Source organism: Odontesthes bonariensis, chromosome 16 (assembly GCF_027942865.1).
Source record: "Odontesthes bonariensis isolate fOdoBon6 chromosome 16, fOdoBon6.hap1, whole genome shotgun sequence".
NCBI lineage: Eukaryota > Metazoa > Chordata > Actinopteri > Atheriniformes > Atherinopsidae > Odontesthes > Odontesthes bonariensis.
Window position 1 is genome coordinate 460,304 of NC_134521.1, and position 53,715 is coordinate 514,018.

General features: G+C 41.5%; 2 protein-coding genes across 3 annotated transcripts; one reads left to right on the plus strand and one right to left on the minus strand.

The window, feature by feature from the left end:
* Positions 1 to 19,848: 19,848 nt before the first annotated feature.
* LOC142401858 (GTPase IMAP family member 9-like) lies at positions 19,849 to 22,185 on the plus strand. Its single transcript, XM_075487320.1, has 2 exons — positions 19,849 to 19,977; positions 21,400 to 22,185. The coding sequence occupies exons 1-2, from the start codon at positions 19,849 to 19,851 to the stop codon at positions 22,183 to 22,185; spliced, it is 915 nt and encodes a 304-aa protein (XP_075343435.1).
* A 2,500-nt stretch (positions 22,186 to 24,685) lies between these two features.
* On the minus strand, positions 24,686 to 38,068 carry mat2b (methionine adenosyltransferase 2 non-catalytic beta subunit methionine). 2 transcript variants are annotated; one of them, XM_075487234.1, is made up of 7 exons: positions 37,883 to 38,068; positions 37,044 to 37,238; positions 33,197 to 33,311; positions 31,882 to 32,034; positions 30,750 to 30,946; positions 27,174 to 27,287; positions 24,686 to 26,608 (listed from the first exon to the last, which is right to left on the minus strand). In XM_075487234.1, the coding sequence occupies exons 1-7, from the start codon at positions 37,910 to 37,912 to the stop codon at positions 26,435 to 26,437; spliced, it is 978 nt and encodes a 325-aa protein (XP_075343349.1). In that variant the 5' UTR covers positions 37,913 to 38,068; the 3' UTR covers positions 24,686 to 26,434. The 2 variants fall into 2 exon arrangements, with proteins under 2 accessions (XP_075343349.1, XP_075343348.1); XM_075487233.1 differs by lacking the exon at positions 37,883 to 38,068 and adding an exon at positions 37,460 to 37,863.
* Between the last annotated feature and the right edge of the window lie 15,647 nt (positions 38,069 to 53,715).

Below are 53,715 nucleotides of genomic sequence, written 5' to 3' on the forward strand. Positions count from 1 at the left end.
AACACAATACTTCCATGAGGTTTACCTGTGGTTTAACACAATACTTCCATAAGGTTTACCTGTAGTTTACCTGTGGTTTAACACAATACTTCCATAAGGTTTACCTGTGGTTTACCTGTAGTTTAACACAATACTTCCTTAAGGTTTACCTGTAGTTTAACACAATACTTCCATGAGGTTTACCTGTGGTTTAACACAATACTCCCATAAGGTTTACCTGTAGTTTAACACAATACTTCCATGAGGTTTACCTGTAGTTTAACACAATACTTCCATAAGGTTTACTTGTAGTTTAACACAATACTTCCATAAGGTTTACCTGTAGTTTACCTGTAGTTTACCTGTAGTTTAACACAATATTTCCATAAGGTTTACCTGTAGTTTAACACAATACTTCCATAAGGTTTACTTGTAGTTTAACACAATACTTCCATAAGGTTTACCTGTAGTTTACCTGTAGTTTAACACAATACTTCCATAAGGTTTACCTGTAGTTTAACACAATACTTCCATAAGGTTTACCTGTAGTTTACCTGTAGTTTAACACAATACTTCCATAAGGTTTACCTGTAGTTTAACACAATACTTCCATAAGGTTTACCTGTAGTTTAATACAATACTTCCATAAGGTTTACCTGTAGTTTAACACAATACTTCCATAAGGTTTACCTGTGGTTTAACACAACACTTCCATAAGGTTTACCTGTAGTTTAACACAATACTTCCATAAGGTTTACCTGTAGTTTAACACAATACTTCCATAAGGTTTACCTGTAGTTTACCTGTAGTTTAACACAACACTTCCATAAGGTTTACCTGTAGTTTAACACAATACTTCCATAAGGTTTACCTGTAGTTTAACACAATACTTCCATAAGGTTTACCTGTAGTTTAACACAATACTTCCATAAGGTTTACCTGTGGTTTAACACAACACTTCCATAAGGTTTACCTGTAGTTTAACACAATACTTCCATAAGGTTTACCTGTAGTTTAACACAATACTTCCATAAGGTTTACCTGTGGTTTAACACAATACTTCCATAAGGTTTACCTGTGGTTTAATACAATACTACCATAAGGTTTAGCTGTAGTTTAACACAATACTTCCATAAGGTTTACCTGTAGTTTAACACAATACTTCCATAAGGTTTACCTGTAGTTTAACACAATACTTAAATAAGGTTTACCTGTAGTTTAATACAATACTTCCATAAGGTTTACCTGTGGTTTAACACAACACTTCCATAAGGTTTACCTGTAGTTTAACACAATACTTCCATAAGGTTTACCTGTAGTTTAACACAATACTTCCATAAGGTTTACCTGTAGTTTAACACAACACTTCCATAAGGTTTACCTGTAGTTTAACACAATACTTCCATAAGGTTTACCTGTGGTTTAACACAACACTTCCATAAGGTTTACCTGTAGTTTACCTGTAGTTTAACACAATACTTCCATAAGGTTTACCTGTGGTTAAACACAACACTTCCATAAGGTTTACCTGTAGTTTACCTGTAGTTTAACACAATACTTCCATAAGGTTTACCTGTAGTTTAACACAATACTTCCATAAGGTTTACCTGTGGTTTACCTGTAGTTTAACACAATACTTCCATAAGGTTTACCTGTGGTTTAACACAATACTTCCATAAGGTTTACCTGTGGTTTAACACAATACTTCCATAAGGTTTACCTGTGGTTTAACACAATACTTCCATAAGGTTTACCTGTGGTTTAAAACAATACTTCCATAAGGTTTACCTGTAGTTTAACACAATACTTCCATAAGGTTTACCTGTGGTTTAAAACAATACTTCCATAAGGTTTACCTGTGGTTTAAAACAATACTTCCATAAGGTTTACCTGTAGTTTAACACAATACTTCCATAAGGTTTACCTGTAGTTTACCTGTAGTTTAACACAATACTTCCATAAGGTTTACCTGTGGTTTAAAACAATACTTCCATAAGGTTTACCTGTAGTTTAACACAATACTTCCATAAGGTTTACCTGTGGTTTAAAACAATACTTCCATAAGGTTTACCTGTGGTTTAACACAATACTTCCATAAGGTTTACCTGTAGTTTACCTGTAGTTTAACACAATACTTCCATAAGGTTTACCTGCGGTTTAACACAATACTTCCATAAGGTTTACCTGTAGTTTACCTGTGGTTTAACACAATACTTCCATAAGGTTTACCTGTGGTTTAACACAATACTTCCTTAAGGTTTACCTGTAGTTTAACACAATACTTCCATAAGGTTTACCTGTAGTTTAACACAATACTTCCATAAGGTTTACCTGTAGTTTAACACAATACTTCCTTAAGGTTTACCTGTAGTTTAACACAATACTTCCATAAGGTTTACCTGTAGTTTAACACAATACTTCCATAAGGTTTACCTGTAGTTTACCTGTAGTTTAACACAATACTTCCATAAGGTTTACCTGTAGTTTAACACAATACTTCCATAAGGTTTACCTGTAGTTTAACACAATACTTCCATAAGGTTTACCTGTAGTTTACCTGTAGTTTAACACAATACTTCCATAAGGTTTACCTGTAGTTTACCTGTAGTTTAACACAATACTTCCATAAGGTTCACCTGCGGTTTAACACAATACTTCCATAAGGTTTACCTGTAGTTTACCTGTGGTTTAACACAATACTTCCATAAGGTTTACCTGTGGTTTACCTGTAGTTTAACACAATACTTCCTTAAGGTTTACCTGTAGTTTAACACAATACTTCCATAAGGTTTACCTGTAGTTTAACACAATACTTCCATAAGGTTTACCTGTAGTTTACCTGTAGTTTAACACAATACTTCCATAAGGTTTACCTGTAGTTTAACACAATACTTCCATAAGGTTTACCTGTAGTTTAACACAATACTTCCATAAGGTTTACCTGTAGTTTAACACAATACTTCCATAAGGTTTACCTGTAGTTTAACACAACACTTCCATAAGGTTTACCTGTGGTTTAACACAACACTTCCATAAGGTTTACCTGTAGTTTAACACAATACTTCCATAAGGTTTACCTGTAGTTTAACACAATACTTCCATAAGGTTTACCTGTAGTTTAACACAATACTTCCATAAGGTTTACCTGTAGTTTAACACAATACTTCCATAAGGTTTACCTGTAGTTTAACACAATACTTCCATAAGGTTTACCTGTGGTTTAACACAATACTTCCATAAGGTTTACCTGTAGTTTAACACAATACTTCCATAAGGTTTACCTGTAGTTTAACACAATACTTCCATAAGGTTTACCTGTGGTTTAACACAATACTTCCATAAGGTTTACCTGTGGTTTAACACAATACTTCCATAAGGTTTACCTGTAGTTTAACACAATACTTAAATAAGGTTTACCTGTAGTTTAATACAATACTTCCATAAGGTTTACCTGTAGTTTAACACAATACTTCCATAAGGTTTACCTGTGGTTTAACACAATACTTCCATAAGGTTTACCTGTGGTTTAACACAATACTTCCATAAGGTTTACCTGTAGTTTAACACAATACTTAAATAAGGTTTACCTGTGGTTTAATACAATACTTCCATAAGGTTTACCTGTAGTTTAACACAATACTTAAATAAGGTTTACCTGTAGTTTAATACAATACTTCCATAAGGTTTACCTGTAGTTTAACACAATACTTCCATAAGGTTTACCTGTGGTTTAACACAATACTTCCATAAGGTTTACCTGTGGTTTAACACAATACTTCCATAAGGTTTACCTGTAGTTTAACACAATACTTAAATAAGGTTTACCTGTAGTTTAATACAATACTTCCATAAGGTTTACCTGTGGTTTAACACAACACTTCCATAAGGTTTACCTGTAGTTTAACACAATACTTCCATAAGGTTTACCTGTGGTTTAACACAATACTTCCATAAAGTTTACCTGTGGTTTAACACAATACTTCCATAAGGTTTACCTGTGGTTTAACACAATACTTCCATAAGGTTTACCTGTGGTTTAACACAATACTTCCATAAGGTTTACCTGTGGTTTAACACATTACTTAAATAAGGTTTACCTGTAGTTTAACACAATACTTCCATAAGGTTTACCTGCGGTTTAACACAATACTTCCATAAGGTTTACCTGTAGTTTACCTGTGGTTTAACACAATACTTCCATAAGGTTTACCTGTGGTTTACCTGTAGTTTAACACAATACTTCCTTAAGGTTTACCTGTAGTTTAACACAATACTTCCTTAAGGTTTACCTGTAGTTTAAAACAATACTTCCATAAGGTTTACCTGTGGTTTAACACAATACTTCCATAAAGTTTACCTGTGGTTTAACACAATACTTCCTTAAGGTTTACCTGTAGTTTACCTGTAGTTTAACACAATACTTCCATAAGGTTTACCTGTAGTTTAACACAATACTTCCATAAGGTTTACCTGTGGTTTAACACAATACTTCCATAAAGTTTACCTGTGGTTTAACACAATACTTCCATAAGGTTTACCTGTGGTTTAACACAATACTTCCATAAGGTTTACCTGTGGTTTAACACAATACTTCCATAAGGTTTACCTGTGGTTTAACACATTACTTAAATAAGGTTTACCTGTAGTTTAACACAATACTTCCATAAGGTTTACCTGCGGTTTAACACAATACTTCCATAAGGTTTACCTGTAGTTTACCTGTGGTTTAACACAATACTTCCATAAGGTTTACCTGTAGTTTAACACAATACTTCCTTAAGGTTTACCTGTAGTTTAACACAATACTTCCTTAAGGTTTACCTGTAGTTTAACACAATACTTCCATAAGGTTTACCTGTAGTTTAACACAACACTTCCATAAGGTTTACCTGTGGTTTAACACAATACTTCCATAAGGTTTACCTGTAGTTTAAAACAATACTTCCATAAGGTTTACCTGTGGTTTAACACAACACTTCCATAAGGTTTACCTGTAGTTTAAAACAATACTTCCATAAGGTTTACCTGTGGTTTAACACAATACTTCCATAAGGTTTACCTGCGGTTTAAAACAATACTTCCATAAGGTTTACCTGTAGTTTAACACTATACTTCCATAAGGTTTACCTGTAGTTTAACACAATACTTCCATAAGGTTTACCTGTAGTTTAACACAATACTTCCATAAGGTTTACCTGTAGTTTAACACAATACTTCCATAAGGTTTACCTGTGGTTTAACACAATACTTCCATAAGGTTTACCTGTGGTTTAACACAATACTTCCATAAGGTTTACCTGTAGTTTACCTTTGGTTTAACACAATACTTCCATAAGGTTTACCTGTAGTTTACCTGTAGTTTAACACAATACTTCCATAAGGTTTACCTGTAGTTTACCTGTGGTTTAACACAATACTTCCATAAGGTTTACCTGTAGTTTACCTGTAGTTTAACACAATACTTCCATAAGGTTTACCTGTAGTTTAACACAATACTTCCATAAGGTTTACCTGTAGTTTACCTGTGGTTTAACACAATACTTCCATAAGGTTTACCTGTAGTTTACCTGTAGTTTAACACAATACTTCCATAAGGTTTACCTGTAGTTTAACACAATACTTCCATAAGGTTTACCTGTAGTTTACCTGTAGTTTAACACAATACTTCCATAAGGTTTACCTGTAGTTTAACATAATACTTCCATAAGGTTTACCTGTAGTTTACCTGTGGTTTAACACAATACTTCCATAAGGTTTACCTGTAGTTTACCTGTGGTTTAACACAATACTTCCATAAGGTTTACCTGTAGTTTAACACAATACTTCCATAAGGTTTACCTGTAGTTTACCTGTGGTTTAACATAATACTTCCATAAGGTTTACCTGTAGTTTAACATAATACTTCCATAAGGTTTACCTGTAGTTTAACACAATACTTCCATAAGGTTTACCTGTAGTTTAACACAATACTTCCATAAGGTTTACCTGTAGTTTAACACAATACTTCCATAAGGTTTACCTGTAGTTTAACACAATACTTCCATAAGGTTTACCTGTAGTTTAACACAATACTTCCATAAGGTTTACCTGTAGTTTAACACAATACTTCCATAAGGTTTACCTGTAGTTTAACACATTATTTAAATAAGGTTTACCGGTGGTTTAACACAATACTTCCATAAGGTTTACCTGTGGTTTAACACAATACTTCCATAAGGTTTACCTGTAGTTTAACACAATACTTCCATAAGGTTTACCTGTAGTTTAACACAATACTTCCATAAGGTTTACCTGTAGTTTAACACAATACTTCCATAAGGTTTACCTGTGGTTTAACACAATACTTCCATAAGGTTTACCTGTAGTTTACCTGTGGTTTAACACAATACTTCCATAAGGTTTACCTGTGGTTTACCTGTAGTTTAACACAATACTTCCATAAGGTTTACCTGTAGTTTAACACAATACTTCCATAAGGTTTACCTGTGGTTTACCTGTAGTTTAACACAATACTTCCATAAGGTTTACCTGTGGTTTAACACAATACTTCCATAAGGTTTACCTGTGGTTTACCTGTAGTTTAACACAATACTTCCATAAGGTTTACCTGTGGTTTAACACAATACTTCCATAAGGTTTACCTGTGGTTTAACACAATACTTCCATAAGGTTTACCTGTGGTTTAACACAATACTTCCATAAGGTTTACCTGTGGTTTAACACAATACTTCCATAAGGTTTACCTGTAGTTTAACACAATACTTCCATAAGGTTTACCTGTGGTTTAACACAACACTTCCATAAGGTTTACCTGTAGTTTAACACAATACTTCCATAAGGTTTACCTGTGGTTTACCTGTAGTTTAACACAATACTTCCATAAGGTTTACCTGTGGTTTAACACAATACTTCCATAAGGTTTACCTGTGGTTTAACACAATACTTCCATAAGGTTTACCTGTGGTTTAACACAATACTTCCATAAGGTTTACCTGTAGTTTAACACAATACTTCCATAAGGTTTACCTGTAGTTTACCTGTAGTTTAACACAATACTTCCATAAGGTTTACCTGTGGTTTAAAACAATACTTCCATAAGGTATACCTGTAGTTTAACACAATACTTCCATAAGGTTTACCTGTGGTTTAAAACAATACTTCCATAAGGTTTACCTGTGGTTTAACACAATACTTCCATAAGGTTTACCTGTAGTTTACCTGTAGTTTAACACAATACTTCCATAAGGTTTACCTGCGGTTTAACACAATACTTCCATAAGGTTTACCTGTAGTTTACCTGTGGTTTAACACAATACTTCCATAAGGTTTACCTGTAGTTTAACACAATACTTCCATAAGGTTTACCTGTAGTTTAACACAATACTTCCTTAAGGTTTACCTGTAGTTTAACACAATACTTCCTTAAGGTTTACCTGTAGTTTAACACAATACTTCCATAAGGTTTACCTGTAGTTTAACACAATACTTCCATAAGGTTTACCTGTAGTTTACCTGTAGTTTAACACAATACTTCCATAAGGTTTACCTGTAGTTTAACACAATACTTCCATAAGGTTTACCTGTAGTTTAACACAATACTTCCATAAGGTTTACCTGTAGTTTAACACAATACTTCCATAAGGTTTACCTGTAGTTTACCTGTAGTTTAACACAATACTTCCATAAGGTTTACCTGTAGTTTACCTGTAGTTTAACACAATACTTCCATAAGGTTTACCTGTGGTTTAACACAATACTTCCATAAGGTTTACCTGTAGTTTAACACAATACTTCCATAAGGTTTACCTGTAGTTTAACACAATACTTCCATAAGGTTTACCTGTAGTTTAACACAATACTTCCATAAGGTTTACCTGTGGTTTAACACAATACTTCCATAAGGTTTACCTGTGGTTTAACACAATACTTCCATAAGGTTTACCTGTAGTTTAACACAATACTTCCATAAGGTTTACCTGTGGTTTAACACAACACTTCCATAAGGTTTACCTGTAGTTTAACACAACACTTCCATAAGGTTTACCTGTGGTTTAACACAATACTTCCATAAGGTTTACCTGCGGTTTAACACAATACTTCCATAAGGTTTACCTGTAGTTTAACACAATACTTCCATAAGGTTTACCTGTAGTTTACCTGTAGTTTAACACAATACTTCCATAAGGTTTACCTGTAGTTTAACACAATACTTCCATAAGGTTTACCTGTAGTTTAACACAATACTTCCATAAGGTTTACCTGCGGTTTAACACAATACTTCCATAAGGTTTACCTGTAGTTTACCTGTGGTTTAACACAATACTTCCATAAGGTTTACCTGTAGTTTAACACAATACTTCCTTAAGGTTTACCTGTAGTTTAACACAATACTTCCATGAGGTTTACCTGTAGTTTAACACAATACTTCCATAAGGTTTACCTGTAGTTTAACACAATACTTCCATAAGGTTTACCTGTAGTTTACCTGTGGTTTAACACAATACTTCCATAAGGTTTACCTGTGGTTTACCTGTAGTTTAACACAATACTTCCTTAAGGTTTACCTGTAGTTTAACACAATACTTCCATGAGGTTTACCTGTGGTTTAACACAATACTCCCATAAGGTTTACCTGTAGTTTAACACAATACTTCCATGAGGTTTACCTGTAGTTTAACACAATACTTCCATAAGGTTTACTTGTAGTTTAACACAATACTTCCATAAGGTTTACCTGTAGTTTACCTGTAGTTTACCTGTAGTTTAACACAATATTTCCATAAGGTTTACCTGTAGTTTAACACAATACTTCCATAAGGTTTACTTGTAGTTTAACACAATACTTCCATAAGGTTTACCTGTAGTTTACCTGTAGTTTAACACAATACTTCCATAAGGTTTACCTGTAGTTTAACACAATACTTCCATAAGGTTTACCTGTAGTTTACCTGTAGTTTAACACAATACTTCCATAAGGTTTACCTGTAGTTTAACACAATACTTCCATAAGGTTTACCTGTAGTTTAATACAATACTTCCATAAGGTTTACCTGTAGTTTAACACAATACTTCCATAAGGTTTACCTGTGGTTTAACACAACACTTCCATAAGGTTTACCTGTAGTTTAACACAATACTTCCATAAGGTTTACCTGTAGTTTAACACAATACTTCCATAAGGTTTACCTGTAGTTTACCTGTAGTTTAACACAACACTTCCATAAGGTTTACCTGTAGTTTAACACAATACTTCCATAAGGTTTACCTGTAGTTTAACACAATACTTCCATAAGGTTTACCTGTAGTTTAACACAATACTTCCATAAGGTTTACCTGTGGTTTAACACAACACTTCCATAAGGTTTACCTGTAGTTTAACACAATACTTCCATAAGGTTTACCTGTAGTTTAACACAATACTTCCATAAGGTTTACCTGTGGTTTAACACAATACTTCCATAAGGTTTACCTGTGGTTTAATACAATACTACCATAAGGTTTAGCTGTAGTTTAACACAATACTTCCATAAGGTTTACCTGTAGTTTAACACAATACTTCCATAAGGTTTACCTGTAGTTTAACACAATACTTAAATAAGGTTTACCTGTAGTTTAATACAATACTTCCATAAGGTTTACCTGTGGTTTAACACAACACTTCCATAAGGTTTACCTGTAGTTTAACACAATACTTCCATAAGGTTTACCTGTAGTTTAACACAATACTTCCATAAGGTTTACCTGTAGTTTAACACAACACTTCCATAAGGTTTACCTGTAGTTTAACACAATACTTCCATAAGGTTTACCTGTGGTTTAACACAACACTTCCATAAGGTTTACCTGTAGTTTACCTGTAGTTTAACACAATACTTCCATAAGGTTTACCTGTGGTTAAACACAACACTTCCATAAGGTTTACCTGTAGTTTACCTGTAGTTTAACACAATACTTCCATAAGGTTTACCTGTGGTTTAACACAATACTTCCATAAGGTTTACCTGTGGTTTAACACAACACTTCCATAAGGTTTACCTGTGGTTTAACACAACACTTCCATAAGGTTTACCTGTGGTTTAACACAACACTTCCATAAGGTTTACCTGTAGTTTAAAACAACACTTCCATAAGGTTTACCTGTAGTTTAAAACAATACTTCCATAAGGTTTACCTGTGGTTTAACACAATACTTCCATAAAGTTTACCTGTGGTTTAACACAATACTTCCATAAGGTTTACCTGTGGTTTAACACAATACTTCCATAAGGTTTACCTGTGGTTTAACACAATACTTCCATAAGGTTTACCTGTGGTTTAACACAATACTTCCATAAGGTTTACCTGTAGTTTAACACAATACTTCCATAAGGTTTACCTGTAGTTTAACACAATACTTCCATAAGGTTTACCTGTAGTTTAACACAATACTTCCATAAGGTTTACCTGTGGTTTAACACAATACTTCCATAAGGTTTACCTGTAGTTTACCTGTAGTTTAACACAATACTTCCATAAGGTTTACCTGTAGTTTAACACAATACTTCCATAAGGTTTACCTGTGGTTTAACACAATACTTCCATAAGGTTTACCTGTAGTTTACCTGTGGTTTAACACAATACTTCCATAAGGTTTACCTGTGGTTTACCTGTAGTTTAACACAATACTTCCATAAGGTTTACCTGTGGTTTAACACAATACTTCCATAAGGTTTACCTGTAGTTTAACACAATACTTCCATAAGGTTTACCTGTGGTTTAACACAATACTTCCATAAGGTTTACCTGTAGTTTACCTGTGGTTTAACACAATACTTCCATAAGGTTTACCTGTGGTTTACCTGTAGTTTAACACAATACTTCCATAAGGTTTACCTGTGGTTTACCTGTAGTTTAACACAATACTTCCATAAGGTTTACCTGTGGTTTAACACAATACTTCCATAAGGTTTACCTGTAGTTTAACACAATACTTCCATAAGGTTTACCTGTGGTTTAACACAATACTTCCATAAGGTTTACCTGTAGTTTACCTGTGGTTTAACACAATACTTCCATAAGGTTTACCTGTGGTTTACCTGTAGTTTAACACAATACTTCCTTAAGGTTTACCTGTAGTTTAACACAATACTTCCATAAGGTTTACCTGTGGTTTAACACAATACTTCCATAAGGTTTACCTGTGGTTTAACACAATACTTCCATAAGGTTTACCTGTAGTTTAAAACAATACTTCCATAAGGTTTACCTGTAGTTTACCTGTAGTTTAACACAACACTTCCATAAGGTTTACCTGTGGTTTAACACAATACTTCCATAAGGTTTACCTGTAGTTTACCTGTAGTTTAACACAATACTTCCATAAGGTTTACCTGTAGTTTAAAACAATACTTCCATAAGGTTTACCTGTGGTTTAACACAACACTTCCATAAGGTTTACCTGTGGTTTAAAACAATACTTCCATAAGGTTTACCTGTAGTTTAACACAATACTTCCATAAGGTTTACCTGTAGTTTAACACAATACTTCCATAAGGTTTACCTGTAGTTTAACACAATACTTCCATAAGGTTTACCTGTGGTTTAACACAATACTTCCATAAGGTTTACCTGCGGTTTAAAACAATACTTCCATAAGGTTTACCTGTAGTTTAACACAATACTTCCATAAGGTTTACCTGTGGTTTAAAACAATACTTCCATAAGGTTTACCTGTGGTTTAACACAATACTTCCATAAGGTTTACCTGTGGTTTAACACAATACTTCCATAAGGTTTACCTGTGGTTTAACACAATACTTCCATAAGGTTTACCTGTGGTTTAACACAATACTTCCATAAGGTTTACCTGTGGTTTAACACAATACTTCCATAAGGTTTACCTGCGGTTTAACACAATACTTCCATAAGGTTTACCTGTAGTTTAACACAATACTTCCATAAGGTTTACCTGTGGTTTAACACAATACTTCCATAAGGTTTACCTGTAGTTTACCTGTGGTTTAACACAATACTTCCATAAGGTTTACCTGTAGTTTACCTGTGGTTTAACACAATACTTCCATAAGGTTTACCTGTAGTTTACCTGTGGTTTAACACAATACTTCCATAAGGTTTACCTGTAGTTTACCTGTAGTTTAACACAATACTTCCTTAAGGTTTACCTGCGGTTTAACACAATACTTCCATAAGGTTTACCTGCGGTTTAACACAATACTTCCATAAGGTTTACCTGTAGTTTACCTGTGGTTTAACACAATACTTCCATAAGGTTTACCTGTGGTTTAACACAATACTTCCATAAGGTTTACCTGTGGTTCAACACAACACTTCCATAAGGTTTACCTGTGGTTTAACACAATACTTCCATAAGGTTTACCTGCGGTTTAACACAATACTTCCATAAGGTTTACCTGTAGTTTACCTGTGGTTTAACACAATACTTCCATAAGGTTTACCTGCGGTTTAACACAACACTTCCATAAGGTTTACCTGTGGTTTAACACAACACTTCCATAAGGTTTACCTGTGGTTTAACACAATACTTCCATAAGGTTTACCTGCGGTTTAACACAATACTTCCATAAGGTTTACCTGCGGTTTAACACAATACTTCCATAAGGTTTACCTGCGGTTTACCTGTAGTTTAACACAATACTTCCTTAAGGTTTACCTGCGGTTTAACACAATACTTCCATAAGGTTTACCTGCGGTTTACCTGTAGTTTAACACAATACTTCCATAAGGTTTACCTGCGGTTTAACACAATACTTCCATAAGGTTTACCTGTAGTTTAACACAATACTTCCATAAGGTTTACCTGTGGTTTACCTGTAGTTTAACACAATACTTCCATAAGGTTTACCTGTAGTTTACCTGTGGTTTAACACAATACTTCCATAAGGTTTACCTGTAGTTTACCTGTAGTTTAACACAATACTTCCATAAGGTTTACCTGTAGTTTACCTGTGGTTTAACACAATACTTCCATAAGGTTTACCTGCGGTTTACCTGTAGTTTAACACAATACTTCCATAAGGTTTACCTGTAGTTTAACACAATACTTCCATGAGGTTTACCTGTAGTTTAACACAATACTTCCATGAGGTTTACCTGTAGTTTAACACAATACTTCCATGAGGTTTACCTGTAGTTTAACACAATACTTCCATAAGGTTTACCTGCGGTTTAACACAATACTTCCATAAGGTTTACCTGTAGTTTACCTGTGGTTTAACACAATACTTCCTTAAGGTTTACCTGTAGTTTAACACAATACTTCCTTAAGGTTTACCTGTAGTTTAACACAATACTTCCTTAAGGTTTACCTGTAGTTTAACACAATACTTCCATAAGGTTTACCTGTAGTTTAACACAATACTTCCATAAGGTTTACCTGTGGTTTAACACAACACTTCCATAAGGTTTACCTGTAGTTTAACACAATACTTCCATAAGGTTTACCTGTGGTTTAACACAACACTTCCATAAGGTTTACCTGTGGTTTAACACAATACTTCCATAAGGTTTACCTGTGGTTTAACACAACACTTCCATAAGGTTTACCTGTAGTTTAACACAATACTTCCATAAGGTTTACCTGTGGTTTAACACAATACTTCCATAAGGTTTACCTGTAGTTTAAAACAATACTTCCATAAGGTTTACCTGTGGTTTAACACAATACTTCCATAAGGTTTACCTGTAGTTTAACACAATACTTCCATAAGGTTTACCTGTGGTTTAACACAATACTTCCATAAGGTTTACCTGTGGTTTACCTGTAGTTTAACACAATACTTCCATAAGGTTTACCTGTAGTTTACCTGTGGTTTAACACAATACTTCCATAAGGTTTACCTGTAGTTTACCTGTAGTTTAACACAATACTTCCATAAGGTTTACCTGTAGTTTACCTGTGGTTTAACACAATACTTCCATAAGGTTTACCTGCGGTTTACCTGTAGTTTAACACAATACTTCCATAAGGTTTACCTGTAGTTTAACACAATACTTCCATGAGGTTTACCTGTAGTTTAACACAATACTTCCATGAGGTTTACCTGTAGTTTAACACAATACTTCCATGAGGTTTACCTGTAGTTTAACACAATACTTCCATAAGGTTTACCTGCGGTTTAACACAATACTTCCATAAGGTTTACCTGTAGTTTACCTGTGGTTTAACACAATACTTCCATAAGGTTTACCTGCGGTTTACCTGTAGTTTAACACAATACTTCCATAAGGTTTACCTGCGGTTTAACACAATACTTCCATAAGGTTTACCTGTAGTTTACCTGTGGTTTAACACAATACTTCCTTAAGGTTTACCTGTAGTTTAACACAATACTTCCTTAAGGTTTACCTGTAGTTTAACACAATACTTCCTTAAGGTTTACCTGTAGTTTAACACAATACTTCCATAAGGTTTACCTGTAGTTTAACACAATACTTCCATAAGGTTTACCTGTGGTTTAACACAACACTTCCATAAGGTTTACCTGTAGTTTAACACAATACTTCCATAAGGTTTACCTGTGGTTTAACACAACACTTCCATAAGGTTTACCTGTGGTTTAACACAATACTTCCATAAGGTTTACCTGTGGTTTAACACAACACTTCCATAAGGTTTACCTGTAGTTTAACACAATACTTCCATAAGGTTTACCTGTGGTTTAACACAATACTTCCATAAGGTTTACCTGTAGTTTAAAACAATACTTCCATAAGGTTTACCTGTGGTTTAACACAATACTTCCATAAGGTTTACCTGTAGTTTAACACAATACTTCCATAAGGTTTACCTGTGGTTTAACACAATACTTCCATAAGGTTTACCTGCGGTTTAACACAATACTTCCATAAGGTTTACCTGTAGTTTACCTGTGGTTTAACACAATACTTCCATAAGGTTTACCTGTGGTTTAACACAATACTTCCATAAGGTTTACCTGCGGTTTAACACAATACTTCCATAAGGTTTACCTGCGGTTTAACACAATACTTCCATAAGGTTTACCTGTGGTTTACCTGTAGTTTAACACAATACTTCCTTAAGGTTTACCTGTAGTTTAACACAATACTCCCATAAGGTTTACCTGTAGTTTAACACAATACTCCCATAAGGTTTACCTGTAGTTTAACCCTGTGGTTTAAATCTGTTCCACACAAACAAACTAACAGTAAGTCAGGTGGTCTCTGGGGGTCTTACCTCACTGGGAGCTCCTCAGTATGAGCGGATTCTCTCTAACCGGCAGCTGTTGCTTCCTGTCGAACTGCTCACCTGCTCACCTCTGTACCGTGTCACCTGCACATGCTGGGCGTGCACTCATAAACTCATAAACAAGTTAAACCAGTCTGTCTATCTCTGTGAGGACCTTCCAACCTGCCTGATCTACATGCTTCAGGAATGTGGGCGTGTCTGCACCTGTGTGTCTCACCTGTGTGTCTCACCTGTGTGACACTTTAGAACCTAACCCTAACTCACTTTAGAACCAGCCGGGTCCTGAGTCGACAGTGCACCCCCCTGGCACCTACACCAAACTCCCTGGTGACTGAACAGTAGTCTGAACTGAGACGTTACGTAGGAGGGGAGCCACTGAGTAAAAACTCCTAATACCTAACCTTAGAAGAACCTAACCCTAACTTTAGAACCTAACCCTAACCTTAGAACCTAACCCTAACTTTAGAACCTAACCCTAACATTAGAACCTAACCCTAACCTTAGAACCTAACCCTAACCTTAGAACCTAACCCTAACCTTAGAACCTAACACTAACCTTAGAACCTAACCCTAACTGTAGAACCTAACCCTAACTTTAGAACCTAACCCTAACATTAGAACCTAACCTTAACCTTAGAACCTAACCCTAACCTTAGAACCTAACCCTAACTTTAGAACCTAACCCTAACCTTAGAACCTAACCCTAACTGTAGAACCTAACCCTAACTTTAGAACCTAACCCTAACATTAGAACCTAACCCTAACTGTAGAACCTAACCTTAACCTTAGAACCTAACCCTAACCTTAGAACCTAACCCTAACCTTAGAACCTAACCCTAACTTTAGAACCTAACCCTAACTTTAGAACCTAACCCTAACTGTAGAACCTAACCTTAACCTTAGAACCTAACCCTAACCTTAGAACCTAACCCTAACTTTAGAACCTAACCCTAACCTTAGAACCTAACCCTAACTGTAGAACCTAACCCTAACCTTAGAACCTAACCCTAACTTTAGAACCTAACCCTAACATTAGAACCTAACCCTAACCTTAGAACCTAACCCTAACCTTAGAACCTAACCTTAACCTTAGAACCTAACCCTAACTGTAGAACCTAACCCTAACTTTAGAACCTAACCCTAACATTAGAACCTAACCTTAACCTTAGAACCTAACCCTAACTGTAGAACCTAACCCTAACTTTAGAACCTAACCCTAACATTAGAACCTAACCCTAACCTTAGAACCTAACCCTAACCTTAGAACCTAACCCTAACCCTTACCTTAGAACCTCACCCTAACCCTTACCTTAGAACCTAACCCTAACTGTAGAACCTAACCCTAACTTTAGAACCTAACCCTAACCTTAGAACCTAACCCTAACTGTAGAACCTAACCCTAACTTTAGAACCTAACACTAACCTTAGAACCTAACCCTAACCTTAGAACCTAACCCTAACCTTAGAACCTAACCCACTTTAGAACCTAACCCTAACCCTAACTGTAGAACCTAACCCTAACTTTAGAACCTAACCCTAACATTAGAACCTAACCCTAACCTTAGAACCTAACCCTAACCTTAGAACCTAACCCTAACCTTAGAACCTAACCTTAACCTTAGAACCTAACCCTAACCTTAGAACCTAACCCTAACTTTAGAACCTAACCCTAACTGTAGAACCTAACCCTAACATTAGAACCTAACCTTAGAACCTAACCCTAACTTTAGAACCTAACCCTAACTGTAGAACCTAACCCTAACCTTAGAACCTAACCCTAACCTTAGAACCTAACCTTAACTGTAGAACCTAACCCTAACTTTAGAACCTAACCCTAACTGTAGAACCTAACCCTAACTGTAGAACCTAACCCTAACTTTAGAACCTAACCCTAACTGTAGAACCTAACCCTAACTTTAGAACCTAACCCTAACTGTAGAACCTAACCCTAACCTTAGAACCTAACCCTAACCTTAGAACCTAACCTTAACTGTAGAACCTAACCCTAACTGTAGAACCTAACCCTAACTTTAGAACCTAACCCTAACCTTAGAACCTAACCCTAACTGTAGAACCTAACCCTAACCTTAGAACCTAACCCTAACTGTAGAACCTAACCCTAACTGTAGAACCTAACCCTAACTGTAGAACCTAACGCTAACATTAGAACCTAAGTTCTGCTGGGTGTAATAAATAATGTGTCCCAGCCAGCATTGGTTCCTGTGCTGCGACATGTTTGCTGGCAAAGATCCAACTCTTAGGAAAGCATGTGAGAATGACAAGAATCTGTTGGGCTAAACCTGAATTCATATCGCATTATGTCATTAGTCATGTCTGCATTGATCTATAAAAGTATCAGGAATATAAAATGTTTCACTTTTAGTGGTCTGACTAACTAAATTATGAAATTATGTCATCACAGCCCACGAAAATACGTGTCATCCTCCACTGGAATAAGAATCAGTCAATGGTTCATTTTAGGGTACAATTTTAAATATTCTTCATTAAATCTGGTCGATGTGGCACCAGTTCACTACATGTTTGATCTCAGTGCACAAATACAGTCCAAATAAACTCATAGTAATCTATTTCTATCTGATACGTTAGAATGCATTTCAGTTTATGCTAAGCCTATTTGAATGTTCCTGTCTTAAGTCTTTGTCTTACAGAGCGCATCAGACTATATATAAATAATAAACTAATGCTAATCAAATCAAGAAGGGTGAAATTGAAACAACGGGATAACTGTACAAAACCCTGGAGGTCTTCATTTCAGGAGGCCGAACTGGCATCAGTATCTAAGGACAGCTGTTATTACTCCGATCATAAATACTGAAAACTCTTCTTCAGACATAAAAACTCTTCTTCAGACATAAAAACTCTTCTTCAGACATAAAAATGACTATAAATGAAGTTATAAGGTTTGTGTGTATTATTTTGATCTAAACCCAAATTAACTGGAGTGCAGATTTCTACCATCAGGGGGATCAACGAGTTGATCTTTGAGACCAGAGGAAATCAGAAGCCCGATCAGGAGCTCCAGGTGTAAGAACTGGAGTTATGATTGGTTTAACAGAGAGAGGCAGGACTTCCCTGAACAAAGAAGGCAGTATCACTTGCGTGCAAACTTGGCTTCAGGACAACATTCCTGCGCACCTGAAAAGAAAAACAAGCCCGCAGCTTTGAACCCTGGCACCGCAGCGTGTATTCAGGACAGAACTGTAGCGATAAAGCGGGAATTCCCAGCAGTTTGAGCAGAGAAACCCAGGCGTCCCTGTCCCCGGCCAAGTGGCCGGGGACAGGGACAGGGACAGGGACAAGCTCTTCTGGGGGGACCCCGAGGCATCCTAACCAGAGCCCCGCCCTCACCATACACGGTGTTGACGGTGCACCGCTTCCCCCCCTGAGCCGCCGGATGGTGGACCAGAATCTCCTCGAGGCCGTCCGGAAGTTGTTCTCCATGGCCTCCCCGAACTCCTCCCAAGCCCGAGTTTTGCCTCAGCAACCGCCGAGGCTGCGTTCCGCTTGGCCTGTCGGTACCCATCAGCTGCTTCCAGAGTCCCACTGGCCAAAAAGGCCCAATAGGACTCCTTCTTCAGCTTGACGGCCTCCCTCACCACTGGGGTCCACCAGCGGGTTCGGGGATTGCCGCCACGACAGGCACCGTCCACCTTGCGGCCACAGCTCCGGTCGGCCGCCTCAACAATGGAGGCACGGAACATGGCCCATTCGGGCTAAATGTCCCCCACCTCCCCCGGGACATGGCTGAAGCTCTGCCGGAGGTGGGAGTTGAAACTCCTCCTTACATTGGATTCCGCCAGCCGTTCCCAGCAGACCCTCACAATACGTTTGGGCCTGCCAGGTCTGACCGGCTTCCTCCCCCACCAGCGGAGCCAACTCACCACCAGGTGGTGATCAGTTGACAGCTCCGCCCCTCTCTTCACCCGAGTGTCCAGGACATACGGCCGCAAGTCCGACGATACGACCACAAAGTCGATCATCGAGCTGCGGCCTAGGGTGTCCTGGTGCCAAGTGCACATATGGACCCCCTTATGCCTGAACATGGTGTTCGTTATGGACAGTCCGGACGAGCACAGAAGTCCAACAACAAAGCACCACTCTGATTCAGATAGGGGGGGCCGTTCCTCCCAATCACGCCCCTCCAGGTCTCACTGTCATTGCCCACGTGAGGGTCCACCCCTGGGCCTGGCCCCACCCCTGGGCCTGGCCCCACCCCTGGGCCTGGCTCCACCCCTGGGCCTGGCCCCACCCCTGGGCCTGGCTCCACCCCTGGGCCTGGCCCCACCCCTGGGCCTGGCCCCACCCCTGGGCCTGGCCCCACCCTTGGGCCTGTCTCCACTCCTGGGCCTGGCCCCACCCCTGGGCCTGGCTCCAGGGGGAGGCCCTGGGGACCCGCGTCCGGGCAAAGGAAACAGTTGCCCAATAGTATTTATCATCATGGGGGGTTTTATGAGCTGTTCTTTGTCTTGTCCCTCATCATTGTCAAATTCTCAGATGACACTGTTATTCTTAGCCTGCTTACTAAACATGATGATTTGAACATTCACCAAACAGCAATAGATACGTTTGTTAATTGGTGCGATTCACACTTTTTACATATTAACACAAAAAAAACAGTAGAGATGGTGTTCGATCCTAAATCCCTCCGAGGCCAGGGCACAGTGGCTGTACATGGCCAGGCTATTGATCAGGTGAACACTTTTAAGTACCTGGGGGTGCACATAGACAGCGATCTCAGCTGGCGTACCCAGGTGACCAATGTCTGTGCCAGAATACACCAGCGTCTACATTTTCTGCGCAGACTTAGAGTCTTTGGAGTATGTAAAAACATCATGTTAATCTTCTACAGAGCCACGATAGAGTCTGTTCTCCGTTATGGGATTACCTGCTGGTTTGGCAATCTCACGGTAAAACACAGGGCAGAAATCTCAAGCCTCATTAAAACAGCAGGCAGGATTATGGGGGTGATGTCCCCCCTTAACCCACAGGAGCTCTTTGAGCAGGCCACTATCAGTCAGGCGAATGTCATTGCATCAGATGGTGACCATGTACTAAATGGGGAATATATTCTTTTAAACTCTGGGAGGAGGTTTAGACTCCCTCTGTGTAAACACAATCGCTACAAACATTCTTTTATACCTCAGTCTATTAAGATACTGAATAAACTGGGATTGATTGGGACAAAAAGGGACCTCTGCAATTAGTGTTTGTACTGTAGGTGGTGATGGAATGGAGAAATGACGAATGACGATGGGGGGGGGGGGGTATGGACTGGATGGGACAGGGGCAGTGGGTTAGGAAATTCAATGTTTCTGAGCCTGTACTTTACAATTTTATGGTTGTCTGTTGGTGTTGTCCTCTATGTGTTTTATGGTGCTGTAACCTCCCTGTCTCCGAGACAAATTTCTCCCTTGTGGAGACTAATAAAGAAACCTAACCTAACCTAACCTAACCTAATCTAGGATCTGTTTGCCTTGGGTGACCCTACCAGGGGCTTAAAGCCATGGGCAACAAAGCTCCCAGACTCATTGGGGCCCGCAAACCCCCCCACCACGGTAAGGTGACAGCTCATGGGGGGGTTTTTATAATGTTTTAGGTTATTTCATGTCTTAGTCTTACTTCATGTTTAGTTCTTAAGTGTTGCCATGTTTTAGTTTTGCCATTGTTTTGTCCTCAGTCCCCATGTTCAGGTCATTAGATTCATTCACTTCACCAGCTGCACTCATTCACCCATCACCCTGTTCAGTATTTAGTTTCCAGATAGTTCTTCCTCAAAGTGTTTTCAGCAGGAATCATCGTCAGCATCCAGCCCTTTGTTTTCTGAGGTTTCCTAATGAAACGCATCAAATCCTGTTATTATCCTGTTATTATCCTGTTATAACACTGTTATTAATACTGTTATTAATCCTGTTAATTATCTTGTTAATAACCCTGTTATTATCCTGTTATTAATACTGTTAATAATACTGTTATTATCCTGTTATAACCCTCTTATTAATAATGTTATTAATACTGTTAATAACCCTGTTAATTATCTTGTTAGTAACCCTGTTATTGATATTGTTAATATCCTGTTATTATCCTGTTATAACACTGTTGGACTTGATGTCAGAGGCTATGACAGATTTAGAGTTTTCAGTTTCTAAACAAAGTGAAATCTTTGTGAAATTCTCCAACAGATAGTTTTTCTGTCCAAGCTGTCGACGTCTTCGCTGACGTCAGAGTGTCAGAAGGAGACGTCGGAGTTTGGCGGGCAGACTGTGGCCGTGGTGGACACCCCGGGTCTGTTCGACACCAGTAAGACCCAAGCAGACGTGGTGAGGGAGATCGCTCAGTGCGTGTCCTACACCTCCCCGGGCCCTCATGTGTTCCTGGTGGTGCTCCAGCCGGGAAGGTTCACCAAAGAGGAACAAGAAACGGTGAAAATGATCCAGGAACTGTTTGGGGAAGAAGCCAGAAGCTTCACCATGGCTCTGTTCACTCACGGAGACGATCTGCAGGCGGAGGAACGCACCATAGACGAACTAATCCGAGAAAATCCGTCTCTCAGCGACTTCGTCCGTCAGTGCGGGGGAGGATATCACGTCTTCGACAACAGAAAGGAGGACCCCGCTCAGGTCGGAGAGCTGCTGAAGAAGATCAACACCATGGTCCAGAGGAACGGAGGAGGCTGCTACAGCAGCGAGATGTTCGAGGAGAACGAGCAGGCCACCAGGGAGGAAACAGAGCGGCTGCAGAGGAAACACCCCGACATGGGCTTCAGGGAGGCCAGGAGACGGGCCGAGAAGGAGAACTCCTTCAGCCGGGCCGTGCGGCGGGGGGCAGCCGTGGGGGCGGTGGCAGGGTTCCTGGGGGGTCCGGTGGGGGCAGCCGTGGGGGCAGCGCTGGGGGCAGCCGTGGGGGCTTTATATGGAGCTATAAGTGGGGCGGAGAAGAAGAAGCAATGCAGCATCCAGTGATTATCCAAGCTTTAGCATTAGCATTAGCATTAGCTCAGCGACGCCACGCTTCCATAAAAGGAATATAATCTGAATAACAGTGTATTTATTCTGCTTTCTCTGTCCTCACGTGTTGTTTTCCTCAGATAATTACAGATTATTCACCTGCAGAACGTGGGAAATAATGACCTGATTTACTTTTGTGCTGCTGTCAGATATATCAGCAGAAATCTTCTGAGCAGTTGGAAGAAAGACATTAGATAATGATGTATATGATGATAAATATGGTTTTATACAGATGATATATATGATGATAAATATGGTTTTATACAGATGAAATATATATGACCCAATGAGCCTAACTTTCCTACAAAAGAATAGAAAAACAGCAGTCTGTAGTCTTTGTGATAAACTTTGAACGTTTCTTTATGTAAACTCTGATTGTTCCTTCATATTAATAAATATAAAACCACCAAATGAGAAGCTGCATCGAGTCCTTTATTGTACACCATCCTGGGCAGCAGCAATAAACCCAAGTTGACATTTTACCCTCTTTCCCCCCAGATAGGAGAACCAGATGCCTAAATAAAACTGAAATGACTTTACTCAGATCCACTTTCAGCCGAATCTTAAAACTTTATTAAATGTGTTTGATAACTTTGTACAAGTTCTTTCAGGATCTCAGCGAAATCACAAGATGCATTTAGAGACAATTTCCATGATTGTGACTCAAAGTGTGACGCAGAAATGATCCTGTTGGAAAGTGACTGACCCGCACTGCCCCCTAGTGGTCTGTAGGGTTGAATCGTTAAATCCACACAGTCAGTAAACTGGACAGTTATATGCAGTAATACAACTATTAAACGATGTCCCTTCGGTATCTATTTGTTATTGTTCGGTATCTCCATTGTTAACACAGGAAAACAACATTGTTTGGTTCGCTATTCATGCCACAACTTTACAGATATTCATCTGAATTTTGAGACTCATAATCATCGTCTATGTCATGTTATGTGTTGTTTGATGTCTTTATATCATAAGTCTATGTTATATCTTTAATCTGCATATATTAACAAGTTGTAATGTTTTCAGAATTTTTATTTTATTTATTTATTTCGTTTATTTGACAGGGACAATACAATCAGACATAGTAACAAATCAAAGCTTGTAGCTGATGTGACGCATACAGAGTAATTTACAGCTCCCGCCCCTGGTGAGGCTTTTCTATGCCGACACAAGACCTAAAATAGACATTAATTTACATAAGAACATTAATCTATAAATACAACAGTGCAGTTCTGACTTTCATCTCATTCATTCACGCTCACATTTTACAAGTGAGTACAGTTTTGGTTTGTTTTAAGCCAAAATTTAAGTTTAAAGGTGAACAATTTAAACTCACTGATGGACTTAATATCTGTGGGCAGTGAGTTCCAGAGTTTACAGCTTTTGTAAGAAAAGACCGACTGTCCAAACCATGTTCTGCACTCAGGGATTGTACAGTTGTGGTTGCTGCTGTTTGGTCTCTTTATAAATTCCCTGAGTGATTCTGGAGCCAAATTGTCGAGACAAATGTTTTATGAGACGAAAGAAACATCATTATCCAAAAATCTCTATAGTTAGAACAGATCGCCTTACAGACACCCAGGCAGACGTCACCACAGTTTCAGGCATATCATTGGCTGAAAGAGTAGCGTAAGCCTACGTCATGCCCCGCCACCACGAGTCAAACCACGGAACCCGCGATCCAACATCCGCTTATCTACTTTGGATTCTTCCCTTTGAAACAGAGAGAGAGCAGAAAGAGTAAACCATGCGTCCATGAGCCAGAGAAACGAGACAGAAGACAATAGAATGATGAAGAAGAAAAGACTTAGCCTGTGTTCGAAACCACATACTACATACTCATCGATCAGACAGTATTCAGAGCGTTTACCCACAATGCATTTGGCTCCTGCCCGAGCCGAAATCAGCCGGCCTGAAGCTGATTTCTCTTAAGCTCTAAACTCTGTAAACTTTAGCAACATTTGAAACATTTTCAGGTGAGAAAGTAGTCGTTTAGATCCCCAACGTGTTGAAAACCTGACAAAATACCGGCTGTTTACAATTTTGTTCCCACGAATTCGGCGCTACTAAAGCTAGCCGCAGTGAGCTAACGCACTTCCTGTTATTTTCACAAAATAAAATACCCGTTGCCTTTTATCATAGGGAAAGCCATTACCATACAATTGGTGCTTTTGTTTTGAAAACAGGAAGTGAACCTACCCTCGTTGTAGCTAGCTTGAAACTGCCATTTTGACAGGAAATGTCGATCGGCGACGTCACGTTACGTTGCATCTTGGGTAGTTTGAGTATGAGTAGTAACCTCATGATGCATACCCAACATTTAGGAGAATCTAGTATGCATCCAGGAACTTAAAAAAAGTTAAAGTTAGTAGGAGTAGTGGGCGGTTTGGAACGCAGCCTTAGACACCCCCACCTGAATCTTTCATGCTATTTACAGACAGAAACTCAGGTCAGATTCAGAGCTCCAGATCTTTATTGTTCAGCTGACATGAACATGAACAAACCTTCCATCACATGTTTGTTTTTTACAGGAAACATTTCTAACCTGATGATCCGGATCCTCACCCACCAACACGTGTTCAAGCTAACTTCACTTAGAGTCTAATAACAGAAACTAAAGACTTTAGTTTGGATCAGTTTGTTCACAACTGTGTGACTCCGGTTCCACCAACATGTGAACGCAGCTTTGAACTCGATCAGCCTTCAGCCAGAACTCAGGGCTGAAAGGTTTCCTGCAGGCAGAGGTTTGGGCACCCATGCTCAGAGTCTCTTCTTTGGTTTGGTTTTTAAATTTCCAAACACAAAAATAAAAACATTTTCCACATTTTAGGCGTCTGATTTTTGTTTTGCACATTTTAAATCAATGAAACAAGTGAATGAAACATAAACCTGGGCCGTTAAGCAGCTCCTCTGGAAGGTAAAATAACAGGAGGAACAGAAACAAAGCTTCAGACAAACTGATGTGCATGTGAATACACGTGCACAGTCTGACACGTCACACATCTAATGAAACCTTTGGGTTCGATGGACTGATGTTCTGGATAAATAATGAGAAGCAGCTAATCTCAGAGGAACTGAGACAGTAAGCAGCCAAAATAAATATAAATATATCCAGATAATAGATGGTCCTGAAATATAGAAAGTCATTAATGCTGAAATAACTGAAGAGTGGAAACTAAATACATTTTTCTGCTTTAAGTTTGTGTTAACGTTTTATTTACTTTGTTTAAATCTCATTTAAATTGGAATTAATTTAACTTGTTTATTTGTTATTCTTGTATTTCTGAATTATTTCCTCTTAAATTCTATTTATTTCTTTAAAATGATGTATTTATTTATTCTAAATGATTTTATTCATGATGTTTTTACATTTATGTTCTGCCTCGTATGCAAATGAGGGGGCGGACTCAGCTGCTCACCCATTGGTTGATTATTGGGCTGTTAGTCACTGATTGGTTCAAATTTAGCAGTTGGTTATAAAGTTTGAACAAAGAGTTGCTCTGATAGGACAAATCGATCGGATTCTGATCATCTCGTGATGAAATATAAATAAAATCTATTAAAAATAAGAAATAAAATAACAATAAATCATTCTGAGGAAGTAGATCGATACGATGCAAGGGAAAATAATTCAGAAATAAATAAGAGGAATAACAAAATTAATTCCAATCAAAATAATAAATAAATAATAGATAAATTATAACACAAGCTTAAATGAATGTAGTTTAAAATTAAAGCAGAAAATGTATTTATTTAATATACTTTTCAATTATTTCAGCATAAATTAGTAGATTATTTACTTTAGTAACATTTATTATCATCTAAACTTATTCATTTCTATAGGTTTTCATGTGTTTTGGATTGTGACTTTCAGTCCTGATGATGATTCCCACCAGGGGTCAGGGGTCAGGGGTCAGGGTAACCCTAACCCCTGACCCCTGACCTCATCTAAAGTGTGTGAACACACCTGAAACTAAAGAAGAGTGAAGAGCAATGCTCCAAACATGAAGTGACAGACTCCAGCTGTGACATGTTGGGGAAAAACGCTTTAAATCCTACAGAGCAGCTTCAGCTTTAACTGTGAGTGTTGCACCTCTCGGCCTCAGTGGAACACCGTCTGCTTCCACCTCTCGGCCTCAGTGGAACACCGTCTGCTTCCACCTCTCGGCCTCAGTGGAACACCGTCTGCTTCCACCTCTCGGCCTCAGTGGAACACCGTCTGCTTCCAGCGCTTGTCGGGGGAGAACGGCCACAGGCAGTCGCTGATGGCGGAGATGAACGGCGGCGGCTCGACGCTCAGGTTCAGCAGCTCCAGGCGGGAACAGTTTAACTGACTGTTGATGGGGCGAGGGGCCGATCCTGCAGGGACCTCCATGAGCTGCAGGAACACAAGCAGTCAGAGGGCATCAGGACCACGTCTGCATCAGAACTATACGAACATGTTTCAGTGAATCTCTGCAGCTGTTACCATGGAAACATCTGCAGATATTCACTTTAAAGCTGCTCAGAACTGAACTAACTCTGGTTCTGCCTCAGATTCTGGGTTTATGTTCATGTTGGAACATGTTTCAGTGAATCTCTGCAGCTGTTACCATGGAAACATCTGCAGATATTCACTTTAAAGCTGCTCAGAACTGAACTAACTCTGGTTCTGCCTCAGATTCTGGGTTTATGTTCATGTTGGAACATGTTTCAGTGACTCTCTGCAGCTGTTACCATGGAAACGTGTTGAAATAAACTGGGGCTGGATCAGGACTTTGAACAGAACTGCAGGTCCACCTTAGTTGAACATGTGCTTCACAACTCTCAGAAACGATAACATTTACACTGGATTTATTTTTCTTGACTCATGATAAATTATCTCTGATTTAAGGTTCAGATGTTTCCAGATGTTTCCAGATGTTTCCAGGTGTTTCCAGAGGAACTTCCTGTAGGACACTTACAGGGAGCAGGTGGTTGGACGGCAGGTTGAAGGCCTGCGCCATGGAGACGGCCATCTGATACTTGGTCATCTGCTCTTTGGCTGAAAAGTGGAAGATTCCTCTGATGGACGGGTCCTAAAGGGGAGACAGGTGAGACACACAGGTGAGACACACAGGTGAGAAACAGGTGAGACACAGGTGAGACACACAGGTGAGACACACAGGTGAGACACACAGGTGAGACACACAGGTGAGACACAGGTGAGACACAGGTGAGAAACAGGTGAGACACACAGGTGAGACACAGGTGAGACACACAGGTGAGAAACAGGTGAGACACACAGGTGAGACACAGGTGAGACACACAGGTGAGACACAGGTGAGACACACAGGTGAGACACACAGGTGACACACACAGGTGAGAAACAGGTGAGACACACAGGTGAGAAACAGGTGAGACACACAGGTGAGAAACAGGTGAGACACACAGGTGAGAAACAGGTGAGACACACAGGTGAGACACACAGGTGAGACACACAGGTGAGACACAGGTGAAACACAGGTGACACACAGGTGAGACACACAGGTGAGAAACAGGTGAGACACACAGGTGAGACACACAGGTGAGAAACAGGTGAGACACACAGGTGAGACACAGGTGAGACACAGGTGACACACAGGTGAGATACACAGGTGAGACACACAGGTGAGACACACAGGTGAGACACAGGTGAGACACAGGTGACACACAGGTGAGACACACAGGTGAGACACACAGGTGAGAAACAGGTGAGACACACAGGTGAGACACACAGGTGAGACACACAGGTGAGAAACAGGTGAGACACACAGGTGAGAAACAGGTGAGACACACAGGTGAGACACAGGTGAGACACACAGGTGAGACACAGGTGAGACACACAGGTGACACACACAGGTGAGAAACAGGTGAGACACACAGGTGAGAAACAGGTGAGACACACAGGTGAGAAACAGGTGAGACACACAGGTGAGACACACAGGTGAGACACACAGGTGAGACACAGGTGAAACACAGGTGACACACAGGTGAGACACACAGGTGAGAAACAGGTGAGACACACAGGTGAGACACACAGGTGAGAAACAGGTGAGACACACAGGTGAGACACAGGTGAGACACAGGTGACACACAGGTGAGATACACAGGTGAGACACACAGGTGAGACACACAGGTGAGACACAGGTGAGACACAGGTGACACACAGGTGAGACACACAGGTGAGACACACAGGTGAGAAACAGGTGAGACACACAGGTGAGACACACAGGTGAGACACACAGGTGAGACACAGGTGAGACACACAGGTGAGACACAGGTGAGACACACGTGAGAAACAGGTGAGACACACAGGTGAGACACACAGGTGAGAAACACAGGTGAGACACACAGGTGAGACACACAGGTGAGACACAGGTGAGACACAGGTGAGACACAGGTGACACACAGGTGAGACACACAGGTGAGACACACAGGTGAGACACAGGTGAGACACACAGGTGAGACACAGGTGAGACACACAGGTGAGACACAGGTGAGACACACAGGTGAGAAACAGGTGTGACACAGGTGACACACAGGTGAGACACACAGGTGAGACACAGGTGAGACAGGTGAGACACAGGTGAGACACAGGTGAGACAGGTGAGACACACAGGTGAGACAGGTGAGACACAGGTGACACACAGGTGAGACACACAGGTGAGAAACAGGTGAGACACACAGGTGAGAAACAGGTGAGACACAGGTGAGACACACAGGTGAGACACACAGGTGAGAAACAGGTGAGACACAGGTGAGACACAGGTGAGACACAGGTGACACACAGGTGAGACACACAGGTGAGAAACAGGTGAGACACAGGTGAGAAACAGGTGAGACACAGGTGAGACACACAGGTGAGACACACAGGTGAGACACAGGTGAGACACAGGTGAGACACACAGGTGAGACACACAGGTGAGACACAGGTGAGACACACAGGTGAGACACAGGTGAGAAACAGGTGAGACACAGGTGAGACACAGGTGAGAAACAGGTGAGAAACAGGTGAGACACACAGGTGAGACACACAGGTGAGACACAGGTGAGACACACAGGTGAGACACACGTGAGAAACAGGTGAGACACACAGGTGAGACACACAGGTGAGAAACAGGTGAGACACAGGTGAGACACAGGTGAGACACACAGGTGAGACACAGGTGAGACACAGGTGAGACACAGGTGAGACACAGGTGAGACACACAGGTGAGACACAGGTGAGACAGGCAGGTGAGACACAGGTGAGACACACAGGTGAGACACACGGGTGAGACACACGGGTGAGACACGGGTGAGACACACAGGTGAGAAACAGGTGAGACACACAGGTGAGACACACGTGAGACACAGGTGAGACACACAAGTGAGACACACGGGTGAGACACACGGGTGAGACACACAGGTGAGACACAGGTGAGACACACAGGTGAGACACACAAGTGAGACACAGGTGAGACACAGGTGAGACACACAGGTGAGACACACAGGTGAGACACAGGTGAGACACACAGGTGAGACACACAGGTGAGACACAGGTGAGACACAGGTGAGACACACAAGTGAGACAGGTGAGACACACGTGAGACACACAGGTGAGACACAGGTGAGACACACAGGTGAGACACACAGGTGAGACACAGGTGAGACACAGGTGAGACACACAGGTGAGACACACAGGTGAGACAGGTGAGACACACAGGTGAGACACACAAGTGAGACAGGTGAGACACACAGGTGAGACACACAGGTGAGACACACAGGTGAGACAGGCAGGTGAGACGGGTCTGTCTGTGGCCCTCACTTGTCTGTGGGCCCTCACCTGTCTGTGGGCCCTACCTGTCTGTGGCCCTCAATTGTCTGTGGTTCCTCACCTGCCTGGCCCTCACCTGTCTGTGGCCCTCACCTGTCTGTGGGCCCTACCTGTCTGTGGCCCTCACCTGTCTGTGGCCCTCACCTGCCGGGCCCTCACCTGTCTGTGGCCCTCACCTGCCGGGCCCTCACCTGTCTGTGGGCCTCACCTGCCGGGCCCTCACCTGTCTGGCCCTCACCTGCCTGTGGCCCTCACCTGTCTGTGGCCCTCACCTGTCTGTGGGCCCCCACCTGTCTGTGGGCCCCCACCTGCCTGTGGGCCCCCACCTGCCTGTGGCCCTCACCTGCCTGTGGCCCTCACCTGTCTGTGGGCCCCCACCTGCCTGTGGCCCTCACCTGCCTGTGGCCCTCACCTGTCTGTGGCCCTCACCTGTCTGTGGGCCCCCACCTGCCTGTGGCCCTCACCTGTCTGTGGGCCCCCACCTGCCTGTGGCCCTCACCTGCCTGTGGCCCTCACCTGCCGGGCCCTCACCTGCCTGTGGGCCCTCACCTGCCTGTGGCCCTCACCTGTCTGTGGGCCCCCACCTGCCTGTGGCCCTCACCTGTCTGTGGGCCCCCACCTGCCTGTGGCCCTCACCTGCCTGTGGCCCTCACCTGCCGGGCCCTCACCTGTCTGTGGGCCCCCACCTGCCTGTGGCCCTCACCTGTCGGGCCCTCTCAGCCAGCTTCCTGCAGACAGCAGCAACACTCCGGGTGTCGGTGGGGAACCTCTGGTACAGGTGGTCCAGCGTGCAGCTTTCTTCTGTCGCCTCCTGAACTTTGAGCCAAAGTGAAGTCACAGCGCTCTCCGTCACAGACTCCACCTCCCCGAAGAGAACCGGCACCCGCAGGATGAGAGCACCTGAGGAGAGAGAACCAATCAGTACGCACCTGAGGAGGAAGAACCAATAAGTACGCACCTGAGGAGGTAGATGGAACTGATCAGTACTTTCAGTTCTGATGCTAACTGTGCCTACATGATGCTAACTGTACCCGCTGAGTTGCTAAACATACCTGCATGATGCTAACTGTGCATACATGATGCTAACTGTGCATACATGATGCTAACTGTACCCGCAGAGTTAATAAACATACCTGCATGATGCTAACTGTGCCTACAGGATGCCAACTGTGCCTTCAGGATGCTAACTGTGCCTACAGGATGCTAACTGTGCCTACAGGATGCTAACTGTGCCTACAGGATTCTAACTGTGCCTACAGGATGCTAACTGTGCCTACAGGATGCCAACTGTGCCTTCAGGATGCTAACTGTGCCTACAGGATGCTAACTATACCTGCATGATGCTAACTGTGCCTACAGGATGCTAACTAAGTGCCTTGAGATGACATTTGTTGTATTTGGCGCTATATAAATAAAAATGAATTGAATTGAATTGAAAAATTGAATTAACTGTGCCTACAGGATGCTAACTATACCTGCATGATGCTAACTGTGCCTACAGGATGCTAACTGTACCTTCCTGTGTGTACATACACCTGGGCACCCTGACCATGTATCAGCACTATGCAGGGAACATTACATTTTACTGGGTGAGGGGGGGGGGAACATTACATATTACTGGGTGAGGGGGGAACATTACATATTACTGGGTGAGGGGGGAACATTACATATTACTGGGTGAGGGGGGGAACATTACATATTACTGGGTGAGGGGGGGAACATTACATATTACTGGGTGAGGGGGGAACATTACATATTACTGGGTGAGGGGGGAACATTACATATTACTGGGTGAGGGGGGAACATTACATATTACTGGGTGAGGCGGCAGGTACCTGGACAGTGTCTCTGGACCTCTCGTTCTCCTTCCAGTTTGCTCCGTCCGTACATGTTGAGAGGGTTGGGACTGTCGTCTTCTCCGTACGGAGGATTCCTGCCATCGAATACGTAGTCGGTGCTGATGTAGAGGAGCAGAGCTCCAACCACAGCTGCAGAGGAACATGGAGCACATGTTTACACCCAATCCATGCAGTAGGATTAATATGACGTTAATATGAAGACTAAAGTCTGCTTTGGACAGTTCAGCTTCAGCAGATTTAGTCTTAATCCAGTCAGGCAGAGACAAACCAACACAAAAGGTGTCACTGGACTAGGGTGGCAAAATTCCCGGAATTTTCAAAGACGGAAACTTTGCATGGGAATTTAAGGGAATTAACGGGAAATTATGGGAATAAACTGGGAATTTTCTAAATTGAAGGTTGGCTCTTCTAGGGAACTTAATTATAGTTGAGGAAAGTATATTTTAGCATAATCTAAATTTTGTAGCCTGAAGCACAAAGACTATTGAAGGCACACATTTCAGCCTGTGGACTTAACAAAGTGAAGTATGTTTGGAGTCTATTGACTGAGCAGAAATGCAGAGGATTACATGTTTAATGGGACGTTTTGGAGGGGGGGGGGGGGGGGGGGGGCGGTGCACCGTCAACACCGTGTATGGTGAGGGCGGGGCTCTGCCGACTTCAACTAGGGACGTCGTGAGTCGGTGGGGGGAATACTTCGAGGGCCTCTTCAATCCTACCGACACGCCTTCCGCGACCCGATCCCCGGACCAGCGGAAGATGATGGATGGATGGCATTTTGAATGGGACTTTGGGGATATTTTTGGATATGGGAGGGGGGGGGGGATTTTTGAATGAGTGGGGTTAGGGGATGGGTAATACTGAACCCAACACTCCCGTTTTTGTTCATCCATGACACGAGTAATTAGAACGTGTTCTACTCTACTTACAAATAAATCTGTTGAAATATCTGTTGAAGACATTTTGTATGGATGTTTTCTTATGAGTTCTGTTTATATTTATGCTTGGATATAATATGTTCCCAGTTAGTTCTCCTAAATTCCCCATTAGTGCACATAATTCCCCATTATTCCCATGGAAAGTTTCCAATATGGAATATATCCAAAATTCCCAAACTTAACTTCCCATGGAAATTTACCGGAAACTTTCCGTAAATTTACTGGAAATTTCCCGCCCCTTTGCAACCGTACACTGGACACCGATGAAGCTTTGATCAGTTACACCAACAACACCCTCAGCTGAAGAACAACAGGGAGGAATGTTTCCCGTAATGACTTTGTGGATCACCCACCGGCCTCCTTTGCCAGCGTGCTGCTGGCCTGCACATTCAGATTGATTGTTGCTTCGGTGCATGTGTCCACAACATCTGGGCGCCTCTCTGCTGCACAGTGGATGATCACGTCAGGCTGTGGACACACAACAGCCAAACGGAGACATTTTTAAATCCAGGTTAAAAACATTTCTTTTCTAATGTGTCTATGCATGAAATCTGCACGATATCTTTGAATTTATCTGGACTGTTGCTTGTTTTTAATCATTTTAATAATTTTATTTGTTTCTCTTTGTATTCTTTTATGTATTTTAATGCTTCTTACACTCCCTGCTGCAATGCACATTCTGTCTTGGCTCTCGGTGTAAGAGGTCACATTTCTCTCTGCTCCTCCCTCCCTTTTTTTGCCCTGCTCAGCCTGTCTGTGTCTGTGTCTTTTTGAGCATCTTTTTACATATCAGACGAAGTCAAATAAGATGGATTTGGTCAGCTGGGGTCTCAAAGCTATTGATCAAATTTTCTCAACCGCGAAGATGGGGAAAGGACAAGCCTCATGCCCCGACGGGACATTCTTCGCTGGATACACGGAGGACGCCTGGGGGAAGTGGCGCACCGTGTGTTTAGCGATGCTGGCTGTCGAGGACGCGGAAGACGTCTACATATTTGGATTTATGATACTCGGGTTCCTGCTGTTTGGTACCCTGCTCCCCGTCTGTACCCTGCTCCTCATCAGTACCCTGCTCCTCGTCTGTACCCTGCTCCCCATCGGTACCCTGCTCCCCATCGGTACCCTGCTCCCCATCAGTACCCTGCTCCCCATCGGTACCCTGCTCCTCGTCTGTACCCTGCTCCCCATCGGTACCCTGCTCCCCATCGGTACCCTGCTCTCCATCGGTACCCTGCTCCTCATCTGTACCCTGCTCCTCATCTGTACCCTGCTCCCCGTCGGTACCCTGCTCCCCATCGGTACCCTGCTCCCCATCGGTACCCTGCTCCCCATCTGTACCCTGCTCCCCATCGGTACCCTGCTCCCCATCGGTTTCCTGTTCCCCATCGGTACCCTGCTCCCCATCGGTACCCTGCTCCCCATCTGTACCCTGCTCGCCATCGGTACCCTGCTCCCCATCGGTACCCTGCTCCCCATCGGTTTCCTGTTCCCCATCGGTACCCTGCTCCCCATCAGTACCCTGCTCTCCTTCAGTACCCTGTTCTCCTTCAGTACCCTGCTCCCCATCTGTACCCTGCTCTCCTTCAGTACCCTGCTCTCCTTCAGTACCCTGTTCTCCTTCAGTACCCTGCTCTCCTTCAGTACCCTGTTCTCCTTCAGTACCCTGCTCCCCATCTGTACCCTGCTCCCCATCAGTACCCTGCTCTCCTTCAGTACCCTGTTCTCCTTCAGTACCCTGCTCCCCATCTGTACCCTTCTCTCCTTCAGTACCCTGCTCTCCTTCAGTACCCTGCTCTCCTTCAGTACCCTGTTCTCCTTCAGTACCCTGCTCCCCATCTGTACCCTGCTCTCCTTCAGTACCCTGCTCCCCATCTGTACCCTGCTCCCCATCGGTACCCTGCTCCCCATCGGTACCCTGCTCTCCTTCGGTACCCTGCTCCCCATCGGTACCCTGCTCCCCATCGGTTTCCTGTTCCCCATCGGTACCCTGCTCCTCGTCTGTACCCTGCTCCCCGTCGGTACCCTGCTCCCCATCGGTACCCTGCTCCCCATCGGTACCCTGCTCCCCATCGGTTTCCTGTTCCCCATCGGTACCCTGCTCCCCATCTGTACCCTGCTCCCCATCGGTTTCCTGCTCCCCATCGGTACCCTGCTCCCCATCGGTACCCTGCTCCCCATCGGTACCCTGCTCCCCATCGGTACCCTGCTCCCCATCGGTACCCTGCTCCCCATCTGTACCCTGCTCCCCATCGGTACCCTGCTCCCCATCGGTACCCTGCTCCCCATCGGTACCCTGCTCCCCATCGGTACCCTGCTCCCCATCGGTTTCCTGTTCCCCATCGGTACCCTGCTCCCCATCGGTACCCTGCTCCCCATCTGTACCCTGCTCCCCATCGGTACCCTGCTCCCCATCGGTACCCTGCTCCCCATCGGTTTCCTGTTCCCCATCGGTACCCTGCTCCCCATCGGTTTCCTGTTCCCCATCGGTACCCTGCTCCCCATCGGTACCCTGCTCCCCATCTGTACCCTGCTCCCCATCGGTACCCTGCTCCCCATCGGTTTCCTGTTCCCCATCGGTACCCTGCTCCCCATCGGTTTCCTGTTCCCCATCGGTACCCTGCTCCCCATCGGTACCCTGCTCCCCATCGGTACCCTGCTCCCCATCGGTACCCTGCTCTCCTTCAGTACCCTGCTCCCCATCGGTACCCTGCTCCCCATCTGTACCCTGCTCCCCATCGGTACCCTGCTCCCCATCGGTACCCTGCTCCCCATCGGTACCCTGCTCCCCATCGGTACCCTGCTCCCCATCGGTTTCCTGTTCCCCATCGGTACCCTGCTCCCCATCGGTACCCTGCTCCCCATCGGTACCCTGCTCCCCATCTGTACCCTGCTCCCCATCGGTACCCTGCTCCCCATCGGTTTCCTGTTCCCCATCGGTACCCTGCTCCCCATCGGTTTCCTGTTCCCCATCGGTACCCTGCTCCCCATCGGTACCCTGCTCCCCATCGGTACCCTGCTCCCCATCGGTACCCTGCTCTCCTTCAGTACCCTGCTCCCCATCGGTACCCTGCTCCCCATCTGTACCCTGCTCCCCATCTGTACCCTGCTCCCCATCGGTACCCTGCTCCCCATCGGTACCCTGCTCCCCATCGGTTTCCTGTTCCCCATCGGTACCCTGCTCCCCATCTGTACCCTGCTCCCCATCTGTACCCTGCTCCCCATCTGTACCCTGCTCCCCATCGGTACCCTGCTCCCCATCGGTTTCCTGTTCCCCATCGGTACCCTGCTCCCCATCGGTACCCTGCTCCCCATCGGTACCCTGCTCCCCATCGGTACCCTGCTCCCCATCGGTACCCTGCTCCCCATCAGTACCCTGCTCCCCATCGGTACCCTGCTCCCCATCGGTACCCTGCTCCCCATCGGTTTCCTGTTCCCCATCGGTACCCTGCTCCCCATCGGTACCCTGCTCCCCATCGGTTTCCTGCTCCCCATCGGTTTCCTGTTCCCCATCGGTACCCTGCTCCCCATCTGTACCCTGCTCCCCATCGGTACCCTGCTCCCCATCGGTACCCTGCTCCCCATCAGTACCCTGCTCCCCATCGGTACCCTGCTCCCCATCGGTACCCTGCTCCCCATCGGTTTCCTGTTCCCCATCGGTACCCTGCTCCCCATCGGTACCCTGCTCCCCATTGGTTTCCTGCTCCCCATCGGTTTCCTGTTCCCCATCGGTACCCTGCTCCCCATCGGTACCCTGCTCCCCATCGGTACCCTGCTCCCCATCGGTACCCTGCTCCCCATCGGTTTCCTGTTCCCCATCGGTACCCTGCTCCCCATCAGTACCCTGCTCTCCTTCAGTACCCTGTTCTCCTTCAGTACCCTGTTCTCCTTCAGTACCCTGCTCCCCATCTGTACCCTGCTCTCCTTCAGTACCCTGCTCCCCATCGGTACCCTGCTCCCCATCGGTACCCTGCTCCCCATTGGTACCCTGCTCCCCATCGGTACCCTGCTCCCCATCTGTACCCTGTTCCCCATCGGTACCCTGCTCCCCATCAGTACCCTGCTCCCCATCTGTACCCTGCTCCCCATCTGTACCCTGTTCCCCATCAGTACCCTGCTCTCCTTCAGTACCCTGCTCTCCTTCAGTACCCTGTTCCCCATCTGTACCCTGCTCTCCTTCAGTACCCTGCTCCCCATCAGTACCTTGTTCTCCTGCAGCAGCCTCCTGATGGCGTCTTCGTCGGTCAAGTCACAGCGCAGGAAGCGCGGCCGGGCTCTCCGGTACCCGGTACCAACGACCACCCAGCCTCCGGTCTGGAACTCTCTGCAGACCGCCCGACCCAGAAGCCCCGTTGCCCCGGTAACCAGGACCTTGGGACCCTGAACCAGAACCTCCTCCTGGAGGACGAACAGATCAATAACCAATGATCAGATTCTGTGTGACGATGATTATAATCAATAACATCATCATCATAATCATCAGGTCAGCTGCATGTGACATCATCACTCAGTGTGTGTCACGTGCTCCCAGCAGCCTATCAGTGAGCTGATATATAATATAAACACTGACAGAGACAAACTGCCCACTTCCTGGTTTTTTAGCCGGATTGCACCTTTACCTGCACCAGCTGCACGCGCCCGGGACTAAACAGGATCCTCAGCTCTGCGCCTGCGCGGCTCATCTCCGTCCTTCTTTCGTCTTTAATGTTCGTGATGTTCGTTTCTGACGGAGCTCCTTAAATCAGTTCTGCTGCGTTCTGCCTTCACTTCCTGCTTCCTGCTTCCGGTCAGATCAGCTGTTTGCCGTAAAGCAGCCTGACCCGATGCTAACTGTTAGCATCTGACTACCAGCCTCCAAACAACAAACTCAAACCGGAACTGAAAGTTTTTAAAAACTTTGTGTTGAAATGAAAGTTTTTAAAGCTTCGTGGTTAAAGGAAACGGCCCTGAGGTCAGATTTAAAGGCACAGAAACGGACACGAAGTGATCTGAGACCCGTTTTAAACACAACATCTGCTGAAAAAACCGAAGCGTCGCTTTACCTTCGGAGCTGAGAACTCAAAGCCCGGCATCTGATCCGGAACCCGTCCAAAACAGCACAGAACCAGGGCAGAACCAGGGAAGAACCAGGGCAGAACCAGGGCAGAACCAGGGCAGAACCAGGACCGCAGTGGAAACCTCGGTAGCTAAGCTGCTGCGTCTTCTTTTAGGCTTCTTTGCCGCTGGAAGCTCCCTGACAGGTTAAACACCGCCCCCTGCAGGACCCGGAGGGGACTTTTTAAATCAAATCAAATTTATTTATTTATTTCATGTAGAAAACAATTCAAAGTGCTTCACATAAAATAAAAGCATTGCAGCAGAGAGTGGAAGAAGCGTTAAAAATACATAAAAGAATATAAAGAGAAAGAAATAAAATAATTAAAATGATTAAAATAATATAAAGAGAAAGAAATAAAATAATTAAAATGGTTAAAAGAATATAAAGAGAAAGAAATGCAATAATTAAAATGATTAAAAGAATATACAGAGAAAGAAATAAAATAATTACCACCATTCTGATGTTTCCGATGTTTTCTGATGGCTATATTTCTATATTTTTATTTCTATTTTATTTAAGAATCCTGTTATAATATTGTTGTTGCATGCGTATTTTATCTTATCTTTTTTATTATATTTGGATATCCAGTGCAGGCAGCAAAGCAAATAATTTCATTGTACAAGGAAACGCGTTTCTAACTGCACATATGAAAATAAACCTTTGAATCTTGAATCTTGACAGCACTATAGTTTCAATGCGTACAGCACTGGACAATGTTGCCCCTCAGAAAAGGAAGGTAATCAGTCAGAAGAGGCTGGCTCCTTGGTATAATTCACAGCTGCGTGCTTTAAATTAATTAATTAAGTAATTAAATTTATTAATGCTTTAATAAAAAAATTAAAGCATTAATTGATTATATCAATTAATTGAATTCCAATTGGCTTGAATTGGACTTTATTATCTTAGTGCCTTGAGATGACATTTGTTGTATTTGGCGCTATATAAATAAAAATTTATTTAATTTAATTAAAGCAGACTACAAGAAAACTGGAGAGACAGTGGCGTTCCTCTAATTTAGAAGAGTCTCAGTTAGTCTGGAAAGATAGTTTAACAATGTATAAGAAAGCCCTTCGTAAAGCTAGAACTGCTTATTATTCATCATTGATAGAAGAGAATAAGAACAATCCCAGGTTTCTTTTCAGCACTGTAGCCAGTCTGACTAAGAGTCCGAGCTCTGCTGAGCCAGTTATTCCTTTAACTCTCAGCAGTGATGATTTCATGAGCTTCTTTATTAATAAAACTGTTTCTATCAGAGAGAAGATTGATGGAGTCCTTCCCACTATTATCAGTGATGTATCATCAGGTACAGCAGCTTTATGAGCATCTGTCCGACAGCTAAAGCTGAAGCTGGATCATCAACAGGATGAACTCTCCTGGTCTCTTTACTGAACCTAAAGCAGTAAACATATTTCCACAAGCTGTTAAACTCGTTCAGGATAATTAAACTGATTTGTTCAATAAGTGACTCGACATCAGCAAATATCTGAAGGCACTTCAGCTTTTACCCTTTCAGTCCGATCATAGTCCAACAAAATCCAATGAATCCATATTAGTCTAATTCATACGATGCTAATTAAGGAAAAGTTTCCTTGTTAATGAAACCAACAGATTCAGTCAGATTGTTCTACACTCTTAGTTGTTAATAATTCGTAATGATTCTGTAAATATTAACTTCAGAAACGTTGCATCTCATAATGTAAACATCAGCTGTTGTTTGTTCATGAATAAATAAACATGTTTACAGAAAATCAGCTCAGTGATGATAAATTCTCACAAAATAAATAAATACACAGAAATATAGCTTTATTACTGTTTTTATTTTGCTGTCGTCTTTCAAACAAATGGGACGATCAGGGTCCACAGAGCGGGAGGAAGGTTATAAAGAAGGTGAACACAAGGATTAGGAAGTTAATGAAGGACCCATCAGGCACAAAGCTGGGGCCCCTAAAGTTTGAGGGGACAAAGAAACGAGCACAAAGAGGCAAAACGGGCTTTTCCTGTCGGTCTTCATCATCCTCCATGTTTGTAGTCCAGATCTGCCCACTGTCCCGTCTGGACTTAGTTTACCGGAACATTTGGTTGGGATTGGTTTCCATCAGGCGACCAGGAGGCGGCGACGCGGTGAGGATGACGCTGGCCTCGGGCCTTTAGCGATGGAGCAGGTCCCACAGGCAGCAGCAGCACAGAGCAGCCGAACACGCCGCCAGGTACGAGCCGACGCCGTCGTCCTGATCGCGCCGCGGCTCCACCACGTACACTGTCGGTGTGACATCATCAAACTGTAACCAATCATCGGGGCTCAAATGAAGCTGTGGTGACGTACAGAAAATGGCCGACCTGTGTTCGGTGGGTGTTGGGCTTCGTGTTTGTTGCCATGGTAACCTGGCTGCCTCCCTAAGGCGCCATTGCGTCCCGCGTGACCTGGATGGTAGTAGGCGTGGTCTCCACCTGTGGCGTTCTGAGGAAACGTCTGCAGACGAGGTTAAAAACACACATTGGCTGTGTTCCAAACCGCACACTACTCCTACTACTCCTACTAACTAACTTTTTTTAAGTTCCCGGATGCATCCTAGATTCTCCTAAATGTTGGGTATGCATCATGAGGTTACTACTCATACTCAAACTACCCAAGATGCAACGTAACGTGACGTCGCCGATCGTCATTTCCTGTCAAAACGGCAGTTTCAAGCTAGCTACAACGAGGGTAGGTTCACTTCCTGTTTTCAAAACAAAAGCACCAATTGTATGGTAATGGCTTTCCCTATGATAAAAGGCAACGGGTATTTTATTTTGTGAAAATAACAGGAAGTGCGTTGCTCACTGCGGCTAGCTTTAGTAGCGCCGAATTCGTGGGAACAAAATTGTAAACAGCCGGTATTTTGTCAGGTTTTCAACACGTTGGGGATCTAAACGACTACTTTCTCTCCTGAAAATGTTTCAAATGTTGCTAAAGTTTACAGAGTTTAGAGCTTAAGAGAAATCAGCTTCAGGCCGGCTGATTTCGGCTCGGGCAGGAGCGCAATGCATTGTGGGTAAACGCTCTGAATACTGTCTGATCGATGAGTATGTAGTATGTAGTATGCAGTATGCAGTATGCAGTATGCGGTATGCAGTATGCAGTATGTAGTATGCAGTATGTGGTATGTAGTATGTAGTATGCAGTATGCAGTATGCAGTATGTAGTATGTAGTATGCAGTATGCAGTATGCAGTATGTAGTATGTAGTATGCTGTATGCAGTATGCAGTATGTAGTATGCAGTATGTAGTATGCTGTATGCAGTATGTAGTATGCAGTATGTAGTATGCAGTATGCAGTATGTAGTATGCAGTATGCAGTATGCAGTATGTAGTATGCAGTATGCAGTATGCAGTATGCAGTATGTAGTATGCAGTATGCAGTATGTAGTATGCAGTATGCAGTATGCAGTATGCAGTATGTAATATGTAGTATGTAGTATGCAGTATGTAGTATACAGTATGCAGTATGCAATATGCAGTATGTAGTATGTAGTATGCAGTATGTAGTATACAGTATGCAGTATGCAATATGCAGTATGTAGTATGCTGTATGCAGTATGCAGTATGTAGTATGCAGTATGTAGTATGTAGTATGCAGTATGTAGTATACAGTATGCAGTATGCAATATGCAGTATGTAGTATGCAGTATGTAGTATGTAGTATGTAGTATGCCGTATGTAGTATGCTGTATGCAGTATGTAGTATGCAGTATGTAGTATGCAGTATGTAGTATGCTGTATGCAGTATGTAGTATGCAGTATGTAGTATGCAGTATGCAGTATGTAGTATGCAGTATGCAGTATGTAGTATGCAGTATGCAGTATGCAGTATGCAGTATGCAGTATGCAGTATGTAGTATGCAGTATGCAGTATGTAGTATGCAGTATGCAGTATGCAGTATGTAGTATGCAGTATGCAGTATGCAGTATGCAGTATGCAGTATGTAGTATGTAGTATGCAGTATGTAGTATGCAGTATGTAGTATGCAGTATGCAGTATGTAGTATGCAGTATGTAGTATGTAGTATGCAGTATGCAGTATGCAGTACGTAGTATGTAGTATGCAGTATGCAGTATGTAGTATGTAGTATGCAGTATGTAGTATGTAGTATGCAGTATGTAGTATGCAGTATGCAGTATGCAGTATGGAAGTATGTAGTATGCAGTATGTAGTATGCAGTATGGAAGTATGTAGTATGCAGTATGCAGTATGCAGTATGGAAGTATGCAGTATGCAGTATGCAGTATGTAGTATGTAGTATGTAGTATGCAGTATGTAGTATGTAGTATGCAGTATGCAGTATGTAGCATGTAGTATGCGGTATGTAGTATGCAGTAAGTAGTATGTAGTATGCAGTATGCAGTATATAGCATGTAGTATGCAGTATGTAGTATGTAGTATGCAGTATGTAGTATGTAGTATGTAGTATGCAGTATGTAGTATGCAGTATGTAGTATGCAGTATGGAAGTATGTAGTATGCAGTATGTAGTATGCAGTATGGCAGTATGTAGTATGTAGTATGTAGTATGCAGTATGCAGTATGTAGTATGTAGTATGCGGAATGTAGCATGTAGTATGCAGTATGCGGTATGTAGTATGCAGTATGTAGTATGTAGTATGCAGTATGCAGTATGTAGTATGCAGTATGCAGTATGTAGTATGTAGTATGCAGTATGCGGTATGTAGTATGTAGTATGCAGTATGCAGTATGCAGTATGTAGTATGTAGTATGCAGTATGTAGTATGCAGTATGTAGTATGCGGTATGGAGTAAGTAGTATGCAGTATGTAGTATGCAGTATGCAGTATGCAGTATGTAGTATGTAGTATGCAGTATGTAGTATGTACTATGCAGTACGTAGTATGTAGTATGCAGTATGCAGTATGTACTATGCAGTACGTAGTATGCAGTATGCAGTATGCAGTATGCAGTATGTAGTAAGTAGTATGGCAGTATGTAGTATGTAGTATGTAGTATGCAGTATGCAGTATGTAGTATGTAGTATGCGGAATGTAGCATGTAGTATGCAGTATGTAGTATGCAGTATGCAGTATGTACTATGCAGTACGTAGTATGTAGTATGCAGTATGCAGTATGCAGTATGTAGTAAGTAGTATGGCAGTATGTAGTATGTAGTATGTGGTATGCAGTATGCAGTATGTAGCATGTAGTATGCGGTATGTAGTATGCAGTATGCAGTATGTAGTATGCAGTATGTAGTATGCAGTATGCAGTATGTAGTATGCAGTATGCAGTATGTACTATGCAGTACGTAGTATGTAGTATGCAGTATGCAGTATGTAGTAAGTAGTATGGCAGTATGCAGTATGTAGTATGTAGTATGCAGTATGTAGTATGCAGTATGCAGTATGTACTATGCAGTATGCAGTATGTACTATGCAGTACGTAGTATGTAGTATGCAGTATGCAGTATGTAGTAAGTAGTATGGCAGTATGTAGTATGTAGTATGTAGTAAGCAGTATGCAGTATGTAGCATGTAGTATGCGGTATGCAGTATGCAGTATGTAGTATGTAGTATGCAGTATGCAGTATGTAGTATGCAGTATGCAGTATGCAGTATGTAGTATGCAGTATGCGGTATGTAGTATGCAGTATGCAGTATGCAGTATGTAGTATGTAGTATGCAGTATGTAGTATGCAGTATGTAGTATGCGGTATGGAGTAAGTAGTATGCAGTATGTAGTATGCGGTATGTAGTAAGTAGTATGTAGTATGCAGTATGCAGTATGCAGTATGTAGTATGCAGTACGTAGTATGTAGTATGCAGTATGCAGTAAGTAGTATGTAGTATGTAGTATGCAGTATGCAGTATGTAGTATGCAGTATGCAGTATGCAGTATGCAGTATGCAGTATGTAGTATGCAGTATGCAGTATGTAGTATGCAGTTACAGTATGTAGTATGCAGTATGCAGTAAGTAGTATGTAGTATGTAGTATGTAGTATGCAGTATGTAGTATGCAGTATGTAGTATGCAGTATGCAGTAAGTAGTATGTAGTATGCAGTATGTAGTATGCAGTATGCAGTATGTAGTATGTAGTATGCAGTATGCAGTATGTAGTATGAAGTAAGTAGAATGTAGTATGCAGTATGTAGTATGCAGTATGTAGTATGCAGTATGCAGTATGCAGTATGTAGTATGCAGTATGCAGTATGCAGTATGTAGTATGCAGTATGCAGTAAGTAGTATGCAGTATGTAGTAAGTAGTATGCAGTATGTAGTATGCAGTATGTAGTATGTAGTATGCAGTATGTAGTATGCAGTATGCAGTATGTAGTATGCAGTATGTAGTATGCAGTATGTAGTATGTAGTATGCAGTATGTAGTATGCAGTATGCAGTATGCAGTATGTAGTATGCAGTATGCAGTATGTACTATGCAGTACGTAGTAAGTAGTATGCAGTATGTAGTATGTAGTATGCAGTATGCAGTATGTAGTATGTAGTATGCAGTATGCAGTATGTAGTATGCAGTATGCAGTATGTACTATGCAGTACGTAGTATGTAGTATGCAGTATGCAGTATGTAGTAAGTAGTATGGCAGTATGTAGTATGTAGTATGTAGTATGCAGTATGCAGTATGTAGTATGTAGTATGCGGAATGTAGCATGTAGTATGCAGTATGTAGTATGCAGTATGCAGTATGTACTATGCAGTACGTAGTATGTAGTATGCAGTATGCAGTATGTAGTAAGTAGTATGGCAGTATGTAGTATGTAGTATGTAGTATGCAGTATGCAGTATGTAGCATGTAGTATGCGGTATGTAGTATGCAGTATGCAGTATGTAGTATGCAGTATGTAGTATGCAGTATGCAGTATGTAGTATGCAGTATGCAGTATGTACTATGCAGTACGTAGTATGTAGTATGCAGTATGCAGTATGTAGTAAGTAGTATGGCAGTATGCAGTATGTAGTATGTAGTATGCAGTATGTAGTATGCAGTATGCAGTATGTAGTATGCAGTATGCAGTATGTACTATGCAGTACGTAGTATGTAGTATGCAGTATGCAGTATGTAGTAAGTAGTATGGCAGTATGTAGTATGTAGTATGCAGTATGCAGTATGTAGCATGTGGTATGCGGTATGTAGTATGCAGTATGTAGTATGTAGTATGCGGTATGCAGTATGTAGTATGCAGTATGCGGTATGTAGTATGTAGTATGCAGTATGCGGTATGTAGTATGTAGTATGCAGTATGCAGTATGTAGTATGTAGTATGCAGTATGCAGTATGCAGTATGTAGTATGCGGTATGGAGTAAGTAGTATGCAGTATGTAGTAAGTAGTATGTAGTATGCAGTATGCAGTATGTAGTATGCAGTATGCAGTATGTACTATGCAGTACGTAGTATGTAGTATGCAGTATGCAGTAAGTAGTATGTACTATGTAGTATGCAGTATGCAGTATGCAGTATGTAGTATGCAGTATGCAGTATGTAGTATGCAGTATGCAGTATGCAGTATGCAGTATGTACTATGCAGTATGCAGTATGTAGTATGCAGTTACAGTATGTAGTATGCAGTATGCAGTAAGTAGTATGTAGTATGTAGTATGCAGTATGCAGTATGTAGTATGCAGTATGTAGTATGCAGTATGCAGTAAGTAGTATGTAGTATGCAGTATGTAGTATGCAGTATGCAGTATGTAGTATGTAGTATGCAGTATGCAGTATGTAGTATGAAGTAAGTAGAATGTAGTATGCAGTATGTAGTATGCAGTATGTAGTATGTAGTATGCAGTATGCAGTATGTAGTATGCAGTATAAAGTATGCAGTATGTAGTATGCAGTATGCAGTAAGTAGTATGCAGTATGTAGTAAGTAGTATGTAGTATGTAGTATGCAGTATGTAGTATGTAGTATGCAGTATGTAGTATGCAGTATGCAGTATGTAGTATGCAGTATGTAGTATGTAGTATGTAGTATGCAGTATGTAGTATGCAGTATGTAGTATGCAGTATGCAGTATGCAGTATGTAGTATGCAGTATGTAGTATGTAGTAAGTAGTATGTAGTATGCAGTATGTAGTATGCAGTATGCAGTATGCGGTATGTAGTATGTAGTATGTAGTATGCAGTATGTGGTATGCAGTATGTAGTATGTAGTATGTAGTATGCGGGATGTAGTATGCAGTATGCAGTATGTAGTATGTAGTATGCAGTATGCAGTATGCAGTATGCAGTATGTAGTATGTAGTATGCAGTATGCAGTATGCAGTATGTAGTATGTAGTATGCAGTATGCAGTATGCAGTATGCAGTATGCAGTATGTAGTCTGTAGTTTGTAGTATGCAGTATGCAGTATGTATTATGTAGTATGTAGTATGCAGTATGCAGTATGTAGTATGTAGTATGCAGTATGTAGTATGCAGTATGCAGTATGTAGTATGTAGTATGCAGTATGTAGTATGCAGTATGCAGTATGTAGTATGTAGTATGTAGTATGCAGTATGCAGTATGCAGTATGTAGTATGTAGTATGCAGTATGCAGTATGCCGTATGTAGTATGCAGTATGCAGTATGTAGTATGCAGTATGTAGTATGCAGTATGCAGTATGTAGTATGCAGTATGTAGTATGCAGTATGCAGTATGCAGTATGCAGTATGTAGTATGTAGTATGCAGTATGCAGTATGTAGTATGTAGTATGTGGTATGCAGTATGTAGTATGTAGTATGTAGTATGCGGGATGTAGTATGCAGTATGTAGTATGCAGTATGTAGTATGTAGTATGCAGTATGCAGTATGTAGTATGTAGTATGCAGTATGTAGTATGCAGTATGCCGTATGTAGTATGCAGTATGCAGTATGTAGTATGCAGTATGTAGTATGCAGTATGCAGTATGTAGTATGCAGTATGTAGTATGCAGTATGCAGTATGCAGTATGCAGTATGTAGTATGTAGTATGCAGTATGTAGTATGCAGTATGTAGTATGCAGTATGTAGTATGCAGTATGTAGTATGCAGTATGGAAGTATGTAGTATGCAGTATGTAGTATGCAGTATGGAAGTATGTAGTATGCAGTATGCAGTATGCAGTATGGAAGTATGCAGTATGTAGTATGCAGTATGCAGTATGTAGTATGTAGTATGTAGTATGCAGTATGTAGTATGCAGTATGGCAGTATGTAGTATGTAGTATGTAATATGCAGTATGCAGTATGTAGTATGTAGTATGCGGAATGTAGCATGTAGTATGCAGTATGCGGTATGTAGTATGCAGTATGTAGTATGTAGTATGCAGTATGCAGTATGTAGTATGCAGTATGCAGTATGTAGTATGTAGTATGCAGTATGCGGTATGTAGTATGTAGTATGCAGTATGCAGTAAGCAGTATTTAGTATGTAGTATGCAGTATGTAGTATGCAGTATGTAGTATGCGGTATGGAGTAAGTAGTATGCAGTATGTAGTATGCGGTATGTAGTAAGTAGTATGCAGTATGTAGTATGCAGTATGCAGTATGCAGTATGTAGTATGTAGTATGCAGTATGCAGTATGTAGTATGCAGTATGCAGTATGTACTATGCAGTACGTAGTATGTAGTATGCAGTATGCAGTATGTAGTAAGTAGTATGGCAGTATGTAGTATGTAGTATGCAGTTTGCAGTATGTAGTATGTAGTATGCGGAATGTAGCATGTAGTATGCAGTATGTAGTATGCAGTATGCAGTATGTACTATGCAGTACGTAGTATGTAGTATGCAGTATGCAGTATGTAGTAAGTAGTATGGCAGTATGTAGTATGTAGTATGTAGTATGCAGTATGCAGTATGTAGCATGTAGTATGCGGTATGTAGTATGCAGTATGCAGTATGTAGTATGCAGTATGTAGTATGCAGTATGCAGTATGTACTATGCAGTACGTAGTATGTAGTATGCAGTATGCAGTATGTAGTAAGTAGTATGGCAGTATGCAGTATGTAGTATGTAGTATGCAGTATGTAGTATGCAGTATGTAGTATGTAGTATGCAGTATGCAGTATGTAGTATGTAGTATGCAGTATGTAGTATGTAGTATGTAGTATGCAGTATGCAGTATGTAGTATGCAGTATGTAGTATGCAGTATGCAGTATGTAGTATGTAGTATGCAGTATGTAGTATGTAGTATGTAGTATGCAGTATGTAGTATGCAGTATGTAGTATGTAGTATGCCGTATGTAGTACGCAGTATGTAGTATGTAGTATGCAGTATGTAGTATGTAGTATGTAGTATGCAGTATGTAGTATGTAGTATGCAGTATGTAGTATGTAGTATGTAGTATGCAGTATGTAGTATGTAGTATGTAGTATGTAGTATGTAGTATGCAGTATGCAGTATGTAGTATGTAGTATGCAGTATGTAGTATGCAGTATGCAGTATGTAGTATGTAGTATGCAGTATGTAGTATGCAGTATGCAGTATGCAGTATGTAGTATGCAGTATGTAGTATGCAGTATGTAGTATGTAGTATGCAGTATGCAGTATGAAGTATGTAGTATGCAGTATGCAGTATGTAGTATGTAGTATGCAGTATGTAGTATGTAGTATGTAGTATGTAGTATGTAGTATGCAGTATGCAGTATGTAGTATGCAGTATGTAGTATGTAGTATGTAGTATGCAGTATGCAGTATGCAGTATGTAGTATGCAGTATGCAGTATGCAGTATGCAGTATGCAGTATGTAGTATGTAGTATGCAGTATGTAGTATGTAGTATGTAGTATGTAGTATGCAGTATGTAGTATGTAGTATGTAGTATGTAGTATGCAGTATGCAGTATGTAGTATGTAGTATGCAGTATGTAGTATGCAGTATGTAGTATGTAGTATGCAGTATGCAGTATGAAGTATGTAGTATGCAGTATGCAGTATGTAGTATGTAGTATGCAGTATGTAGTATGTAGTATGTAGTATGCAGTATGCAGTATGTAGTATGCAGTATGTAGTATGTAGTATGTAGTATGCAGTATGCAGTATGCAGTATGTAGTATGCAGTATGCAGTATGTAGTATGCAGTATGCAGTATGTAGTATGTAGTATGCAGTATGTAGTATGTAGTATGTAGTATGTAGTATGCAGTATGTAGTAAGTAGTATGGCAGTATGTAGTATGTAGTATGCAGTTTGCAGTATGTAGTATGTAGTATGCGGAATGTAGCATGTAGTATGCAGTATGTAGTATGCAGTATGCAGTATGTACTATGCAGTACGTAGTATGTAGTATGCAGTATGCAGTATGTAGTAAGTAGTATGGCAGTATGTAGTATGTAGTATGTAGTATGCAGTATGCAGTATGTAGCATGTAGTATGCGGTATGTAGTATGCAGTATGCAGTATGTAGTATGCAGTATGTAGTATGCAGTATGCAGTATGTACTATGCAGTACGTAGTATGTAGTATGCAGTATGCAGTATGTAGTAAGTAGTATGGCAGTATGCAGTATGTAGTATGTAGTATGCAGTATGTAGTATGCAGTATGTAGTATGTAGTATGCAGTATGCAGTATGTAGTATGCAGTATGTAGTATGTAGTATGTAGTATGCAGTATGCAGTATGTAGTATGCAGTATGTAGTATGCAGTATGCAGTATGTAGTATGTAGTATGCAGTATGTAGTATGTAGTATGTAGTATGCAGTATGTAGTATGCAGTATGTAGTATGTAGTATGCCGTATGTAGTACGCAGTATGTAGTATGTAGTATGCAGTATGTAGTATGTAGTATGTAGTATGCAGTATGCAGTATGTAGTATGTAGTATGCAGTATGTAGTATGTAGTATGTAGTATGCAGTATGTAGTATGTAGTATGTAGTATGTAGTATGTAGTATGCAGTATGCAGTATGTAGTATGTAGTATGCAGTATGTAGTATGCAGTATGCAGTATGTAGTATGTAGTATGCAGTATGTAGTATGCAGTATGCAGTATGCAGTATGTAGTATGCAGTATGTAGTATGCAGTATGTAGTATGTAGTATGCAGTATGCAGTATGAAGTATGTAGTATGCAGTATGTAGTATGTAGTATGCAGTATGTAGTATGTAGTATGTAGTATGTAGTATGCAGTATGCAGTATGTAGTATGTAGTATGTAGTATGCAGTATGTAGTATGTAGTATGCAGTATGTAGTATGTAGTATGTAGTATGCAGTATGCAGTATGCAGTATGTAGTATGCAGTATGCAGTATGCAGTATGTAGTATGCAGTATGCAGTATGTAGTATGTAGTATGCAGTATGTAGTATGTAGTATGTAGTATGTAGTATGCAGTATGTAGTATGTAGTATGTAGTATGTAGTATGTAGTATGCAGTATGCAGTATGTAGTACCTACCCACCTTCGAGGTCACATTCTGGACCTGCTCATTTCTAAAGGTGTTGATATTTCTTCTGTTGTGGTTATTGATTTGGCCTTGTCTGACCATTTTTGTATTTTATTTGATTTACATATTACTCAGAATGTTCAAACAACCAGCTTCTCAGTTAAGAAGAGGTACATCAATGAGAAAACAAGCGCTCAGTTTAGGGAGGCCATAGTTATGTTACCAACAATGAGCGCAGAGTCGGTTGAAGGAATGCTGGATCATTTTAACTTGCAAATTTTTAATGTAATGGAAGCTGTTGCACCGATAAGAATCAAGAGCACCTTGATCAAACAGAAAACCCCATGGAGAAACACCACTACGGTCAAAAATCTGAAAAGAGAATGCAGGAAAGCTGAATGTAAATGGAGGAAAACAAAGCTTCAGATTCACTATGAGCTATACAAAGAAAGCCTGCGTAGTTATAACAATGAGCTGTGCAAGGCCAGACAGCTGCATTTATCTGAAATGATTAATAAGAATGTCAACAAGTCTCGAACTCTGTTTGCTATGGTTGAAAAACTCACAAATCCTCCTGAACAGTCAAACCCAGACCTCCTCTCCACTGAGAAATGCAACGAATTTGCCAACTTTAGCCAAAAAAATCAAAACAATTAGACAAAACATTAACGTAACACAAAACAAGAAAACTAATCTGTGTCTAAAACCTAGAAATAACTCTGACGTTATGTCACAATTTAATGTTGTTAATTTAAAAATCCTAGTGGAAACAGTTCGGCAGCTGAAATCAACAACTTGTTCTCTGGACATAATACCATCCGACTTTTTAAAAACTGTTTTTACCTCAGTAGAAAGTGATCTCCTACGAATAGTTAACAGCTCACTGGCATCAGGCATTTTTCCCAAGTCACTAAAGACAGCTGCCATTAAGCCACTCCTAAAGAAGAGAACTCTAGACGCCTCTATGATGAACAGCTACAGACCTGTCTCTAATCTCTCTTTTATATCCAAGATTATTGAGAAAGTTGTATTTAACCAGCTCAACGACTTTCTGAATGAAAGTGGAAGTCTTGATAAGTTTCAATCAGGCTTCAGACGTCCTCACAGCACTGAAACAGCTCTGGTCAAAGTGTTAAATGACATCAGGTTGAATACTGATTCTGGTAATGTTTCAGTCCTGGTTCTGTTGGACCTCAGCGCTGCGTTTGATACTGTAGATCACAGAATCCTGTTGCACAGGCTGGAAAACTGGGTTGGACTTTCTGGAGCGGTCCTTAACTGGTTCAGGTCCTACTTAGAAGGCCGGAGTTATTTTGTTACTATTGGCAGCTATGAATCTGAGCGAGTGGCCATGACTTGTGGAGTCCCCCAGGGGTCAATTCTTGGACCTCTTCTGTTTAACTTGTATATGCTCCCTTTGGGTCAGATATTGCAGAACTTTAACATCAATTATCACAGTTATGCAGACGATACACAACTTTATGTGTCTCTGTCACCATGGCGACTGCAGCCCAGCAGACGTACTGTGTCAGTGTCTGGAGGAAGTAAACACCTGGATGAGAGAGAATTTTCTACAATTAAATGAAGACAAAACTGAGATCATTCTGTTTGGGAGCAAAGAGAAGAGGGTCAGCGTTGGTAAATATCTTGAGACTCGGGACCTTACAATCACTGAGCGAGTTGGTAACCTCGGAGTGTTGATAGACTCAGATCTGACTTTCAGCAGCCACATCAAAGCTGTCACCAAGGCAGCTTTTTACCACCTCAGAAACATCAACAGAATTAAAGGTTTCCAGGAGAAACTCATCCATGCATTCATCTCCAGCAGACTCCATCACTGTAATGCTCTTTTAACTGGACTTCCCACAAAGAGCATTAAACATCTGCAGCTCATCCAGAACGCTGCTGCTGGAGTTTTAACCCGGACTAAGAGATCTGAACACATCACAGCAGCTTTAAAATCTTTACTCTGGCTTCCAGTCAGTCACAGAATAGATTTTAAAAGCCTGCTGATGGTTTACATCTGTGATCTGTTCAGAGAATATAAAGCCAGCAGAGCTCTTAGATCCAAGGACTCAGGTCAGCTGGTCCAGTCCAGAGTCCAGACTAAACATGGAGAAGCAGTGTAGGAGCCATTTGAATAGTTTATGTTTATCATTTATTGTCTTTAAATATTATTATTTACAAATTCCATTTTTTTACTTTCAGAACTTAATTTGTTTCTCTACATCCAATATAATTCCTGTTTTGAGTATGTATGAGTAAGAGTGAGTGAGTGTGAATGAATGAGTACGCCCTCTACAGGCAAAGGGGGAAATATACCGACAGGTATATAGGTGTGCCATCCAGATGCCAATGGGAGGGTTCGGTGATGCGCACACCATCAAAGACCGTGGCAAAGAGAGGAAGGAATGGACATTGGAATCCAGAACATTAGGAATTTACAAAGACACTTGAACCCTTGAAGTGTGTAATTTATATTATTTCTGTTAATAAACCACAATCAACTTTATTTTCGACTCCTCGACTGTTTAACACGAGTCAGTGATCATCACACCGAACCCCAGGAATTGTCAAACAAACAAAGGTCAATGGGACACCAAAATAACACCAAGGTTTGGACAATACAATAGTCTTTGATGTACGCAAGAAGAACTGCTTCGTGGAACACTGAACATTCTTTGGATTTATGTGGAAAGGAACTCGCTGGACTGGGAAAGCGCAAACTTGAAGAACAAAGGAAAAAGCGGAGAACAAACATTTTAAAAGCAAAGCCCCTTCGAAGGTATGGAAACTTTGAGTTAATTGAACTGTCGGACTTTAAAGAAGACATATTGAACTTTTGAATACCCTTTTACGGACAAACTTTTGAGTTTTGAATTAAGGAGTAGGCCTATATTTTTGTTTTAAACTCCGCTTTTGGTTTGACTTGACGGCTCGAGAAGAAAACGCCATTATACCTTTCTGAAACTTTTTGAAAAGGATTTTTGAGTTTGATGGACACGTTTTGTTGAAAACTAGCGACCCATTTTTGATTTATTATTTTTGCCTTAACGAAAAAGTAATTGTTTGCAATCGAAATGGCGGATTTGGAGCTAGAGGAAGAAAATTTGGAAATGAAGTATACGTCAGCAAAGATGCGCTTGTCTCGCCAAGGCAAAATGTCTCACCTGACGAGACGAATGGGAATAGTTGATACTTTGATGGCTGACAGAGACGGTTTAGATGAAGTAAAAGAAAATATGATCAAGTTTAATCAGCAGCTGGTAGAATTCAAAGAATTGCATGTCTCATTCCAACACACTTTAAGCGCAAAGGACAAAACCGACGACACAAAGGCCTGGTACAATCCGCGAATAGAGGAAATTAATCTGTTTATGGAAAACGTGTCTAAATGGATCTATGCTGTGGAAAGCAATGTAACCAGCTCAGAGA

What these genes read in the sequence shown, in the direction of transcription:
- LOC142401858 (XM_075487320.1), top strand. Translation starts at nt 19,849, where the DNA reads ATGGTGTTCGATCCTAAATCCCTCCGAGGCCAGGGCACAGTGGCTGTA. An exon ending in ATCTCAGCTGGCGTACCCAG is followed by an intron (nt 19,978 to 21,399) that starts GTGACCAATGTC and finishes TGTGAAATTCTC; the next exon opens with CAACAGATAGTTTTTCTGTC.
- mat2b (XM_075487233.1), bottom strand. Translation starts at nt 37,522, where the DNA reads ATGAGCCGCGCAGGCGCAGAGCTGAGGATCCTGTTTAGTCCCGGGCGC. An exon ending in GGCGCGTGCAGCTGGTGCAG is followed by an intron (nt 37,239 to 37,459) that starts GTAAAGGTGCAA and finishes TTCGTCCTCCAG; the next exon opens with GAGGAGGTTCTGGTTCAGGG. An exon ending in GGCTGCTGCAGGAGAACAAG is followed by an intron (nt 33,312 to 37,043) that starts GTACTGATGGGG and finishes GTGTGTCCACAG; the next exon opens with CCTGACGTGATCATCCACTG.